At 34.4% G+C, this 70,730-nt stretch overlaps 7 protein-coding genes across 9 annotated transcripts; 3 read left to right on the top strand and 4 right to left on the bottom strand.

The window, feature by feature from the left end:
* Positions 1–395: 395 nt before the first annotated feature.
* LOC126715680 (nuclear pore complex protein NUP43) lies at positions 396–6,012 on the top strand. 2 transcript variants are annotated; one of them, XR_007651893.1, is made up of 6 exons: positions 396–1,159; positions 3,310–3,379; positions 4,933–5,170; positions 5,333–5,406; positions 5,535–5,722; positions 5,856–6,012. XR_007651893.1 is itself a non-coding variant. In XM_050416420.1 (5 exons), the coding sequence occupies exons 1-5, from the start codon at positions 504–506 to the stop codon at positions 5,586–5,588; spliced, it is 1,092 nt and encodes a 363-aa protein (XP_050272377.1). In that variant the 5' UTR covers positions 397–503; the 3' UTR covers positions 5,589–6,012. The 2 variants fall into 2 exon arrangements, 1 of the variants encoding a protein (XP_050272377.1); XM_050416420.1 differs by having other exon boundaries at positions 397–1,159; positions 5,535–6,012.
* A 1,152-nt stretch (positions 6,013–7,164) lies between these two features.
* Positions 7,165–11,178, top strand: LOC126715681 (50S ribosomal protein L35, chloroplastic). The gene is made up of 3 exons (XM_050416421.1): positions 7,165–7,541; positions 7,801–7,917; positions 10,855–11,178. Exons 1-3 carry the CDS (start codon positions 7,260–7,262, stop codon positions 10,930–10,932), a joined length of 477 nt encoding a protein of 158 aa, XP_050272378.1. The 5' UTR covers positions 7,165–7,259; the 3' UTR covers positions 10,933–11,178.
* Positions 11,179–21,595: 10,417 nt separating this feature from the next.
* LOC126715679 (uncharacterized) lies at positions 21,596–27,077 on the top strand. 2 transcript variants are annotated; one of them, XM_050416419.1, is made up of 6 exons: positions 21,596–21,905; positions 22,957–23,241; positions 23,449–23,622; positions 23,767–23,873; positions 24,958–25,289; positions 26,130–27,077. In XM_050416419.1, the coding sequence occupies exons 1-6, from the start codon at positions 21,729–21,731 to the stop codon at positions 26,711–26,713; spliced, it is 1,659 nt and encodes a 552-aa protein (XP_050272376.1). In that variant the 5' UTR covers positions 21,596–21,728; the 3' UTR covers positions 26,714–27,077. The 2 variants fall into 2 exon arrangements, with proteins under 2 accessions (XP_050272376.1, XP_050272375.1); XM_050416418.1 differs by having other exon boundaries at positions 26,106–27,077.
* Positions 27,078–28,561: 1,484 nt separating this feature from the next.
* LOC126715678 (uncharacterized) lies at positions 28,562–32,427 on the bottom strand. The gene is made up of 4 exons (XM_050416416.1): positions 32,172–32,427; positions 30,818–31,436; positions 29,982–30,353; positions 28,562–29,057 (listed from the first exon to the last, which is right to left on the bottom strand). Exons 2-4 carry the CDS (start codon positions 31,428–31,430, stop codon positions 28,786–28,788), a joined length of 1,257 nt encoding a protein of 418 aa, XP_050272373.1. The 5' UTR covers positions 31,431–31,436; positions 32,172–32,427; the 3' UTR covers positions 28,562–28,785.
* A 2,172-nt stretch (positions 32,428–34,599) lies between these two features.
* LOC126707455 (uncharacterized) lies at positions 34,600–36,273 on the bottom strand. The gene is made up of 2 exons (XM_050407106.1): positions 36,081–36,273; positions 34,600–35,094 (listed from the first exon to the last, which is right to left on the bottom strand). The coding sequence occupies exons 1-2, from the start codon at positions 36,229–36,231 to the stop codon at positions 34,874–34,876; spliced, it is 372 nt and encodes a 123-aa protein (XP_050263063.1). The 5' UTR covers positions 36,232–36,273; the 3' UTR covers positions 34,600–34,873.
* A 782-nt stretch (positions 36,274–37,055) lies between these two features.
* LOC126705066 (uncharacterized) lies at positions 37,056–40,001 on the bottom strand. The gene is made up of 2 exons (XM_050404022.1): positions 39,903–40,001; positions 37,056–38,623 (listed from the first exon to the last, which is right to left on the bottom strand). The coding sequence occupies exon 2, from the start codon at positions 38,607–38,609 to the stop codon at positions 37,056–37,058; it is 1,554 nt and encodes a 517-aa protein (XP_050259979.1). The 5' UTR covers positions 38,610–38,623; positions 39,903–40,001.
* An 813-nt stretch (positions 40,002–40,814) lies between these two features.
* Positions 40,815–50,062, bottom strand: LOC126715677 (autophagy-related protein 11). Its single transcript, XM_050416415.1, has 5 exons — positions 48,143–50,062; positions 45,043–46,729; positions 42,395–42,615; positions 41,789–41,990; positions 40,815–41,633 (listed from the first exon to the last, which is right to left on the bottom strand). The coding sequence occupies exons 1-5, from the start codon at positions 49,075–49,077 to the stop codon at positions 41,217–41,219; spliced, it is 3,462 nt and encodes a 1,153-aa protein (XP_050272372.1). The 5' UTR covers positions 49,078–50,062; the 3' UTR covers positions 40,815–41,216.
* Between the last annotated feature and the right edge of the window lie 20,668 nt (positions 50,063–70,730).

Here is a 70,730-nt window from a genome sequence, read left to right as displayed (position 1 = left end):
GAACGACCCATTGTAGGAAATCCTTAAACCCACTACAAATAAATTGTGAGCCCAAGTGATCTAAGGTCCAGAATTCTTGTACTTGGTTCTTACAATATTGATGAGAAGATGATCAATTTGGCTTTCATGGTACAATTCTTTGCAACCAGTGTTAGTAAAAAAAGTTAACTTTCGTTAACGGGTGTCTTTGGGATATTTTCTAATAAACTATTTTAGAATAATTTTAATACAACTTTTATGAGAAATATAAAAAACAATAAAAAAAAAGTTTTTTTTTTTAATTTCTCTAAAATATTTTTTAACTTAATGCTTTAGGTCATTTCTTAAATTTTTTCCAAAAAAAAGAAAAGAAAGAAGGTTGTTTAGCTTACTATAGTGTACAGTTTGTTAAATTTAGGAGGGAAGACTTTCTCAAAGACAAAAACAAAAAGTGTTTAGGAGGGATTGAGTCCCAAAACCCCTCTGTCTCTCTCACACACATTTGAGAGCCAAAAACCCCAACAATGGCAATCACAGGCACAGGCACAGGCACAGCTCTCCGAGACCCACCTCAAATCCACAGATTCCCACAAACCAAATACATCGACGCCGTCCGCTGGCTCCCTCAGCTCTCCGCCTTCGACCGCTTCACCGTCCTCTCTCTCTTCGACTCCGACTCCAACACCCCCTCTCTCGAAATCCACTCCCTCAATCCCCAATCCCAAACCCTAACCCTAATTCCTCAATCCACATTTTCTCCGCCTTCCCGAATCTCCTCCCTCAAGACCTCCCAAACCCCAACCCACAAACCCCTCATCGCCGCCTCCACCTTCTCCGGCTCCCTCCACCTCCTCTTCGCCAACGCCGTCGACGCCTCGCTCGAGTCCGAGTGCTCGGTGCCGGCGAAGGAGCTGCACGTTGGGGCTGTGTCTTGTGTCGATGTGAAGGACGGTGGGGCTGAGTGCGTGACCGTTGGGGAGGATGGGAGGGTCAATTTGGTTGGGGTTACGGGTTCCGGGTTGAGTTGTCGCCGGGTTTTCGATAGTGATGGGTTGGTTTCGTATACCGCGGCGAAATGGGCGTCGCCGGTGGAGTTTGCCACCGGTGGGTATGGGTTTAGTCTTCAGTGGTGGGATCAGAGGAAACCCGGCGGGGCGGTTTCTCAGTTCAAGGGCAACTGGTGAGTGATTTTTAGTTTCCAACATTATGTTTTTTGCTACATTTTAGTTTATATAGCTTTTACATTGTTAATTTGCGCGTGTATGTATGAATATTGGGATGGTACTTTAGGAAAGCTGACTGTTTTAGTGATTCAGAACTTAAAATAGTAATTGTTGAAAATGAAGAAAAAACATTGGCCTAAATTGATAATTTTCTGTATCAAATATGTAAAAGAACCAATTATTTAAGGATGTTGGATGTTCTTAAGATTGTCCTAGTCATAAATTAGTGTGCTCATTTACTGCTTGCTCCTATTTGTTTAGTTGTTATTATTATTTTTTGATAATTCAATAGCTGGGGGAGGAAGAAAAATCCTGGATGTTTCTGTTGGAAACACTAGGAGGTGCCAACTAGTTGAGCTACAAGGTTCTTGGCTATTTGGCTAGGCTGATTTGATTAATGAAAATGAGGATGGGATAAGTACTGTGATGTTCATAAAATTTGGAAAATTTTTGGGCTGGGTTGATAGCCATTGTCTCATTTTTGCTTACAAATTGGTCCCTGCCATGGCCCAAATTTTTGGAGTCATTTTTTTTTTCCCACAGATGGCTAACAATTTGCATTTGATTTATGCATTTAACATTTCGATGGTATTGATTGGTATTGGCCATGTTAATCATTAGGCAGTAATTCATTGGTTGAACCATTTCATCATCTGTAGAGGAATCAATAAGAATTCAAATTTCATGTAAGAGGAAGCTCATTGCAAGATATTTCAGTGTAAGACTATAATCTTCAAATATTGAGGCATATATAAAGATGTTACTTTTGGAGTCAGATGGTAAAAGTTTTATATACCAGATGTTGGGAGAGGATTTGCATTCTTGATATGACAATCGTGGTTTCAGTATTTTGTTTAGGTTTATTTGCTTCACGGATGAAGCTTTACTGGTTAGTGGCTTCATGAGTGAGCATCAGTGGCACAAGATATCTGGTTGTTTGTGTTTACTTTATTTGGTGTATCTTGGCTTTTGCCAAAGGTCATGCTCCAATTTCTGCAGTTTTGGCCAAACAAAATTCCCTGCCATTTCAGTCAAAAAGATTTGGAAAGCAACAACTCTTCTTTGTGTTCTGTGGACAATCTGGCTAGAGAAGAACAAATAAATGTTTGATGGTGTTGAACGCCCAAATCATAATATCAAACAATTTTTGCTTAGATCATTTTATGAGTGGATGGCTACTTTGGGTAGCATCACTTCATTGCCTTATCTTGATTTCATAAATCCTTCGAATCCTGCTTTGTAATTCTTTAGGAGTGTTTCAAGTGCTTTTTTTGTACATTTGATACCTCTCCTCTTTTGAATATATATAAGATTGCCTTTGACCAATTCATTGGTAACTTCTTGGGTTTGTAACGCAGTAGATAAACAGTATTAGTATAGTTGTCATCTCAATGCAGCCGGTATATCATGACACCTCCTTTTTCTACTTTCGCCACAACACCAAAAATGTTGAAGCAAAGGTTACTTTACCCCCCCACCACCCCCCCCCCCCCCCCCCCCCCCCCCAAAAAAAAACACCAAAAAAAAAAGACCTTACAAAAAGAATAACCATGTTTTTACTTTTAGCATCCTGGAAACTAGCATACTTGTTAGCTATCAACAATTACTCCTATTAACCCAACGCACATATACCTACATGCATATGTATTCATGTATTTGTTATTGTTTTATATGTATCTATGTGGGTGCCTAGATGGATGTTGCCTGCAAGTGACATGACTAAAAGGTTAGTGAAAGGTCATTTTGTACAAGGCATTGTTGGTGGTATTAGGCATTTGATTTGGTTAAAACAATTTTTCTTTGACCTTTGTTATTTTAGTGTCTATTTCACAGTTTGTTTGTGTAAATATGTATTCTAAATGACTTGATTGCATCTCTTCTAACCTTTCACAGGTGGAAATCTGAGTTTTATTCAAACATATAATTTTACCACATCTGAAAAAAATCTATGTATTTTAAAGTGTATTAACTCCATAAATAGAAATATGTTGAAGGACAATTCATACTTTGACCTTGTGCTTATTAATTTACCCTTTTGAATTAAGAAAGCTGTCCATTCTATCTCAAATGATATGCATATGGAAATTTTGTGGTGGTAATATTGCAGGACTCAAGGAACAACTTCTGGGATTGTACACTCCATTGATATTCATCCGTCAAGAAAACATACGTGTCTGGTAAGATGCCTGCTCCACCATTCCTTAGTGCTCTCCTCTTTTCTTTCCATTTATTGGGACAGAATTTTTATTTTGTGGGATTTTTTTTTTTTTTTTCATATAAAATATGCCTAAAAATAAATAAAATATACCTAAAGATATTAATCAATTAATTGTCATATCCCCACTGATGTTCTAATTTTTCAGGAATTTTTGTTTCTTTAGGTCATGTCATTTCCATGTCTATACTTCTTAGTTAAACAGTAATAATGCATATGCATAAACATGTGAGGGTAAATTTATTGTATAAAATCAAAGCATAGAAAATTCTATGTATTCCGTGGTAATTCAACAGATAAATAAAATAAGTACACACAGATTTAACTAAAACTATTAAAATCAAATAAATCTTTTCCTCCTAGCACACCAAGGACATGCATGCAGGAGTGTCTGTGTAACACATGTCCGACATGAACATGCCAGTGATTTTGGGGTGTTCATGCCTCTTAGCTGGTTAATCATAATTATATTTGATAATATGATAATATCACTAGCCATTGGCTTGAATGTTGGTAACTTGGTATCAGTTAGGTAAGAGTTGAGAGCCTTGTCTCTCTATCTCTGTCTCTCAGTTTGTTTCTTTTAATTGGTGGAATGCTGGAACTCTGACACATTACCTATTGGGTATTTTTGCAGCTTTATCCTTAGTATCTCCGTCACCTTCTCTTTCCTATTTTCTCAAAATTTCTTGAACTATTTGTATGTACTCTGTACACTTTTTTGTGGTTAACCATATATCTTTCTTCCCACAATGTATTGCCCTTATCTGCCAAGACATCCTGTAATGCTTGGGTTGAAGTTGAAGTTACGAATGAAATGTGACCATTGGCCAACTATAATGGAAACCAAATACTCAACTAAAAATTAAGGGAATCTGGATGCTAGTGAAAATGGTTTAGTAATCTTCTTATTATCAGTTCTTAACTGTTTATTGCTTGTATTGCTGTTTCAAACGCATGTCACTGTGTATTGTTTTGCCAAAGGGTTAGCTCTTGTATTTGATTGTCGAATTATTTTTGGGGCAACCACTGGGTACATATGCAAGCAATGTAATCAACATGCTTATGCATCATAAAGTGATGGGGTACTGGACTTTTTAATGTACTGATTCTAAAAATTATAACATTGCTTTCCTTGCATAGAATTTTGTGACCGTGAGACTTGTGCCATGTTCCAATAATGTTACTTATTTAAGTCAAAACATGTCCAATTTGGTGTGTTCTCTTTCATTGCAGTAATAGTGGAAGCAAATGTTACAATCTAACGGTAATTCTTAACCAATGAAATACATTTGATGTGATATGTGTTTTTATAGTATCCATCTCGCATTATCATGGTTCAGAATGATGTCACATTCAAGTGGTTTTTAAACTTCAAAATAACTGTCCATGATCTCTTTAATACACTGATATTCAACATAATTGTCTGATTCTTGCATGATCATGTCAAAGCTGAGCTAGCTTTTTGAGTAAAAATTATGTTTGCATGAATCTTATGCTATTGTAATTATATAGGCAGGAGGCTCTTTAGGCACTGTATTTGCCTGGGATCTTAGGTGGCAACAACAGCCAATTATTCTTTCTGGGATTGGGGCAGGTGATGCTGCAATCCCTTCAGCATGTGAAAGTGAGGTTTGGGAGGTTCAGTATGACTGCTATACCAAGTCTACAAACATGGGCAACATCTCATCCTCACGGATTTTACCTGCTATTATATGCTCAGAGGATGGTATCCTTGCTGTTGTTGAACAAGGTATGAATTGTTTTAACTATTGTTGAGTGATCACTTTTGCGGATAAAATCCTGTGTTATTTCATTTGCTAAGAGATAAAGTGGTTGTTTTGATTTTTCTAAAGAAGCAGAAATTTGCTTCCAAAATGTAAAGTGGGACTGACTGACTATTTATATTGCACAGATGTAGAACCCATGGAGCTATTGGCAGAACCTTGTGCAATCAACAGCTTTGACATTGACCGGGAAAACCCCTCGGTAAGTGAAAATTGTATTAATATGGGTTTGAACTTTGTGGAAGGGTAAACAAGTGTGGTTATTTTATCTATTTCCCCAACCCTCTAGTCACTTAAAATTTTGTGATGGTTCTATGTTTGGCTATACAGGACATGATATGTAGTTTGGAGTGGGAGTCTATAGCCATCTTGACAAGGCCATAATATCCAGAAATGGAAACTAAAAAGTTTTGCAGTTAAAATTCTACTCTGTCTCTCTTCTTGGGTGCACTTACCCAAGGAATGAAGTTCTGCCCAACTACTCTGCGCTGAAACAGCAGATCATGCCCACGAAGGATGTATGGAGCACTTCACTGTTTTTTCTTTTCGTTTAGCATATGTGTGACTGGATTGTAAGATTGAAGTAAATACTAATGTAGTAGTTTCTAGTTATCTCTTTAACATATATAGCTTAGAAAGTTTTTTTGTCAGGTACTTGTGGAGAAATATTGTTACCAGAAAAGCAGCTTGACAATTCAAAACCATTTTGCTTGGGTAAGCTATTTTTAAGATGCTTGCCAAAATGAGAGATGCTACATCAATGTAATTTCACTCTTCAACAGATAATGAGGCACAGCTTCTGTTATCATTTTCAAATTCTTCATTAGGCTGCATTTATAATCCTTGCTGGGGTTACTGCTCTTCTTTAATAAGGAAGCAGTTTCTACTTGTTCTTCTTCACTGCATCCCAACAGAAATGCCTTGCTAAGCAGTTAGCATGGGTCGTATTGCTTAACATCTGAGTCCCATCCCTCTGGCCCCAGACAGCCAATATAAGCCATGTTGAATCATGGGTGATTGGACAAGCCCGACGAGCACCTGTGGGCAAGGGAGTCGTGTCATTCTAAGCTTAATAGCTTGGGGTTTTCAATGAGGTTATGGTTTGGTGGGTCATAAGATAAAGGTTGAGTAGTAGGACCTGATTGTAAATGTGACCAAAGGTGTGGTTGAGACTTGAGATGGCTTAGGGGGAGCATTTATGTAATTTGGTGGGTGGGTTATATGATATCCCAAGAAGAGAATGTTGCCTATAGGACACATGTTATCCGTTTGTCTTCAAACACCTACACAAGTTTCATTCATCTGCGTTTGGTACTCCTGGATGTGGCTCATCCCTCACCATAAATTTCTCATCTCTCTTTCTTGCATTGCATCCACACGTACACCTTAAATTAAATGGCCCCTTATGACTCTTTTTTACTTCACCGACTACACCTCTTGTCCCACATGACTAAGATATTCAAGAAAAAAAAAAATAGACAAACTGTGCAAAGTTTGTAAAAGGTGTCTTTGGAAAATTTCATTTTCAATTTGGCATAATCAGATCATTATTCTAATTCTTATTAGCACCCCCTCTCCTCAAATCAGCCCAAAAAAAAAAAAAAAATTGAAAATGTGTGCATGCACATTTCTAAGTTTCATTAATAAAAATTCGCCCAATTTCTTTGCAATCAAATTAATAAAAAACCATTGTCAATTTGTTTTAAGACTCTCTCCTCTTTGCATGTGTTAAAATATTTAATATTTTCAACCAAAAAAAAAAAAAAAGCAAGATATTTCTATAACTAAGAAAAAAAGTACTTTCTTGGAGGGATCTTGTAAATTGAGAGAGTAAGAGAATTGTTTGGGTTTAACCCGGATCCATTTTACACCAGGTCCAGGCCCAGCTCAGGACCCAGTCCATGAACTGGCACTGGCAGTGTCCTCATCCGTAAATTCCAAGAAAGATAGAGGTCCAAATTATTCCGGCCTTTATCCAGATTCCAGACACAGCTTCTGCTTCTTCTGCCGCAGAACAAGCAAAAGAAAGAAAGACCACAAGCTTAAAAAAAAAACATGGGTTGCTCCGCAACTTTAACGTTGTCTTTCGGTTTCAGAATTTCCCCATTATGCCCTCCTTCTTCTTCTTCTTCTTCGACTCGTTCCTCTCACGCCTCAATCAAGCTCGCTTCATTCAACAACAAGTTGAGCTCACTCAGACTCAGTTCCTCAAATTCCATTTCTGGGTTCGGCTCCTTTTTTCCTCACAACAACAACAACAACCTCTGCACAATTCCTCAGAGACCTCGCTCTCTCACCATTGTCTCTGCCAAAGGCTACAAAATGAAGACCCACAAGGTCCCCTCCTCTCTGTCCTTCTCTCTGGGTCTGTGTGTGTGTGTTTGTGAATTGCTGAGAAAACATGGGAAAATAAAATGAATGAGAAATTCACAGACCCCAAGTTCGGTAAATTAGGATTTCAAATGTCACGGCATTGTCATTTGCAAACGAAATTTGGCTCTACTCGATTAAACCCAGTGCAAAATTTTGAGTTTATCTTATCCTAAATATTCTCAGCAATTCAAATGAGCTTCTTCTTTTTCTAATTATTTGATAGGCGTCAGCAAAGCGATTCAGGGTGACGGGTAGAGGGAAAATAGTTCGGAGGGGAGCTGGAAAGCAACATTTGCTGTATAAGAAGAACTCCAAGAGGAAATTGCGTCTCTCCAAAATGGTACCCTTTCTTTGCACAATGCTTTCTCACTTGTTATATACATTTTCCCTGTTCATTCTTAAAATTCTTCTTTAGGACTTTTATGTATCTAATCTATTGGTTGTACCATGTCCCTTGCTTCTATGTCATTTAGAATAATACTGCGGACACACACAATTTCACAACTTGCCTAAGTGGTCAATTGTGAGTGTGGTGGGAAAAAAAAAGTTTGGGTCCATGTAAAATGCAGTGGGTAGAAAGTGTCCAACACTCACAGTCGACCGCCTCAACATCTAAGATTGGGTGTGTCCCTAGACATATTCATTTCATGATTCATGCTTTAAGTTTGTGTTGAGACTATACAATTAACACTAAGCTTGGGAGTTCATAAAAGAATGGAATGGAATGAAATGGGTTGGGTAGATTGTAAGAGAATGGATCGGAATATGGTTATTTCTTTTCCAGTGTGTTTGGAAGTTTATAAAGGAAATAAATATATGATTTTATTAGTATACACTTTATCTTTTATTTGTATTTTCTCAAGATAGGGATAAAATCGATTTTTCACCTCTATTTCATTAAATACATTAGTGTTTCTTCCAATTTTGGGAGGAATGCTTAAAGAGTGAATGGAATGGAATTGAAATTTCCTTTTAACCATTCCAATTTTTCCCCACTAAACTCCCAAATAGGAGAATGGATTGAATGTATTTTAAAGATCATTTTCATTCCATTCTTTTTCCCCTTCCAAACTGGCTGTTAGCCTATTAATGGTGTGTTTTGTCAAATGTTCTTTTTAGGGATAATCTTTTCTTTGGCTGTCTTTAAGGCATGGAAGTTATTAAAGTTACTTAGTTTTACAATTCACCACACACAGATACCACGTGGGTTTTAGTTTTTAAATTAATTTGAGTTAGAGGTAGAATTCAGAAAACATGTTTGTAGGATATAATTAGTGGATCATGTTTGTATAAATAGGGAACCAGGGTTCTACTCGAGGAGCTTATAAGAGTGAAAAGAAGAAAATACAGAAAACTATCCTCTCTCTCTTATTTATTTATTTATTTTTAATAATTTGACAATTACAATGGGGGAGAGGGGGATTTGAACGTTGGACTTCTCTATTAGAAACACCAGGAGGTGTTAGTTGAGCTACAAGGCTCTTGGCAAAACTATCATGTTTTTGATAATTAAAAAATATGAACAACGAGAACATTGTTGACCCAAGTTGAGTGATTATATTATCTTTTATTTTCTAAATTCTTAATATTGTTAAAAAAAGACTGGATCAATCATCAATGTGTTAAGCCAAGGGGATAAAAGCATTGTCTCTAATGATGCGTGTACATATTTGTCTATATCTAATGTATAAATACATTACAGTAGCAAAAATTCATAACTGTGTGAGAAAAAAGGGATGAACGAGTTTCTATGCAATATGGAGAGCATACTTTGGAGAGTACTCTGATTGAGATGTTTCCTTATTTGTTGTGCTGTTGAGGAAAGTCAGGAGTCCCTGTGAGCTCATTATAAAACCCAATCTTAATATTCACTTTCAGACCTTTAGGTTTGTGAAAACTTTGAACAAGTAGTGGTCCTAGGTACTAAATATCTTTCTAAATTCTAACCCCCTTTTCCCTCATAACTTTGGTGAGTGGTAACAAGGCAGAAATAGGAAGGGTTTGCTTATTATGAAGGGCCTCTTTTCTGTCATAGAATTCATCTGTTCATTCATCATCTCTCAGCTTCTGTGATAGATTTTGATGTTGTTTGGATATTTAAGATGGAAATATCATCACATTTTAATTAACAGAATAGGTCTAATTATTCTCCTACAAGTTACAACAGTGTCATGTGATTGTGGCTTTAAAGAGATGAGGTATTACCTCTTGTTTAATTTCCTTCTTGGGGTTTGTTATCTAGTATGTTCACTTCCTGTGCTGTGAAGTTTTAGGTGGTATAGGTTTTGTTTGGTGACCTCTTCATGAGTTGTCATATTTAGGTGTTCAGTTCCAAGGAGTAATAGAGGGCAATGATAATGTTAATGTTTGTAAAGGAGAAGCCTGAAGACTTCTATCTTCTATTAGAAAAGCACAAATTATTGTCATATTGAGTGGGTTTCTGCCATGTATCTTTAAGGAGGAGAATATTTTGACCTCATATCTATGAGAAAGATTAACCATAGTTGCCTTGTAGAAAATGGTGTTAAATGATTTATGGTTAGCTTTATTGTTCAAGGTTAGGTTGAGTGGTGCCACCTATTGAAATTGGTTATCTTAACAGAAGAGGATCATCTTTGTCTTCTGTTACAGAATTAAAAAATGGTAAATTACCTTCTCATCAGTTTTGGACCCTTATAACTTGTTCCATATCTTTAATCTTCTAGTCATTTTCATTCAGATGGCTTGCTACTCTTTTTTTTTTGGGTTAATCAATTAGCATTATAAAAGCTAAGATTCAAAACCGGTTCAAACCCCAACCATCAGATCTCATTGCCAATGAGCTCTAGCTCAAATGGCACCTCCTCCCCTTATAACCAAAGTGGGGTGAGTTCATGGATTTAAAACCCATCAGGTGCAGTGTTGTTACCAATTTAAAAAATAAAAAAATATTTTGTGGATTCCTCCAATCAAGTAATGTTAACATTTCCACTGAGAAATTTTGATTAAGATTTGTGACCAAGAGGTACTACAACATACTCATTGTAACATTCCATTTCAACTCACATTTGGTTTCTGATGCAGATACTGCAAAGGTTAAGTAGAACTTAGTAGACTGATTCTTCTAGAAAGAGAGTTTGCACTAATGTCATGAGGGAAAAATAAATTCAAATTAATTGCATAGTTTACTATTTGCATGTAAATTTTAATATTTTATCTCTCAGATTTAGTATCATTGTCTCAATGCCACTGTAAAATTGCTTTCTAATGCTGCTTTGGTTTATTGTCATATGAACAGCAAGCAGTTAGCCGGAGTGACTATGACAACGTGATTGGTGCCTTGCCGTATCTGAAAGTAAATAGAAAGGCAAAGTAAATATGATGCTTACATGTTATGAGAGGGACCTATCTGGTATGTAAGATGTTGATTTCTCTCACTTGCGTGAAAGACAAGCGATTGATTGCATCCTCCCAAGCAAGTTTAGGGTAGTTGGTTTTCCATCCCCTGGAATTTCTATCTAATTCGATCATATTAAAACTTATTTTCTGCCTTCTTTAACCCTCACAGCTTGCGTACTCATTACTTGAATTTGCTAGAGAATGATGGTTATTTTTTTCTGCATTGAATGCTTGTTGGAAAATGTCTCTGATCAAATAGCTTGTTATATCACTATTGCAAGCAAAAAAATAAAAGAAGATTTTTTTTTTTTTGCTAAACAAAAAGAAGAAGAAATTTTTAGATGCACGTTTTGTATTCTGCAAGCAGCCGCACAAGCAGCCTACGGCAAGTGATCAGACAATGCCAAGTAGAACTTATAAACAATCATTTAGTTTGCTATGAAATTTGCTAACATAGCTAATGGCCCTTTCTTTATTTGGTAGGTTCAACAGAGTTAACTGGTTGTTTGTCATGACATCAGGTATAAGTATTGTGTTAGCTGAAGCAAGAGCCACATTATGAAATCAATGATAATGTCCCCTTCGTGGACTTTAACGACTGGGGTACACTTTGTTTTCATGACTGAACAGATTTCTACATCACTCTAATTTCTAATGCGGCTTGGAATGGAAAAGAGCTTGACATGATGTTCTCACATGCCTGGGAGAAACCCATATTTGTTGTTGTATAAATAAACATCTCATCAAATCAAATCAGAAGGCTACAAACTGGATTGAGAGGTATTGCACCTGATGCAATTGTAATGAACGGTTGAGATTGAGAGTTGGAAAGAACAACTTTCAATCTCAATCATTTGATAAAAAAAAATTAAAAAAAAAAAACATATTAAAAAGAAGTAAAAAAGTTAAGAATGTAAAATTTTTTGTAAAGGGAGTGGGGTTTTCTTCAATCTTGCTTTTTATTTTTCTTTTTTTTTTTTAATCTATTCCATCGTAAACTTTCTGGGAACTTTGTGTGTAAAGATGTCTATAAACTCACTTAAATGAAAAAAAGAAAAAGAAAAAAGACTATTGGTAGGTTTTTGGGAAAGTATAAATAAAGACAAATGGTTGTTCTATCATTGGGACACTTTAAATCTAGACTTTCATAAATGTACCAAGACCCATGGTAGTTTTATCATTGAAACACTTTAAATCTAGACTTTCACAAATGTACTAAAAAAATCTAAGTAAATTACACTTTCACCCATGAAATGTACAAATATGTACATAAAAGTATGGCGTTTAATGTGTCTCAAATATAAAACTACGATTTTTTTTTTTATTATCTTCTTCTTCTTTTTTTAATTATAACTTTCTCCTAAATTTTGTAGCGTATATTAGAATCTATAATTAATATTCAAATCCAACTGGATTCATATGGGGGGAGGGATAGTGATACAACACCAAACACGCTTGAGCCATGAGGCTGCCACAAATTTTTGCTGAATAAATAAATTTTATTTATATTATAAAATAAAATAAAATAAACAACAACAACAATCACAAAATCAAGAGCCAGAGAAAAAGAGGAAGTCCATCTCCCCCTGAGAAAAATCCAAGCAGGTAAGAGCATTTCCATTCGATAATTTCATCCTATTTTATTTTACCATCTTAAAAAACTATTTTATCAATTATACAATACTATTTTACAATATACTCAACATCCTAACTTTTATTTTACCATACTACATATTAAAATAATATATCTACATAATAAAATAATATATTTTGAAGAGAAATAGATAAAATCAGACAGTGGAGAGAGGAGGCAGATTTTTGCAGGTAGAATAAAATAATAATTTTTGGATTTACAATGTTGCTATAATACTGTTACAAATTTACAATAATACTGTAGCAATATTACAAAATTTTTTTAACTTTAACAGACCATTTGTTAATATTTTTTTGTACTGAAATAGTAAATCTTGACAAAATATAGCATATATCATGCCAGCTACAAATGCTCTAACAAAGAAGTGACATAAATTTATTGTTTATATCCCCAACATTTGCTGTTGAATGCCAAAAAAAAAATAATAATAATAAAAAATGCCGTCCGCAACACAGGGTCCATTGAGTGAGGTTTAAGAATTAAAGTAGTAGTACTCTATCTATCTAGTCTCTATAGAGTCTAGAACACCAATTAATACACCATCATCTAATGATAGATATGGCAATAAAATAGACATGAAGGTAGAAAAAGTGAGTTCATGCAATGATTATCATATTGTTTGAAAAGCAAAAACCAATAGGGTGGTGTGTAAAGATTTGGACATTTCGCTCTTGATTGACGGCCTAAACAAATGTCAAGTTCCGTGTAGCAGTTGAAGTTTTGGTATGAAGTTATCAACTCTCTCTCTCTCTCTCTAGAGTCATCTTTGGCGGCACCAAATTGCACAATCTCACGCTGTTTGTAGCAGCGTGGACCAAGGCAATATACAACAAGTAGTACTTCACTGTATTTGTCCTTATGTGGAAGAGCATCATTGCACACAGCTTACAAGAGCATATTCATGATATTCATAATTTATAGGTGTGTGAATAGAAGAAGAAAAAAAGAGAGAGTAAAGATAGCATGTGGGCATGCCTTTCCTGCTTTTCATAACAATTTGTGGAAACTTCAACATAACCCAAGAGTCTCTGGTCCAAAAGGAAAAAAATTTAGTATATTGTAGAGAAATTATTCTATAATTTTTTGTTGCAATTTTGACGTGGTAGACTGTAAAAGCATGGTTAACGATCACTTACATATAAATTCATGCTATTTTTTCTTTACCAATTATATTCTATCACGTTACAATTGTGGCAAGAAATTGTGAAAAACTTTGTGATGGTAGACTTTTTTCTATATTATATGATTTATATCCACAATTCCAAGTATCTTAAGCCGAAATAAACTCCCCAAGAATCCACTACAATATTGAGCATGCATAAAGCCCCAATGAATGGTGATTGGTTTGTCAAAAACTAAGAATGGTTGGATTCCATTTCCTTCTTCCAAATCTATATAGTTGTTTACTATGCAGACTTATTGTATTGTTTCACTCTTTGTTGGGGAAAATAAACAAAGCAAAGTAAAAAAATAATAAGCATGCAAAACACGTGTTGTCGAGGTCTCTCTTTAATTGTTCAGTTACTTTATTCCTCATGTTCCTTTGGTCCTCTTTTTTTAAAGGAGTCAATGAAAGATAAAAATGCTTGGAGAGTTTTTAACTTTCTACAAAATGTAACACCAAAAACAGACTTTGCTTTGTGTAATCGTGCCAAGAGAAATATGAAAAGCAACTTATTCTCTTTTGCCTGTAATATAAAACAACAATCATGGAAACCATGCACGCCGAAGGTTTTTTTTTTTTTTTTTTTGAAGCCGGAACCAAATGAATATCATTAATGAAGAATACTAGAATCCAAATACAGAGCATCAATAGCTGGTGGAGGATCCTCCTCTAACCATACAGTTTCATTATCAGATAATCTAGCAAATCTAGCCAAAGCATGAGCAACACCATTGGCAATACGCCTAACACAATTGACTGAAAAGGATCTAAAACCTACAATCAAGCACCAAATATCTTCATAAATAAACCCAAGCCGAGCTAGATCTGGTTGAGCTTGTGCCACTGTCTTCAATACCCTTGCGTTGTCACCTTCCAAAATCACCTCCATAAACCCTGCATCTATAGCAAATTAAAGAGCTTTACGGCAAGCCAGCACCTCCACCTCTTCACTATCCCTCACAGCCCCACCCTTAGTTGAAACAGCAACCATCATTTCACCATTCCTATTACGAACCACAGCCCCATAACCCGAATCAGCTCCATCATTAAAACACGCTCCATCTAAGTTCAGCTTGAAGGTTTCAAATTTTATAATATCATATATATTTAAAAGAAAATAAAAAACTTTGTGACATGTGTTACTCTCCTTTTAAAGGAAATAAATTACAGTATTTGTTTAACTTTCCACTTCAACAAATTTTTGTATTTATGTTAAATTATTATTTCATTACCAATTTATGTTAAATTATTAATTAATTGCCATATGTGTTAATAGAAAAAATACATTTATTTCTATGAATTAATTGTGGTACATTAATTGTTTATTTGTGTAATAATAATTGGGTTAAAGTTATGGGTATGTTCCATTTAAACCTTATTTTTATTTTTTTTGTTGAAAAACCCTTAAAAGTTCAAAATGTTTCAAGTAAATCTCCTTTTTATTTTATTTTATAGTTTCATATAGTTCTATTTAAACCAAAATTAGGGTAAGCTTCATTTAAACTCCAAAATTTGAATATTAATTTCATTAATTTAAACTAGCTCCTCATGTGATGTTTAATGGGATTAACAAAAAATGTAATAGAATGTCCAGATGAAATGATTTAAGATATTTTAAGAATTAAATGAAACATTTTAAAATTTTAAACTTTAAACGAAACCTACTCAAAATTCTAAAATTAATTTACCCACTAAAATTTATACGATTTCTTTAATAGGATAACAATTCTTAATTCTTGGTGTTGTACTTTAGATTTCACAATTAAAGTCAACAATATAGTTGCATTGGCCAATACACAACATATATTGTTCTCTTTCCCGGACAAGAATAAAGGAAAATGCTAAACTATTATCAATTTTATTGTAAAATTTTTACAAATTGACGTGGCAAATTGGCAATACTTGTTATTGTTACTACTCCCAACAACATAATAAATAAATTTCTAAATTATTTTTTTGTTATTGGTGACATATTAAACTATAAGGATTATGTGACATAATTTATAATCAAGAATATTTATTTTTAAAAAATGACAAATTAACCTTAAGGGTTCACAAGATGGCACTCCCTCCCTTAAGAATATTATAAATGCAAATGATAAGTCCATGTAATTTGCCCCATAACAATTGTGTGCTTAAGTTAATCAAAATAATTAAATATGGACAAAATTTGGCTCCAAACATTGTAATGTTTGGAGCCAATGGCTACAACACTAACTAAAAACTTATAAAATCTTTCTCCTTTTTTGTTTCTCTCTCATCTTTTTCTTTTTACAAGTGTTCAATTCTATCATAAATAAACCCAAGTTGATATAGGGTTTATTTGGATACCATTTATTGCTGAAAACTTAAAACACTATAGTAAAATAATTTTTAAATATATGAATAGTGCCATGGGACCCAATTTTAAAGAAAAATTGCATAAATTAATGACTTATAGGTCCTGTAAATAGTGCACGAGACCCACAAAAAAAGGGCAGACACACCATCAAAATGCCAGACATTCTATCCAAACGAAGGTATAATCTAAAAAAATTAAAAAGTTAGAAAGTATAAGGAGAGGTGGTACCTAATTTTATGGGATATAGAGAAATGTGATGAAAAAAACTGTTTTTTTTTTTTTTAATTTATAATTTACCTAAAATTTAAGAGTTTTATTTAGAGTCTACGGTTTAAATGGAAGCTCCTTAATAGTAATATATAAAAATAACATTATTATATATTTTGAAAATTAACAATTGGAACACAAAATGAATTTTTTACAAATTTTGGAGACAAAAATAATATTTTAACCAAAATGTTTAAATATAAACCTATAATATATCTGTAGTTGCACGATTTTCTTGGTCCAAATCCTACTAATCAGGCCCTGGCCCAAGGCGCAACACACAATAAATCTTTGTAGAGGATGGGTCGAAGAACTTAGCCTCAGTGAATTTAGTCGGTTTGATGCATGGACAATGTTATTGCAAAGACAAAAACACAAGAATGGATATCTCACAGTAAATTCTATTTTTTGGGTCAAGGTCCTACAAATTTTCGTCCCCCTCTTTGAGGGACTCCACTACATTATATAGGTCACTCATTCTTATTTGAACCTTACACTTGTTGATCATCTAGGTCCCCACTTGAGCACCTATCTTATCAGATACCCTTATCACTCATCTGTGAGTTGCAGTGGCCAAGGTAGCACTGTTCAGGGGTCTTTTCCTCATTAATGCGGCCAAGAGAGTGGTTGTGACACATTTAATGTGGTGGTGGCAGCTTTCCATGAGATATTTCGGGTTTTATTCTTTTTTATATGCTTGGAGGGTGAGCTGCAAATGGCTAAGGGCGAGCTCTTGATCCGGACTTCGTAATTTCCGAGGAGGAGTTACTCCTCGGACAGGTTTCTTTTACCGCAATTGGGCTTAAATAACGTTTGGGCTATGTCTTCTCCTCGGACAAGATTCTTCTCGGAGGGGCCCGTAGTTTACTTAGCCCATTATTTTGGGCCGGACCCCACAATATCAATGTACACTAATACAAAATATTAACTTGTAGCCTGTAAAACATCCGCTAATATGAAATATTATCTATAAACTCAATGAATTATGGACAGATCATCATAGTGTTAGCAAGTAAAACGAATTAAGGTATCTCTAACATTTTCTCAAAAAGCAAAGACAGGTATTATCTCCAGCATAGTAACATTGTTGTTTAGACTCTTTTGAGCTTCACACACACTTCATCTTACTCAAAAGGAAAAAAGAAAAATAAAAAATCTATACAGCAATAAGATTGAGCCAACTATTAAAGTTTTAAATTTCTTGCCAACCTTTTTTTTTTTTTTTTTTTTTTTACGATTATGGAGAGTTTTTCTTATCAAAATTGTTCTCTTGGTTTTAATTTTTTAAAAGAAATAATTTGTGTAATTCTCAAAAGAAATAAATAATTTGTCAATTATTAATAGTATATTATAAGACATGTGACATTAAAAAAGAAAAGAAAAAAAGACTGGTGTAATACATTATTAGTACATTATTTCCTACTTGTTATGTGGACATATTGTTTTTAATTATAAAATTAATTTATTTCCAACTGATGTTTTCTTAATTTATATTTCTTTTTTTTTCTTTTTCTTTAAATAAATTCTTTATGCAATGTTTCAAATCATTGTAACTTGGGAAGTTGACTTTGTAGTTTGTACTCAATTAATTAAGGGGGAAAAAAAAAGGAAGCTGTCCATTTAGATTCTTTTATTTTTTTTATTTTAAGTTTCACACCTTTTTCTTTTTTTTAATAATTCATTGGAAACATCAAAATGTGTCAACTAATTGAATAACAATATTTTTTGCCATACTTCTTTTTTCTCCTAATACAAAGTCATATAAAAGTTTCATACTTTAACTAAAATTTCCAAAATCATATATGTTTCTTTTAATTCTTTAAACACATAAATTGGTCTTACTAAAATTTTTTTTTAAAAAAATCTGCAAACACTTGAACTAAGATTTCCAAAATCATATACATTTTATTTTAATTCTTTATACATAGAATTTGGTCTTTTATATATATATATATATATTTTCTCTTTTAAAGAAAAGGAATTTGATAGTATTTTCCAAAATTGCATGCAAAATTTAGTGGGATTTGTTAATGAGTATATTCACACATGAATTCAATGAATCTTATTATATTGGAAAGCAACAAAAACAAATAAATAATTACTTTCTTTAATTTTGTATTTAAGAGACCATAAGATGGGTTTCAATTAGCTCAACTAAACACATTTCTTAAGAAATAATTCAATGAATCCTATTATATTGGAAAGCAACAAAAACAAAGAAATAAATACTTTCTTTAATTTTGTATCAAAGAGAACATAAGGTGGGTTCCAGTTGGAAAACAATAAAAACAAATAAATAATTACTTTTTTTAATTCTGTATTAAAGAGACCATAAGGTGGGTTCCAGTTAGCTCAACTAGTAAAGTTTCTAATAGTTGAATGAACCTCTACCTATACCAAAAATTAATTTGTGTTTTGATCTGATAGTAAAAAGTTATCATCGAGAATAAACGTTATAGATTGAAACCCTTTTGAAAAAAAAAAAAAAATAATAATAAAAAGACTATGAGAACCAAGAGCCCACGGTGACCACCAACACTAGCCCGCATCATATATTTTTATGTCATCCAGTTCAACACTCCACGTGCCGACAAAACGAAACCATGTGTGACAAGCTACTGCGGGATCTGCTGCCACGTGTCGTACCAGACCAACCACCGCCGTCATTTAAAGACAAACTGGGCCCCCACATTTATCCAATAAATTCATACGTGTCTGCCAACGCATGCTCACACACCCTTCTAGCAAATGACCAAACTAGCCTTCATAAAAATGCAGTACAAACTACGTAGTACAAAACGAGTGAAATCTTGTGTACTTCTTTAACATGAATTTTTAGTAAGGAAGTAGAATTTCTAAATCCATCTTCTTACTATCTAAATGAGAATTTCTCTCTTGTGCATGCTATTTATAAGAGAATATAAGAGAATTTCCTTTTTTATGTTGAACTTTTGCGTGGTTTAGAAATACCTTTAAACTGTAGGTATGTTTAAATACTGCTTATTGCTAAAAACTGAAAATACTATAGTAAAATAATTTTTAAATGTGTGAATAGTACAGTAGGACCCAGTTTTAAAGTTTTTTTGCTAAATAAAGTACTTACGGGTCTCGTGAACAGTGCACGAGACCCACTGAAAAACGCACAACGCAGCTGAAAACACCTTTCAGCTCCATCCAAATGTTCACCTTATGTTTAATAGGAAAAAAACTCAAGGACAACTTAGTAAAACTGTATCTCCAACTCCACTTAAAATGCCTACAAAATAGGACACTCTCTTATTAATCCATCTCTTCAAAACAAACTTATCTAAAAAAAACTTAAAAAAAAAAAGAAGAAAAAATATGAAACTAGACAAAAAAAAAAAAAAACTCATCACTCTCATTTTAAATTATGACACTAGACCAACAAAAATAAAAACCTCATTTTAAAATAAATGGATTCAATATATTATCATTTCTGTTTAAAATATTGATGATATTATAAAATTTTATAATGGAGTGTTATCTTACAAAATTTAAAATATTTATTTTTGATGAAAATCGAAATGGACAAAAAAAAAAAAATAGACAAAATTTTTCTTTCAAATTGTTTTGGAAAAAAAAAAAATCACCTTCAATTCATTAGGAAAATTATTGTATACTCTCGGAGTATCATAAATGCGTAATTCCTCCTCTCACATTAATGGTGAGTTTCACTAATTAAATTTATGGTAGGACCCACCATTCATGTGAGAGGAGGGAGTACGCATTTATGATATTTCGGGAGTACCTAATAATTTTTCAATTCATTATTTGACGATCTTTAAAGCTATTTACAAATATTAAATTATTTAAACGTGTTAAATGATCCATTAAAAATGACCAAAATTGCAGGATATTACTATCTTCAAACATATTTTGCTAAACTTCCCCAACCAAACTTATTTGGGGATGTAGCCTCCATTTAAAACTCAGCTTGAGTCAGTCAAGCTCAAGGCCTAAATCAGTGCTAGCTAAATTCGACTTTTCTATATTTAAATAAACATATGCACTATTGGTTGTAAAATGCCAAATGTGTTAGTTTGTTCTTTGTGATCAAAATGGTACACTGAGATCCTTGAGAACAGTGGGAGGAATATATCTCACACAGTTGACTTCATTGTTGTAAATATTAGGTCCGTTTGGTATAGTAGTTTAACATGTTTTCAGTTTTTAAATAATATTATATGCATTTTCACACACTTTTCATCTACACGTATTTTAAAAAAATACAAATAATATTACTAGAACAACGTTACCAAATGACCCCTTAATATTTTAGTAACAACTTAGCTCCAAAAGAGTTGTTCTGTTTAAATCAAACTTTAAAAAAATATAAAGAACTTATCATTAAAAAGTCAATTTTCAGGTAGCACAAATTGATAGAGAACTCAACTTTAGAAAAGTCAAGTTCCTTCTAACGTTGAGTTCCAAGTGGGCATTTAAAAAAATGCCACATTAGCTGCAATCACGTTGGTTAAGATGCACTAAAACTTGACTTTTCAATTCTCAAATAAGCCTGGATGGGAGCTATTTGGCAAAAGTAAGTTTTGACATGGTAATATCTTGCAATTTTGGCTTACAAATATGTCATGCGATTAAAAGCACACATAAATGGTTGTTTGAATTCTTTAAAAAAAAAATCTTATGTAGTTTTTTTCTTTTTATATTATTTGATAGTTGGAAGATGAATGATTTGAACTTAGATATCTTTATTATTTCTAGTAAGTGGTAGTTGAACTACAATACTTTTTGGCAAACCCCCCACTTTTTTGGAAAGTAACTCTCACCTCTAGTAATACAATGACTCTAAAACAACAAAATATTAATTAATTATATAATTTTTTTATTATAATTCTAACGTAACAGACTATAAATAATTACTAATTTTTTATACATGAACTTATAATTTTTTCTTTATCACTCACACCCTATCAGACCATAATTGTTATAGAAAGTTGTAATAATTTGTGATACTATATTTTTTCCTAAAAAGTAAATTGAACCTTCATGATTCAACCAATTTTAATTTTAAGCAACAAAGTAATAAGGAAAAAAATATATATATCAGTAAAAGGGAAATAAACAACAAGGACAATTGGGTAATTTGGTCAGGGCCCATTGGAAACGACACGTGCTCGCCGTCAAGCCCACCACTCTCTCTCTCTCTAACACCGTTAAAAGATTGCCGAACCATTTTTTCCCCCTAGGGTTTACAGAATCTCTAACTCCTTCGATCACAACAAACTTTTTATACTTTCTCATTTCTAAATTTCCGGGGAAATTTTTTTTATCGATTTTCTTTGTGAAAACTCCAAGAAAATTTTAATGGTACAGTTCATGAAATCGACGAATATGAGGCCTGAGCTCGAATCAACAACAACAACGACGTCTACGACTACAGCGTCGTCGAAGCTTCCGGTGAAGCTAGAGATCGAGGACTCTCTAGAAGAAGAGCACGGACCTCTCAACAAGCGGTCAAAGCCTTCTCAATCTTTTCAGGAGGTACTGAATTTCAAAATTTTTTTTTTTTTTTTTTTGGCTTGGTTGTTTGGTTTTGGGGAAAACTTAGGAAACGGTAAGAAAATCGTGAGACTCAGTCAGAGCTGAGATTACATATATCGAAAAAGGCCTAATTTAAAGTGGTTTTGCTTATTTGAGTGGATTTAAGTCTTAAATCGGAACTGCATGAAAGATCAGGGAGTCGAAAGTGAATTTTTTCCTTTTGTTTGATTCTCTGTTTTCTCGGAAACCAAACGGTGGATTAGGGTTTGGCGATTTATGTATATGATCTTCTTATAAGAAGTTTGAGTTTTTATGATTGGTCGAGGATTTGGGGTTTTTCTGATTGTTCATCCTACCTTGAGTTCTCAGCTTCTCTTTAGACCTGCCTATGATTTTTTTTTTCTTCTGTTCCTTTGTGTTCATCATCGTGAACTCAAAGTTTTGTATTTTCTCTGATTAATAAAATAGCCTATTTACCTATCCCCTTTTTTTTTTTTTGTGTGTTTTGCTTTATTTGTGTATTGCTTTTTTGTATGTGATATGGTAATCAATAGAATTACTGGGTTCCCTGTGTTTTCTGTATAAAATATGTATTTTCTTTTGCATGAAAAAATACGAGTCAGATATTTTGTGTTTGATCCCTGGGAGATCGCAGGAAAGTGAAAAAATAGTTATATTGGTGATAATTTTGATGGGGTTTAAGTTTCTGGTTTTATTGGGGGGAAAACTTAAGAACTTCGTTGGTTACTCTCTGGTTTTCTGACAAAATTTGCATCTTCTGAGATTTCAAGGTATCTTTAAATTGCATGTGGCTTTCTATGCAACCATGTCAAACATTAATAATTCTTGAGCTTGTTGAGGATTTTGGATTAAAATAATTTTGGTTACTCGGACTTTTTTTTTTTTTTTTTTTTCTTTAATAGATTATTATCAATGTTGAGATTTGGGTTGCATTGGAAATCTAAAGAGCTTCTGTTACTTTCAGTAGTAATTTGGATTCTTTTATTCTTTTATTTATTTTTTGTCTTACACAATCTTGTTGCCTAATCAGCAATGGAGTTCAGGAACTAATGCATACCCTATTCCTCCTTCACAATACAACCCACTCGATGAGCCTAGCCCTCTGGGTTTGCGGCTGAGGAAGAGCCCATCTCTGTTAGAATTAATTCAAATGAAGCTTTCACAAGGGGGTGCTTCTAGTAACGGAGCTGCTCAGAGTGAAAACTTTAATGCGGTAGTTAAAAAGGAAAGTAAAGGGGCTGCTTTATCTAGTGCTACGGACAAGCTAAAGGCTTCAAATTTCCCAGCTTCACTTCTGAAAATTGGCGGTTGGGAGGTATCTTATTCACTTTTGTGCTACTTTTCGGGAGCATAGAATCAAGAAAATATTTTAACAATATTGTGCTGCTAACATTCTGAAAAATTTAGAAAATTTTGTGGACTTTGGCATATAACTTGGCAGTACCAGCCATCTCTCTCAAATCCCATGGAGGACCTTTTTTTTTTTTGTCATTAAACTCTACTTTTTTTTTCCCGGTGGCAGTATAAATCAAGATATGAAGGAGATTTAGTTGCAAAATGTTACTTTGCTAAGCATAAGCTTGTTTGGGAAGTTCTTGAAGGTGGGCTGAAGAGTAAAATAGAAATCCAATGGTCAGATATTATGGCTTTGAAGGCAAATTGTCCTGATAATGGACCTGGTACATTGAATGTCGTGGTATGTATGGTATTCTTATGCTTTCTATCTATGTGTTTGTGGCAGCGTGTGTACCTGTTTGTAAGTTTTATGAATGTTTGTTAGAATGCTAAGGTGTGCGCACATATAAATGGTTCATTAAGACACTGGTTATTCCTTGTGCAGCTGGCTAGACAGCCCCTTTTCTTTAGGGAGACCAACCCTCAGCCTAGAAAGCACACCTTATGGCAGGCTACGGCAGATTTTACTGATGGGCAGGCTAGCATAAACAGGTAAGATTAGTTTGGTTTATCCTGTATTCTCTCTTTATAATTGAAAGCAAGACTGCCAAAAAGTCTGCTGCTTTTGCTGCTTCTTCTATACTTAAGCCTTGGCTAGAGCCTAGAAAGTCTTGTGCTGACTTGGGTTGTTCTGGGTGGCTTATTGTTTGCTGGATGGTGTTCTTTCTCTTATCCATACTTGTTCCCATATTCTTTTACCATTCTCATTACTCTATGCAATCAGGTCTATTGTTTCTTTTATTTTCCCTTTTGGTTCTAGCTGCTTGCAACTACATTTTCTTGTCCTTCTTGACTGTGTGTGCATGTGTATCTGAAGCATTTTTTTAATTGATCTATCCCACAAACAGGAGGAAACATTTATAGTAAAAAGACATTTGTGCCAGTTGTGCATTTACAGTTTTATTTCTTTTGGTTGGGTGGAAAATGGAAGTTTTACTTTGTTTGGTGTGGTGGAAAAGAGGGAGAATGGCAAAGGGGTGGGCGGAGTTTTCTACCCAGGACCACCAAAAAAATCCTCTCAATTTGGGGATAAAAGTAGGGGAAAACTGTTTTTTATGTTCTCTAATCTTTTTTATCCTCTCCTTATGTAACAAGGGTACCAGTAAATCTATATAAATTACATATTAGGCTACTTCGTGTCTATTTTCATGTAGTAGTCTTTCTTAAATAGAATTTTCTTACCTATCAAAAGAATAAAATAAAATAATTCTATCTTTTATACCAAACACGCACTAGGGAAAATTTAAACCTTTTGTATCCATCCTACATTTTCTGTTCTCTCACTTTTCCTTAACATATATGCTCATTATTGATACACACAGAACTCCTTACCATTTTTTTATAAGTAATAATTTTATTGAAAAGAGGAAAAGCTTATGTATCCATGTATGCACAAAACTCTCCTAAAGAATTACAAAGAGAAAAATTACCATCTAGAAGAAAGAGAATTCTACAATCAAATGCTCATCACTGGTTCCAAGAGTACGAGACCACTTAAACAAACATCTCATAAATGAAGATTTAGTTTTTTGTAACTTTGGTATTGATTGAAAATTTTACTTTTATGGTTTTTTAGGCAACATTTTCTGCAATGCCCACAAGGGCTGTTAAATAAGCATTTTGAAAAGCTCATCCAGTGTGACATGCGCCTTAATTTCTTAAGCCGACAACCAGAGATAGTTGTGGATTCACCATTCTTTGAACCACGACCTTCTGTATTTGAGGACCCAGAAGAATCTAAAGAGCATAGTTTTGATCAAATGGATAGTGGAGGATCCATGTCTGGTTTCCAGGATGTAGCATCACCAACTCCAACACAATCATCTTCGCTGAAAATTGAACATAAACAGGATTCTTCTGGTTTGGCATTGGAAAATCGGTTACGAGAAGCTCCTTCTCCCAGTTCAGGTACAATGAGTGTTGTTTTGGGCATGGTGATTGATTGTTTTCACCTTTTTTTCTTGGGCTTTTGTAATTTAACTTTGGGCATTATCATATGGTGGCGTGTTTGATAATTGCTTCTGATGATGCTCCTTATGTCCTAACTTATTTGTTTTAATTAACATCTTGTTAAATCATTGCTATCCGAATTTGCTAGGTGCATAGCTTAATGATTGTACACACTCCAATTAGACGTTCTGTTTAAGAGCCCTTATGTACTAAGAGTGTAAAGAATGATGCATAACTTAATGGTAGCTTAACATATGAATATTTCTAGTTTAAAATAATTTATCCTGCTTTTCTTCCACATATATGTGGTTATTTGTCATGGTAGGTGCATGCCTGTAATGATGTGCTGTCTAGATCTATTCTTGTCAAATCTGAATATATCTTAGACATAACATTGGCCGTTAAGGACCTGCATGCATGTTCTGAAAAGCGATTTCATATTTTGTGTTTTATTTTTATATTTTTGTGTGTATTGCAGCTTATTTTTAGAAAGCTGAATGTTTGACATGTTTACATTTTAAATTTTTATGCCTTTATCATTTTGAAAATGTTACAACTTGAAAGTGATTATTTTTTTGGTAAAGACCTTCAGTTTTCCATTTATATTCTTCTAATGTTTCTGAATACTAGATTCTGCTTAGCCCTAGGGTTTGAGTGCATAAATTTTATATTTTGAGTAGGATGTTTGGTATAGTTGTAAGCTGCAAGTAAATAGTAATTACATATCTTGCTTGGTGTTGTCCATTGGTCTCTGATTGTCATTCTGATATTTAGTGATGGACGCTCATGCAATTGAAGGTAATGGAAGTTCTGAAGCTGTTGATTCTGCGGCCTCAAGAAACTGGGACCAGTTAAAACTGCTGCCTGGGATCCATCCATCCATGTCAATGAGTGATCTAATGAGCCATATTGGACAGTGTCTTTCAGAACAGATGACTTCTGGAAATCCACCCGCTACTAATGAAAGTCCTGAATACCAAGACATACTGGAGGACATTGCTCAGTACCTGCTCAATGACAATCAGTCTACTGCAGCTTCTGATGAGAAATCCCTCATGACAAGGGTCAATTCCTTATGTTGCCTTCTGCAGAAGGACTCTGCCACAGTTCAGAATCCACAGGGTAGTGGGGGAAGTTGCGCCAATGGGCCTGATGGTGGGACGAGTGTTCAAGTTAAGAACAACCCTGAACAAATACATGATAATAAATATAGAGCTGATTTGAAGCTTTCTGACCAGGATACAAGGGATTTATCTGGCAGCAAGCAGGTGGCCGGTATGTCAAGGAAAGACTCGTTTGGGGAACTGCTACTTCATCTTCCTAGAATTGCCTCCCTCCCAAAGTTCTTGTTTAACATTTCTGAAGAGGATGCGGAGAGCTAATGTACATAGTTCTGTTGTTTTACATTCCAGAAATTGCAAGAATCAATCTAAGATTGCAAATTCTCTCTCTATCTCTCTCTCTTCCTTTCTCTCTGTCTCTCTGTCTCTCTCTCTCTTGTTGAAGATTTTCTGGCTGTTTAATATAATCTGATCACTCCAATGAGGTGATTGTCCTTTACTTGAACCTCGGGAAGTTTTGGGATTCAGAAATTCGTTTTGATGAAGAATCCTGCTCAAGTCCCTTGTAAAAATTACTGTATTAGGTGTAGCTTCATAACTGTATGTTTTCATGTTCTATGAACAGCTTGCTACATCTATTTGTACAAATCGTGCAAAGATCAATGTATTTTAAGGTTCTTATTAAGCAATTTGTCCTGTGGTTTCACATGTTTTCTGAGGATGGTATATTCTGGTTTGAACAAGGAGTAACCGATACGATCTCACACCCAGGACACACCTATATGTTTTAGCTGTGAGAGCTTTGAACTCTCATCATTTAAGTAGGTTTAATCAATTATGTACGGAAGCCCTTTCCGGCTCTAGGCTGATTGTATGAAAACATTGACATAGGAAATCTTCCTTTTTATATTATTGTTATTTCTAGTGTTTTCAGTATTTCGTTCTTAATAGGGTTCTGACATTTTGGCCGTCTGAATTTAAGAAATAAATACATGAGGAAAGAACCGGTGCTCTCTATCTTTTTCTTCAACCCCTCGCAAATCTTGTAAAGCTTATCTGGAAGCATGGGCAAACCAACTACGTGAACAAAACATTCTTTTCACCTCCACTTGAAGAAAAGAAGCTCGACTTATAAGAGATCTTACTGGGACTTAAAGACATGACCCCACATGGTTTATCAATTACAGAATTCTAAAAAGGAAAGGAAATTATAGTTGCAACTTTGAGAGATTGATAAACGGGGACATAGGGCTCATGACAATTCCATCAGAGAACTAAAATTTCTAAATGCTTAACACTGTAAAGATCAGAAATCTATATTAAATAGTGACAATTAATTGAGGCTAGAAGGGTTCTAGATCAGTGGTCAAGCCACTGGTTCAAGTTTTGTGGATCTGAATTTAATTTCTCTTGCTAATATTTTCTAGGAAGCCATGACCCAATTGGGCATGTAAACAAGTTGAAACAACGAATATTTTGATGAGCAAAATATCACCATAATGAGGACTAGGATACCTCACTTCCATCTTAGGAGCAATCAGCAAAGCAGGACACGGCCTTCAAGTGCCAGGACAATTCAGATTCACCCTAATTCAAGGCCTTCAGTCCATTTTTATTATTGGTCATGATAGTACACAAACGGCACTAATTTCATCAGTTTTAGTGACAAGTTACAATGAAGCAGGGACCACGTGCCCTTGTAGGCAAGGACGGAATTAGGGTTTCGAGTTACAAAAGGTCGATGATCTATGGATTGTGGTGGTTTGAGCTGATATGTGGAATGTAGTTGTTTGAACTGATTTGTGATGTTATTTCAATTGATTTGTAAAGTTGTTTGAGCTGATTTGAGGAGGGAGGACAAGATTTTGGAGAGGAGGAGGGCCAAGTTTTATTTTTCTTGAGCCCAATTCAAATTAAGCCTTAATATATCTATAAAAAGGAAAAAACTTGGTGGGGTCAGGTTTGGGGCCCTAGTGTGGCTCCATCCCTGCTTGTAGGCGGATGAAACCTTTTCATGTATGGAGTGAATGGGGGGAGAGGTTCAAGTTGCAAGGTCAGCAGTTGAGGGAAAAAAAAAATTTCTAACCATCTTACCCACACAAAAAATAAAAATAAAAATGGCAGGAGTAGAAGAAGCCTCTGTGGCGCCAATTTTTTTGGTGGATTAGCTAATCTGTAAAAAGTTATATTATAATAATCAATTATTGAGCTAGATTTGACACCAAAGTAAACTACATACATAATTATCTGTCACTTTTATGAGTCATCAAAGCTGTACGTACATTTGCAATAATCAACCAATGACTGTTCAAACAATCCTACACTAATTTTTCTTTTCTTTTCGTCTGCTCTACTTACATTAGGAATGTCTACAAAAACATAAGAGTAGAATATCAGAGAGAATTGCCCTGATTTGTTAGAGACAAGCCATTCACACAAATAAAACATGGTGGATCCGTGGACTGCTCTTCAGATGAGACAAGCAGCAAGCAGTGGCAATGGAAGGAATGTCCACATGAAAGAACAGCAACCTCTGGGAGAACAGAAGAACATAATTCTTCTTCATCTGTGGGTGAATATGCAAGATCGTCATCACACACAGGACAATTTTGTCCAAATGGTTCAGTGATAGAATCATCATCATCATCAGCATCATCATCAAAACCTGCAAATGGAATTCTGATGATAAATAATGGTACCAAAATAGGAAGCCAGATAACACAATATTGAACATAAGAGCATCAAATTGATAATTGAGGTTATAGAACAAACAATACAACTATGAAAGCTCCTCCTATGTCATATTACATTGAGCTGATTTGAATTGATGAATTTGTGGTTGTAATTTGGCATCATCCTATTAAAAGTTGTATAGAACTTTGGGTTCTGTAATGCCATTATGCCACTCACTTTATATTTGTATGTGAGTTAATCAAATTTAGTATGTCAATTTTTGAAATAAAAATGGACCATACTTGGTTTTTCACATACTTGTAGATGACCGAATTTATAACAAAAATGTCATGATTCACTGGCAAATTCAAGAATATTTGTTTAAATTCGTCAAAACATGCAACTTAAATTTTCCAAATAAGAGGCATATGCTTCTTACATAAATTGTTATAAGCAGCATAGCTTTTCCACCCTCCCCATTTCATCCATGTACATTACAAAAAGTATGAATCTGTTGATGTGCTTCTGTTGTTATGTACTTTGCTTATTCAGGAAAACAGTATGCAACAGGGTGGTTATGCAAAAAGGTCTTGGTTCTCACTTATGTAACCATGTCTAGTTCAAAAGATACCGTGAAATATAAAGTAAAGTTATAGACTCAATTGAGCACAGACCATGAAAGCAGATGTGAACATTTGGTACCTATGCTTAAGCAAATAGGACTAGTTAGACATTCTAAGCATGGTACTCTCCAAGATACATATCGCATCACAGCAAGTACAATGCATAGTACCAAAATTAAAGCATAACATTCTTTCCAAGACACATCAGAGTGCAAAAGTAGGCACAATGTTGGATATTCTCAAGAGTAAACTTTTAATTAGAAAGAGAAGTAAAAGGTTTTGTTTAGACATACCATCCCACACAATATGATATGATGGAACATTTTGTTTTGACTGCTGTTTGGATGGCTTTTTGGAAGGCTGCTTCTTGACCATAGATTGCTTCTTGGAAGGTTGCATCTTGACCTTAGATTGCCTTTCAGAAGGTTGTGTCTCTACTTTTTTTCGCCAAACTTGGTGGGAAGATGGAGTGCTATGGCTTTGTCCAAGTTGGTTTTTGGAAGGTTGCATCGTGACCTTAGATAGCCTTTCAGAAGGTGGTATCTCAACTTTCATTTGCCAAACTTGGGAAGATGGAGTGCTGTGTCTTTGCTTATTCTTAACAGGTGGCATAAAATCTTTGCTCTTCTGAGTAGACCGATGTTGTGGAGAGTAAGTTGTCTTATCTGTGGAAAACAGTAACAACAATAAAAAGCTGCTAATTTTTCAAAGGATGATCCTAAATATTATGATTTCTTGCATGTGAAGACTACTGCTGGTACTAAACTGTAACAGAACAATGCCCAACATTAAGTGCATTGAGCTAAGCTATCTCATGTTAACAAATGACAAATACTGGTAGATAAATTAGCATAGGAGCACATTTTTATGTAAGGAATGTTAAAGATATGACAAAACAATAATACTTGCATATATATATATATATATATGTGTGTGTGTGTGTTTATATTTATATTTATATTTTTTTATAATATATTTAAATTGGGGGTAATTCTGCCTACAAATCACATCTCAAAAACCCTGCAAAAGTAAGAGCTTTGGGCATTGACATCTTTCACATATTTATGTGTTTTCTTTTGGGAAATTGGGTTGGAAGTGGCTTGAGGTTAAGGTTAAGATTGTACACTACCTGTCTGAAAGTAAGCTTTAATGCCTCGTTTGGCCCTGGCTGTTGGAGAATCTGAGGATAATTCAGCTTGGGAGGTCTTGACTGCATTCTTTTCATCATGCTGCTGTACTTCAGAAGGATTTTGTTTATCTAGTACTGAACTCACTTTAGACACATTAACTTGATTTTTTGGTCTAACTTGGGAGGTGCCCACAGTATTGTAATTGCTAAAATGTACTCCTGAGGGTTTTTGTCTAAAAGAGACACAGCTTATTTTAGACACATTACCCTGATTATTTGGTCCAACAAGGGAGGTACTGACAGGATTTTTATTGCTATAATGTATTCCTGATGATTTTGCTCTATTAGGAGGAACTGAGCTTAATTTAGACACATTTCTTTGATGCTTTGGTTCAACTTGAGAGGTTCTGACAGTACCATTATTGCCAATCTGTAGTCCTAAGGATTTTGGCCTATAAGAAACTGAGCTTATTATAGACACATTGCCCTGATGATGCTTTGGCGCAACTCGGGAGGCTCTGACAGTAGTATTATTGCCATTTTGTACATCACAAAAATTTTGTTCATTGGTTTTCCTTGAAACAATATCCTTTGAAGATCCCATCCTAGACATATTTACCTGAAAATACATTGAAAAACAACAACTGCTTAGAAATTATCATTCTGAAACTACAACATATACAATATCTTTAGAGTATAGCTGTAAATACAAAAATTATATACAAAAACAAAAAAGAAACCACAAAGGGTATGTCTCATACCATTCAATTTATTAACTACAAAACAGAACAAAAATATTCAAGAAGAAAAGACAAAATTGGCATGCAAAAACAGGATTTCTTGAAAATATTGATAACAGTAGTAAACTAAATTCACTGTGGTTTGTAGTATCACGGAGATATACGTTGCTTCTCTTCTAAAATTGATCTTTTTGTAAAGTATCCTTGTTGAACAATGGTACATAGAATCATATAATGCTAATAAAGACAAATTTTGTAAAAGAAAAAAACAAACGCAAGAACAACCCAGAAACATATACCAACAAAAGAACCAAACTTTAATATGCTAATAAGAATAAAATTTACCCACAATCCTTAATGCCCTTCAACTACAAAATTTTCAAATAAAAAACAAGAAAGACAAAGCAAGATATTTTAGTCAGAACTTAATAAAAAAGAAATAAATCTTTAACAAGAAAGTCCAGAATTAAGAGAAAAAGATCAAAAGCAGTAGCTAAAGTAATATGTAATTCTTTATAAGTTTGGGAAAACAAATAGAACTGGAGATTATGGATGTGGGAATTGAAAGTTGAAGATAAAAGAGAGAATAGAAGAGAAGAGAAAGAAAAACTTACTTGGTTGGTGCTATGAACATTGAACTACGAAGAAGAAGAAGAAGAAGAAGAAAAGTGGGTTTGAGATTTTGCGGCGTGAAAGAGAGAGAGAGGAGGGGCTTTGGGTTTTAAAGGTTTTTGTTTGGTATGGGGTCCACGAAGTATTTCCTAAGTCTAGTCGAACTCCACTAATGATACCGACTTTGAATGTTTTTTTTATATTGAGAGCCGTTGATGTTAGGCGGTGTGAGTTTGCCAGATCTTAGAGTCCTGTGATTGGACGGTGCTGATACTATTGATTCATACAACCACTTCAATCCTAGTCTTCTTCCTAGAGAAGATAATAAAGAATCCGCCGGAATAAAAAAAAAAAAAAAAAGTGAATAAATTGGATGATGTGGCATAACACTTTTTTTTTAAAATAAAAAAAATAGTGTTTATTCTACAGTGTGTGAAAGTGTGGAACAGGTTTTTCCCAATAAAAATAAAAAGAGTTTATGCATTATGTAAAGTACACGTCTAAGTTTCTTTAAAAAAAATCCTTTAAAAAAAAAAAAAAATTAAAGTGATGTAAATTTCAATTAGTTTAATTGATAAAATTTTTAGTGTTCTATGCAAAAAATTTATTTTGATAAAATGAGCAATCATCATAGAGTAAATATTACACCTTTTAAATTCTACCCCCAAAAAAAAAAAATTAAACACACATAGATGTTCTTGCATTTTTATGGATAGAGGCATTTGTTTGTGTAAAGTGTGGATAGTACAATTTTATTTTGATCTAAGTGATGTGTTAATTTTGAGAGTTAAATTTCATTTGTCTTTAATTGACTTTAATTTTTATGATGAATGATACATGTGACTGTTGTTAGGTTCTTTTTATTTTGATTTCATGGATGTTTTTAATTAATTATGGGATGAATTGATAGACCATTTATATTGGCCATTGTTAGAGCTTGTAAATTTGAACCCTAACCCAAAATCTATTGATTTACTTGAAGCTGAAGAATGAAAATGGATATGAGTAAAAATGTTTCGATATGTGGATAAACATGACAACTCGTACTTGACTCTTTAAAATGATGGGTTGGATTGGGTTGATTGGTAGTTCAGAAGGGTTGATCCCTTTTTCTTTTTTCTTTCTTATATTTTGTAAAAAAAACAAACAAACTCATTATCGTTAATTTTGGATTTGAAAGTAATATTTAATCTATTTATAGAACAATCATATTTTTAAAATTTAAAATTTTAACGTATTATTTGGCCATTTTCATTATATACTAGGGTTGTATTAAAATTTCTATGTGGTACATATAAAAGATACTAAATCGAGGTGCAATTATTAAATCTAAATATTTCTAAAATAAAATCTATTAGTTTTTCATAAAGTTATAATTTTTTTATTAGTTATTCACTTTTTTAGCTAACATTTTAAATTTTATTCTTATAAACTCTATGTATTTAATTATTTTAATAGGTTACTTAATTTTATTTTTATGTTTTATATATGACAAGGGCACCTGAGAGTATGAGATTGACCATTAGATAATGGCATAGTTTTTTATTTATTTATTTATTTATAATTTCTGTAAAATTATTAAACTAGTGAGCTATTAGAGTAAATTATCAAAATGTTAAATTAAGGATTAATTATTATTTAACTTTTCTTTATTGGTTCCATTTCTTTGTTCTTTTATTGGTATTGAAATAAAAACAAAAGGAATATTTTCAAGTTTCATTTTATTTATTTATTTAATGTGAAAAAATGAGGACACTCAGAAGGCTGACCTGAACTATCAAAAGATTAGGTAAGAGTCATAAAAAACATAACCCATTTTTAATAACAAATACTCATTTTAACTAGTACCCAACATTCTATCCACACAAAAAGAAAAAAGAAAAAAAAAAGTTCTGTACCCAACATGGTCAAACTCTAACATATATGATCCGAACAATTTTCCAGGTCTAACCATTAACTCCTAGGAGATTGATTCTCATACTAGGTGGGGTTGGTTCCTAAGGGGATGTTTAGTTCGCCGTGATATTACATTACATCATAATACTTCATTATTGTAATCTTATATTAATATAATCTCAATACAAGAATACACTATCATATTATTTAGGAAAGTGATGAGATTAAGGTGATGTGATATAATTTGTAATTTTAGATTATGATAATGTTAGGAAAAGTAAAATAAATCAAAACTCTTAATATCACATCATCGTAATGTGCATCACATTAAGGACACATCATAGCGAACCGAACGCCCCTAATATATTCCAACTCCATAACTTAGCCTCAAACTTGGTTAAGGGAAAGTAGCTTAGGTTTTGTTCATTGAATTCTCTCCCACACAAAGGATTTTAACATGATAGTGTGCACACCAGATTCAACAATATGGCAAGACATACCCTCTAGTTCATCACAATGAAGCATATCCAAATGTCTATATAATATTCCAAGGAACAAAGGAGCAAAGGGAAAGAGACACCTTCGAAAATATCAATACCAAGCCTAAATAGTGTAGGCTTGTGATTTGTGAATGGGTAAATACATCTCTAAACACGAATTTTCTAAGGAACTAATCAATGAAAGCCACTCTGCATATATGATTCCACAAATCATTGTTCAAGCAATTCCTACACAAATTTTCCTTTTCTTTTCACCTCCATTTTAAATGAGCTGAATAGCTGAGAAAATAGACATGATACATTCAAGACTAGCCATTGACACATATAAAACATGGTGGATCCATGAGCTGCTCTTTACACGTGTTGAGCAGTAAGCATTGGGAATGAAAGACATGTCCACATGAAAGAACAGCAACCTCTGGAAGAAGAGAAGAATATAATTCTTTATCATCTGTTGGTGAAAACGCAAGATCGCCATTACATAAACGACAGTTTTTTCCAAATGGTTGAGTGGCAGGATTATGAAAACCTGAAGAAGGAAAAAAAAAGCATATTCTTATGATAAATTATGGTGCCAAAATATAGAATCTTTATATCACAATAAAGAAGATAAAAGCATCAAATTGAGTTTTCAAAATAACTATGTTGGCTCATTTCTGTGGCATATTTTAATGAACTGATACGAATGAACGTGTTTGTTGTTGTAATATGGAAACATCCTGAACGAATTTGTATAGAACTTTGGATTCTCTAATGCCACTCACTTTATGTTTGCATGCTTTTATAAGTAGAATGGCATTTTTTTGAAATCCCTAGACTATATCTAGTTTTTTAATTCACTTTTTAGACTACTTGATTTATAACAGAAATTTCATGATTATTACCACTATCTTCTACCTATATGTAAAAACTTCCCAACTCATGGTTCATAATTCCATAATAATGGCCTATTCTTCTTTAGTAAATTATTATAAGCAGCATAGCTTTTCTACACTCCCTATTTCAGCCATACACATCAAATTATTGCTAAACTTTGAATTTACTTGAAGAGACTGGTCTCCAACTTTCACTAAAAAATGAAATTATTTTGATCATGATTTGAGGACAACACTTGTGTCAGTGTCCTTAAAGATGCATGAAGCTGTTCGTGTATTTATCTAGTGTTATCTATCCTTATACCAGACAACATTATTAAGGGTGACCTATGCAAAATTGTCATGATTCCCACTTACAGAATTATGTCTAGTTCATAAAATAATGTGAAATAAAGTTATAAACTCAACTAAGCACTGACCGTTATAGCAGGTTGTGAACATTTGGGAGCCTAAGCTAAGCAACATTCTAAGCCTGTTACTTATCCAAGATACATATCTCACACAAGAATGCATGGTACCAAAACTAAAGTGTAAGATTCTATCTAAGACACAACCAGAGCACATAACTAGGCACATCATGAATATTCTTTGGGTAAATTTTTGAACACGGAGAGAAGTAAAACGTTTCCTTTGGACATACCATCCCACATGATATGATGCTTCAGAACCTTCTGTTTTGAGGGCTGTTTGGATGGCTTTTGGGAAGGTTGGCTCTTAATCTTAAATTTACTTTGCCGAACTTGGTGGGATGAAGAAGTGCTATGGTTTTGACTCTTCTTAACATGTGACATAAATTCGCTCTTCGGAGTAGACTGACACTGCAGAGCATGACCTGCTTTACCTACAGGAAACAGTAACAACAATAAAATGCTGCTTATTATTGAAAGGGCGATCCTTAATAGTATGTTTACTTGCATGTGAAGATTAATTCTGGTACCAGACTAAAACAAAACAAGGCTTGAAATCTAGTGCATTGAAATAAGCTAAAGATGAGTGCTCCCATTCATAAGCTTAACAAATGACAAAAGGTGTACATAAATTAGTATAGGAGCATATGTGATTGTCATACCAGTACAAAAATAAACTCTTACATGTGTAACGGATACTAAAGACATGACAAAACAATACTTGTAGTATATTTTTCTTTTGGGGAGGAGATGATGGATGTGGTCAAGATTTTGTACACTACCCTATGTGAATGTTAGTGTTGATGCCTGCTTGGCCCTAGCTGATTATGTTAAAAAATTACATAAAAAATTATGCAACAGCAATATCGTGGAGCATGAACTGGTTTACCTATAGGAGAAATGCAATAAAAAAGTTGTTAGGTGAATAGGAGCACATGTGATTTCCCTATCAGTATAGAACTCAAGCTCCTATGCATGGAAGGAATGTTAAAAGACATGACATTTTTTTTTTTTGATGAGTAAACAGAGTAATTTTTATTTTTCCACTTTGGAGGGAGGGTGGGGTGGGCAAGGTCTTCTAGTTTTGCAAAACTAGAAGACCTTCGTTATGTTATCAAAGTCAAACATAAATTCGTTATGTTATCAAAGTCAAACATAACTGATACATAAAAAGGTTTGATTAAAGTTACAATAAAATGGACTGAAGATTAAGGGTCAGTTTGTACATTACCTTCATGAGCATTCAACTTGGCGCCTCCTTTGGCCCTGATACTTAGAGAAGTTAAATATGATTTTATTTGAGAGATCTTGGCTGCATTGTCATTAACATGCTGTACTTCAGAAGAATTTTGTCTATCGGGGACTGAACTTATTTTAGACACATTCCCTTGATTCTCTGATCCAACTAGGGAGGCCCAGACAGTATTACTATTTCCATACTGTAATCTAGAAGAATTTTGTTTCTTGAGAACTGAGCTCATGTTAGACACATTTCCCTGTTTACTTGATTCATCTTGGGAGGTCCTGACAGTATAATTTTGTCCATTGGCGATACTTGAAACAGTAGCATTTTCTGATCTGATCCCATATAAATTAACCTGCTTCATATTTGGCAAAGTAGCTTCTTGGTGACTATAGGGTCTTGAAGCAGCTTCAGGGCCTTGAAGGAAATTGCAATGATCTGCCTTTACCCAACTTGCATCTCCAAAACCTCCTAAACTGGAGTCCCCACTGTGAACTGCACCATTAGTCCTTCTACAATCATTGTTAGATGAAGTCTGGCCACCCATGTTAAGGCCATAACCGTAAACATTACGTTGATATCTATCTTCTTTGTTACCTCCACAGTCAAGGGGAGGAGAACCGAGATCAATCTTCTTCGGATGGTAAAGGCTACCAATTTGAAATGAATTGTGGGCATTGTAGGCACTTGGTGCCCCGGAATTTCGTTTCTTGATGACTGAGCTCATTTTAGACACATTTCCCTGATCGCTCAATTCAGCTTGGGAGGTCCTGACAGTAGAATTTTGTCCCTTGGCGATACTTGTAACAGTAGCATTTTCTGATCTGATCCCATATAAATTAACCTGCTTCATATTTGGCAAAGTAGTCTCTTGGTGACTATGGGTTCTTGAAGCAGCTTCAGGGCCTCGATGACAATTATAATGATCTGCATTTACATAACTTGCATCTCCAAGACCTCCTAAACTAGAGTCCCAATTGTGAAATGCACCATTAGTCCTTCTAAAATCAATGTAAGACGAAGTCTGGCCACCCATGCTAAGTCCATAATTGTAAACATTACGTTGATATCTATCTTCATTGTTACCTCCACAGCCAAGGGGAAGAGAACTTACATCAATCTTCTTCGGATGGTAAAGACTTCCATTTTGAACTTCATTGTGGACATTGTCCGTGCTTGGTTCCCTAGAATCTTGAAGATAGTATGTGGCTGGAAAATGACTTCCAAAGCTCATATTTTTATCAAACTGTGGCTGCTGAATATAATTTGATTGAGCTTGCAGAAGATTAGCTGCATTCGCCATTGTACCAGAAGGAGACTGATATGTATTGGCCATGTACCCTCTTGGATGTGGACTAGCAATTGCTGGTATGTATAAGGTAGGTCTTTGGACATTGTCAACTCCCATGGAATACATTGGCCTATAGTAGTCTTGTCCTTCACTTTGTAAAATGCGATTCTCTCCAGCTTGGTAATCTTCATGTGCAATTCCCACTTGGTAAAGGTCACCCCACTCCATTTAAAAAATGAATTCTGGATTAACATTAATTAATACATAAGAATTTATCAAATACTCCTTTTAACTCCACAATATATTACCAAATTTTTAAAACAATTTTTTTAACAATGGAAATTCATTAAAAAAGAAAAAGAAAAAAAGAAAATAGAAGAAGATTTGTAACAGCAATAAATCCAGTGAGGCAAGGCTACCAATGATTTTTCTGCACTCTAACTAAATTTTTTCTCATAATGCTCAATTTTTTTCTAGTAACAAAATCATTGCAAAACACAATAGTTTTTTATGTCACTGCTAACAACACCACCAAACCTTAGCCCCAAAAATTTGGGGTTGGCTATGAATCCTTAACAGACTACTTAGGGTCAATTACATGTATTTTTTTGTTATTCATTGGTTACATGTATTTTTTTTTTTTTTTTGTCATTCAATTTTTCATCTGAAGTCATACCATCTATTACTTCCTTAATTGACATATCTTTTTTACTATTATTATTATTATTATTTTGTCTTCATCAACCTTTTTTTTCTCCTTTCTTTCCCCAACTTGATTCAACTCACTCTTCCTCACTGGTAAATTAATCACTTTCCTTTGAACATAACCAAACTATCTCAAGTGACTCTCTCTCATCTTTTCATCAATATGCCACCCCTTTCTTTAAGCAAATTTTGGTATTTCAAATCCTATCTTTCCTAGTATATTTACTTATCCAACTTAACATTCTTATTTCGACTACACTTACTTTATGAATAAGCTACTTCTTAACAATCCAACATTCAATATCGTAGAATTTATGAATATGCTTGCTACTTCCACATTATTGAGCAGCCAAAAAAAATACTAAAAAAAGAAGGTTCCCCTTGAAAGTATTGCTGGAAGTAGGAAAATATCTATTGCTTCACTCCTAGAATTTGTTTTTCTCCTGTGGGAAATTTTCCATTACTAACAAAATCACAGAGAGCCAGAGACAACTGTTGTAATTTTCTATTTACAGCTTTTGTAATTATGGCGAAAGAAACCAACCCAAATCCCACAAACTAAGAGACATACTAACAACAAATAAAGAACAAAAATTTGAACAGGATGCAACAAAGATAAAATCACCCACAATATACTTGGTATAATTCTATGAATAATAACTAGTCAAGTAATATACTTTTATTCCTCTTACACAATTATTATGACCCTCTAAAGCCTTATAAAAATCTCATAAATATTTTTTTTGAGAGGGAAAAAAAATCTCATAAATGAAGAAAGAACACATATATAAGTATATTAGAAGAAATATAGAATACCTGTTACAGAAAAAATTTCAACCCAAGCTGGGTTTTTGATACACAAACAGAAAATTTTGTTACTAGGAGCTCTAATATTATAGTACTAAGTATAGCGGCAGTCAGCAATAGGGTGTGATAGGTTAGGTGCCGAGGCCTTTGGCTTTTAAAGGTTTTGGCGTGGGGTGCATACCATAACATTACCAAAAGTCGGTTTAGACAAAGCAAAAACATTCAGACCGACCTACTTTTCACTTACCTTTTTTTCTTTTTGCTTTTTGTTTTAATTTTTTAGTCTTGTAGCTCAAGTAGAAATTCCTGGCTTTCTCAACAGATACAATAACACATTTTATTTCTCATCATTGGATGGTATAGGAAGAGAGAAGAATGAAGTTCATTTATTAAATCTAGGTCTAGAGTTTAGATGAGGAAGTGCAAAGTTGTTTGGAGAATGGGGGGATTACCAAAGGAGAAACAGTTGTTTGAAATGCTCTTTGAATGGATCACCTTCTAAACCAAATGTTGTCATAGTTTTTTAAAGTTGGAAAATGTTAGATGAGTGTCTTAGCATGGAAGAAATATGAAAAAGAAAATTGTAATAGCATTTTCTTCAATTTTTTTTTTTTTTTTGGATAATTTGATAATAGAGGAAGGAATATTGATGGTTTGACGAAAAGAGATAATTGAATTCCATTCCTTTGCCAAAAAATGACAGTTTCTTTTGAAAAATATTACCAAAAGTATTTTTATTCCAACTAATAAGTCAGTCTTGTAAATGTGAAATCTTTTTATATATAAAAGGTTTTTTAATTTTTTTTTAAAATATATATATATATATATATATTACCTAAAAAAAGAAATCAAGTTAGGACTAGAACAGTTTTTAGAAAATGTATTCAAAGAGGCCCTAAAGAACAGTTTTTAGACAGTGCATTCAAAGAGGCCCTAAAGCATCAAAGGCTATATATATGCAAAGTTATATTACAAGTGGTCTAAGATGGGCTTAAATGAACTTAATGTCATAGGTGCTGCACATCTTTCTCGCATGAGACGGATTTAATTTACAACTCCTAAATAATTGACTGATCATGTTTTGACACATAAATACCAAATAAAGATCAAGAGATGGATAATATTCACAACTTTTTTTTTTCTTTTTTTTTTTAAGATACGAGTAGCTATATACACAAAAGGGGATAATAACTTAATTGGATGATCAGCTGTACAAAGGAGAAATCAAGTTCCAAGTCCCACCAGGTTGATTTAACTTTTGAATGCTATTCTAAGTATGTACACTTGGATTCTTCCATCACATCTGTCTGCCTGAAGCAGGGATCAGGAAGGAGGTGGTGAATGAATGGTAGTATCAGGTAACATGGCTACCGTCACTAAGAAGTATTCACAGCCAATGGGGAGACCATATGGGTTCAAGGTTGATCCTGAATTCAAGGTCAACCGATCGGTCCCCGTATCAGAGGTCAGGTTTTCTGCTTGATCCATCCTACCATGCTCAGGCCGAGTTGGAGTAGGGGGCAACGACTTCACAATTTGGCGTTCAATATGCACAATCTGCCCAACAATGTAGTTAGGTCTGCATGGGATATGGTCAGCAAACAAGGCCACAGATTCAGCAGACAAGTAATAGTTCAAACAGTTCCGAGTGATCGCCTCATAATGCCCAGCAGAGTTAAGAACAAATGCAGCGATCTCATGAACTTCCAAGCGGCCAAAAGATATCTTTTCCTTGTTCGCCTGTAACACAACCACAATCAAAAGATAACTACCAATTTTAGTTGGTGGCTCAATCAGAACCGCATCCCATTATTTTCATTCATTCAATTTTTTTCTTTTCAAGTAACGGTGAACAAACCATAAAAACACCACGAACAAATCAATTAAAAAATTACCTGCTTCTCAAGTTGATGCTTAGTGTATAAAGTTTTAACCAGCTCTTTCTTCTCATCCAATTCTTTTCTAAGTTGTTCAACTGCAGCTTCAACCTTTAGGTGCTCTTCCCGGCGCCTGGATAAGTAACTAACTCTCTCTGCAAGGACCCGGATGCATCTTCGAAAATCAGCAGTATCATCATCTTCATTGTCATTCATGGAACTGAAACAATTCAAACCAAACCAACAAAAATCAAAATTAATGTCAGTGCAAACACCCCCCATCTCTCTCCTTGCCCTTTTTTTGGGGGAGGAGAGAGGGGGAGGGGACATATTTGACAACAAAACATAAACTCTATCAGAAAATTAAAATCTACAAAATTGATGTACCGATTGTTTTAGAAGAGGCACTTATCACCCCCTTTTTACTTGCAAATTAATTAACTGATTTTAGTGTCAGCATGATAATTGAAGTATTCACACATAATAAAGTTTAGTGAGGCATCCGCAACACTTTGGACGATTTGAGAATCCCTCCTATGAAGGAGGAATAGAGAAAAATGGGGAGGGGGATTTATGGAAGCTTTTTCACAAACACTAATATTAGTCTTCTGGCAAGAGTCTTACTTAGCCAAAGATTGTGCTAAGGTCTGCAAGGAGTCTGCAAAAGCGGCCACTCCACCAGGTGGATTAATACAGCTCCGAAGTCTTTCAAAAAGGCCACGCATTTTCAAAGCAGATGCACGCAGTGCACTATACTCTGAGGCCCTCCGATCAGCTGCACAAAGATGGGTCTGGGCTTCCTCTCTTGCCTCATGCAAGCAGTTTTCTAAGTGAGCACAATTCATCTGTCATGCAGGGGAAAAAATGTAATAAGAAAAAACAGAGTCAGTGGGATAAAAAATTAAAATTATTAAAAGCATGTTTCTCTAATAGACAAGAAAATTACAGTTGCATGAAGATGATTTACAGGAGACACCAATAACGCAACCAGACAAAGGCATTTGGTTCCCAACCAAAAATTTCATATATACATTAATATATATAAAATTACTACAGATTTTCCCTTGCATCTAAATGTCAAATAACAATTACACCTCACACATTTTGTGTTGATGCTGTGATGCTGAATTAACAATAAAGTAGATTGTTAGAATAGCAAAGAAAGCAAAGAGGATTGATCTAAGGAAGCTGCAAGTGTCTGCTCAGTAGTTTTATGGTTAAAAAAATAGAATACTCTTACTCTGATTCACACAAAGTTAATAAGTAACAGCCACTAAGGCCAGAGGAATTTTTTGCTTCCTCTTATAGTGTATTATTAGTTTCTTAATAAAAAATTGTCAGAGGATTGCTTAGCTGGCTAGCTTCAAGGAAGGGAAAATTGGTTTAGCATGCATCTCCTTCTGAAGACTGTGTAGTAAATTAAGTTCTCCAAATGAGCTGTTCCTTCAATAGACAACTTTGATTTATAATTCAGTAGTTCCAGATACATGAGTCAAATGCTGTTTCTTTTTCTTTTCTGTTCTTTTTTTCCATTTACTTATTTTACCATATGTGAAGCAGCAAATGGCATTGTTCTCCCTTATCCCTAGGGTTCCAAATCTTTTTAGTTCAATTCAAATCAGTTGCCCAAGGATCATTTCTGAAATTCTAAGAGCTAGAAAGCAAACACAATAAACAACTCTTCTATTTTTCCAGCTAATGTTTTCCAAAAATGCTTCCCTTAAAAAAACAAAAAAACTTTAAAAATTTTGTTATTTTACTAAAAATGTAAAAAATTCATCCATTCCTTCAATAGACAACCCCTGATAAGGTTTTCATTTAGAACTAGCAACATAGCCATCACCAACCTTTGCTTCAGTGATCTTACAACAAACAGGGGTTTTTTGGATAATTCAGATAATCCTATAGAAGATCTGTAGAGGCATTCACTCCGACCAACTAATAATATTCATATTCAGGCAAACCAATATTGTCATCCCACAGGGCCACAATATCAGGAAAGGCAACCTGAAACCTTGTAAGTTTCACTTTTAAATCATTTTCATTCATGCATAACTAAACATCATGCCAAACTTCGCCAAAAATGTAATAATTTTCCATAACAAAGAAAAATGTAAGTTATGAGAAAAGAATATAGATGATAATCTCTTCACAGAGCCAACCAATATGAAAAAAGAATTATTTTAAGCAAAACATTTCATTTGCCTGTAATAAAGATTAGTAACAATCTTTAGTTTATTCAAAGGACTTGACTGTCAACATAAGACAGTAGGAACCTATAATTACCAATTCAGGGGGCAAGGACTAAAAAAGAGGGTAAAGTTTCAGCCACAGGAATCCAACTAGGGATCTGAAACTTTTGTTATTGTTTCAATTGTACATTGTTCCCATTTCAGAAAAAAGCCATAGAACAACTAAATCCAAGCTGAACAGACTGTCAATCATAAACTTTCCTACCTTACCCCTTTCACAATTTCCTAATATTAAACATGTTGAAGATCTCTACAATTGACAATGTAGCTCCTTAACCCTCTTAGCATATCCAAATTTAATTGGAATCTAACATTACTCTTTATGAGACAAGGTGTGTTAAAGAACAATTAATACCTAACAGGCTATGCTACATTTTCTTTTTTTGATCGGTATACAGGCTATGCTACATTTTCACTTCCCCATTGCAACTAAACCTAACAACCCTAACCTAGTCATAGGAAGTTCACAAGTATGCATCATGTTATGGCCCAGAATTTCAGTGTCAACACCAAATGCTTGCAGTATCATTAGAATCTAACCATACACAAAACTCAATTTCCAGAGTAATCATGATAACCTAGTGTCATTAAGTGCTAACATATTCAAAAGAACGGGCATTTAACTATCCTTTCGGAGGCACACTCACGCATACTTTAGTTTGAGTGTGCATCTATGCATGCCTAATGGACACTCTATACTAAAAATGAGTATATATAATTCAGTCTTTATATCTCAAAGATAACAGCATTCAGTAGAAATTCAGAAAGACAAGAACGTAAAAAATTAGTGGGGCAGAAATGAGGAAATCATCTAAGAGCTAGTTGTAATTTTTGTGTGTGTGTGTGTGTGTGTGTGTGTGTGTGTCTGAGAGAGAGAGAGAGAGAGAGAGAGATTTAATTTGACAAAGAAATAATGAACATTTCTTCCTAGAAATTTGAATCAATTAATACTTACAAAATCTCCTAAAACAGAAACACTGAGAAACCACAAAAAAATGTTAAATTTCAGCTAGCTAATACCTGAGATTCATCAAGGAGCTTCCGACTCGTTTCTAACTCCCTCCTAAGCAAGGAAAACTCCTCCAAGGTAGCTTTAAGCTTGGTCTCAGTTTCAGTCAATTGGTTTGACTTGTCTGCAAGTGCACTTTGTAATTCCAACAAAAGATCACTACTGACTTTGGAATTTAACCCCAGCTCAGCCTGTGTATCAGAAGGTAAAGCAATCAGAGGCCCAGCCATGCTCTCAGCAGTGGAACTGTTTGTAAGGGACATGCCCAACTGTCCTATCATCTTATCTTTCCCATCTTTATCACTGATAAGAAGTTCTTCACGATTTGGCTCCACCATTGAGGAATCAAGCTGAGAATTTTGCATTCCAAAGGAATCAACCATATTCTCATCCACTCCTTCTCGAGCTTTGCCATGTTGCCCAGTTAATAGCCCCAATTTTGCATTCAAAGAATTTGAGATACAAGAAACCTCATCCATGGGCTCAGTAGTAGATATGCAAGGTATGTGGGCTTCACTGCCTAAGACTTCTCGCTTGCAATCATCAACCTTCTCAGCCAAAAGTGCAAAGTCAGTTGGATCTTTGTTATTTGAAAGCTTCTGCCCTTGCAAATATTGATCAGACAATCTCTGCTCCAATTCTTGAATGCGCTTCTCATAAGACAGACACTGTGTCTGCTTATTACCAAGCATAGATTGCAGATGTTTCACATATTCGTCTTTCAGATGCAAGGCTTCAGATGTCTTCTCTTGAGCATTTTTCAATAAGCGATCCAGTTTATCATCATCCAGAGATTCGTATTCAACTTCAGGCCAGTGCAAACAATTAAAGGCAATTGCAGAAGCAAGGTCAGCCTTCAGTTTTGCATTCTCAACTTCCATTTTGCTAGTCCCAGCAACCTCAACCAACTCACAGCCTTCAAGAAGCTCCTCAGAGTCATATTTCTCAAGGGTGTCCACAGAAATCTCCTCAGGCTCAGCTGAATGGGAACTGTCATTAGACAAAGAAAATGAACCTTTTAAGCTTCCATGCTTCTCGCCCTTTAAAGGCATTCTGACCAAATGCTCAGGAGCATATCGATCTAGGTCTGAAATGTCAATATCAAGCAAACCAGTATCAAAAGGAGCTATATTGACATCACATTGATTGGGGGTATCAAATAATCCAAGGGATCCTAAAACATCCCTGGGTATGTAAGAACTATAAAACTTCAGAAACTCCTCCCGCCTCTGAACCTCAGCCTCCCTCTTTGTAGCAAGCTTTTCAGCCAATTGTCCAGCCATGCCCATGTAAAGCTTCATAGAAGCCTTTCTTCTCACCACTTCTGCAAGGCAGGCTCTAAATGCAGGGCCAAGCCCACGGAGTAACTTCAACTCCATAAACTGATCATCCTGACGCATCATTGCCTCTCTAAAAACAGGAAACTGTAACTTAGCATCTTTGACGACAACAGTGACAATTGTTATCTGTTGCATGTAATTATGTAGAAAGAGATTCATTTCATTCTTCTTATCCCTGCAGAAGTCCAATAGCTTAGAAATTTCACGATCACAAGCCTGCATCTTAGGCAGGTGATTCCTGTCATGGACATCATACATAGGACCCAAGGCTGAAACTGCATCATGAGGACGGAGGGATGAAGATAATTGGCTGGACAGACACTCATCCACTAGTTTCTTCACTGTATTGACATCTTTGCTGCATGAATAGACACATGTAGGTATTCATAGGCTTTTAGAAATAACATGATTAAAGCAGAAACAGGTATCATGATCATACAAACCATGGAATACAAACAGTAAATACAATATTTAATACAAAAGACACAAGTGACATCTAGAGTCCTTTTTACTTATATTGATAAGTTACACACACATTAGTGATTAGGCTGTCTACCAACCACTATTTCCAAACCACACAGAAGTGGGATCCTTGTGTATTGGATATGACATTTTTTAAAGTTACACACACACCCAATGGGTCTTGAACCCATGAACTACCCTCCATCCCATTATTAAGGGACGAAAAATCTCCTTTTGTGCTAGAGTCCATTGGCCAAGTAACATCCAAAGTCTTGTGTACTTTAAACTTGCTAAAACCAAGATTTTGACTCCATGGCCGCTTTCAATTTTGGGGTTTAGGCATTTAGCATTATAGGCAGTAGAGCCAAGCAAATGAGGTCCAAAACACCATAAAGGTAGTTCCCTTATCTGCATCGCAATCCCTTGCTATGCTATGAGGAGAACCTAGGTTCAAATCTCTCTCCCCCCACTTATTGAAAGCACACAAATTTTATTTGGAAAAAAAAAAAAACTGCCATGCTATCCAGTTTCCTTGTGTGTAATATACATATAATCTAGGTCATGGCTTCAAAACGTTTAACATCATGACATGGACCAAAGATCTCTAAACAATAAAAAGCACACAGGTGAATGCATGCACACATATACCATACAGACCAGGTGCATTACTAGCCCAGATGGTATATCATATTGTAAACTGAACCACTCCAAGTATACCTGATGAACAAGGCATCATGTGTCTGTTGGAGAATGTGTACATATGAAAAAAAGCTAACTAGCACACATTTTGCAAGTATGCACTTCTAAATTAAATTGAGCATAAACATCTTCAACCATATGTCCAGAAAATACTCTCCATTTGAGATATGCTGAGTAAAAATTTAACCTAAGACTAGCATAACAATGGAACAGCGTAGCACAAATCAATGAGGCATACATGCACAGAGCAAGTAATGAGGCTTCATCTGTCTTGGAGAATACAAATACCAAAAAGCAAAAGACTACATGCTTAGAAAGCATGAACCTTTAGTTAATTAGGGAATCGAAATCTTCAACCACACATAAATATATCTCCATGAGGGAAGTGCCAACCAACCATAAGATTACCCTAAGACTAGCATTGTCTTCAAACAATTTTTGGAAATTATATAACTCAGCCACAACAAAGTTTTGAAAAAATCAAATCCAGGAAAAACTTAAATGACCTGAAGTGAGTAGCATAAATAGGCATTTCGAGACCAAACAAATAATAAAAAAGATAAATATATAGGTAATGCTGAAACTACTGCCAAAATAAAAGAGAACCCACCTCAAAGACTGCAGTATGCTCTTTTGTTCATTGATGAAGTGCTGGTGCTCCTTAATCATCCTCTCCAAATCCCTAGCAGGAAAAGATACCCTGCTAGCAAACAATTCCTCAACCTTGTATTTCGCTTCATTAACCTTTTGCTTAAATTGTGAAACCTTGTTCTCAAACTGCCTGTGGGAACTGCTACAATTCTCAGCTGACTTCCGCAAAGTCTCTTCCTTGACAAAATCCAGTAAGCACTTGCGTGTGGAAGTCTGTAAAGGAGGGGGAAGCTTGATGGATCTCAATTTCTCAATATCCTTCCCAAAATTTCCCAGGAGATCAGAATGAAACCGGTGCTGTTGCGAATAATGTTTCATGAATTCTGTGTAACTTTGGTTAGTCATCTTATAGAATTGATCCAAATTACAACTTGCAACCTCCAATGCCCTCTCTTGAACCTTCTGCTCCTTCAAAAACTTCACACAAGTATCATATTTCTTTTGGCTACATTTATAAATTGCATCTCCCTGGATGAAATGGTACCTGAATTGCCTCTCATATGAAGGCAAAGCCTTCAAAGCAGGGTCAGGAGCATTATCCAAAGGATGAGGATTATGCAAAGAGGCCGGCAATGGAATCTCTGCACTATCAAAGTTCTCAACTTGCTCCGGCTGAGGACGAGGCGAATTCATATGCAGTCTTGCCTTATTAAATACAAAAATTTCCCTGTCATCCGAAGGAAGATTATATGCTGATAACAACTTCTGCGGGTCAAGTCTAACCTCCAAACACAGAACAACCTGCTCATGTAAACCAATGTTCTCCACGGATTCAACATATTTCATAACCACCTCAACCGGCGTGTTTCCACTGCAGTGGGGCTCATATGTGTGCCCATTCTCAGCAATTCGAACCACAAGCTTGCCTCCACCTTCTGAGGTAGTAGAACTCATCTTATCCTCTTAAGAACAAACTATCCTCCACCACAAATTCCCAATAAACACAATCAAAACACCAATACCACCTTGTTCACACAATCCAATTCTCAACCCCAACGCCTAACCGAGCTTAAGCCTTGACAAAAACCCGATTTCTCACAATCCCACCACCAAATTCTGCAGAAGCAGCCCGATTCTACACAAACCCACTAAGGATTTTACCCCCAAAAAGCACTAATTGCCATTGACCCATCAGTGAAGCCAGCAAAACCAACCTATCCAACACAGATTTCCCCCCACAAAAACCAAAACTTTGACCACCAATCCTTTCCGAAACCCCCTCAAACCAACACCGACCGACAACAAAAATCTTCGAAAATATACTCAAATTCCCAACGAACCCACCAACGATTACACACAAAACTCCAAAATCATCACCGACCCACCATTCAATTCCGCAAAATTAACCCAAATCAAACCAGACCCACCAAGTTTTTCACCGTGAAATCCCCAATTTCACTTCCGGCAAAGCCCCAATTCGTTCCACCCTCCAACAATGACCACCACACGAAAACAACCAATCGAATCAAAAAACGAATTTTGAAGAAAGGGTTAAGGAGAAAAACTTGCACAGAGGCACGAAGATAATCAAAGAAAAGAGATTACGTGAAGCTAAAGAATCTTCTAAATTTTTTTTTCTTTTGTTTTTTTTTTCTCTTAGCACAAGGTTTGCACGAAACCCTCTTTTTTTTTTTGTGCTTGTTATTTTATTGTAATCTACGTTATCTTATTCTTCTTCTTCTTCTTCGCCGATTTTTTTTGCTATTTTTTCTTTTTCAACAAACAAACACAGAGAACCTTCTGCAAAAAGTAACCACCGCGAAGCAGAAGAGCTCTCTCTCTCTAGAGTGTGTGCTTTCTGTTCTGTGTCTCACTCTGTCTCTTTTTCTCTCTTCACAATAACTTTGGAAGGAATAGAGAAAGGAAGCAGCTTTATATCGTTTAGATATGATTGAACATTTTCTATTTCACTATTTTATTCTGTTACAATTTTTTCAGATTCGTATTTTAGTATAGTATTTAACTATTCAACTCAGATTTTCTCAACCAAAAAAAAAAAAAAAAAAAAAAAAACCTAGTATTCAACTACTTGGGGTGGAAAATCCCAAGAGTAATACACAATTTTGCCACGTCTAGTTATTGTGAGTGATTAAATTGTGAATCTATTATTTTTATTTTACTATTTATAATTTACTGCATAGATAAATTGTACTAAAAAATGTGTCAAAAGTTGTAAATATAGCTTTTTATAAATAAATAAATAAATAAATTGTTAGACTAATAAATATCACAAACTACCATTTTTTTTAGGAGTCATTCAAATTCTGAATGTCTTCAATGGAAACATCGAGATATACGAGCATTTTCATCAACTCTTTCATAAAAAATGTCATTTTAATATATTAAAAATCTACTTTATCATTTTAGTACATCATTTTACAACATATCATTTATCAGATGTTCTATACTATAATTCTATACATTAAAATAATATTTACTACACATTAAAATAATATATTAAAATAATAGAGAGGCATCTGATAGGAAGAGAGAGAAAAAACAAATTAAATAAGCCAAATAGTGTTTTGGCATGGCTGTTCGTACCGTCTCATATTTGAGATGGTACTATAGCTATGTCTCAAATTTTTTAAGATTTGGAAGAGCTGATGAGGGATAGTTTTTAGTATTTGGTGTGCCAAATGCCAAATATTTGGCATTTGGCACACCTAACGAGAGTGCTCTACCAACCTGACATGCCACAGGTCACCTTAGTATGTTTGGTGAAAATTCTCACTAATTTTATTCGTCTCAAATAGGTGATAATATCCTCATTGAGATACCTAGGTAGTGGGTTCATTGGTTGGGGCAAGGTAAATTTGGAGGTCTTCATCGGCTACACTATTGTTCCATGGAGTTTTAGGGTGTCTCATGGATAATGAGTGAAATAGGCTGGCCAAAGGCAGCGATGCCACTTCTTTATATATAAATATATATATTTGTTTATAATTTTATTTAATATATATTCAGATTGTTTTTATGTATAATTTAATTTTTGTATAGATAACTTATTTATAAATTATTTTTTATACATATTCTCTTACCATCTTAAATTTTTTTTTTCTCCCTCTCTCTCTTAGGCCGTGTTTGGTTGGATGTAAAATATTTTCCGAGTGTAAAATATTTTCAAGTGTTTGGTTGTATTTCAAAAAATGCTTTGGAAAATATTTTCTTGTGTTTGGTTGTGTTGCTGAAAATGCTCTAGAAAACTCATTTTGATCATGTTTCTCACATTTTCTTAGGATCCAAATAAATATTATTATAGAGAATCAAAATATATAAACAAGAAAAAAAAATCAAAACAAAAAAAAAATTCAAAATCACAGGACCAATCGTGACGCGATCGGTTCGTGGGTTCGTCGGTGAGGATGAGGGATGGGTTGATCGGTTTGTGGGTTCGTGGCGCGATCTTGCCGGTGGAGGAGGTGGGTCGATCGGTTCGTGGGTTTGTGGCGTGATCTCACCGTTGCGTGGAGGGGACGAGGACGGCGATCGGTTCGTGGCGCGATCTCACCGTCGCGTGGAGGGGACGAGGACGGCGATCTGACCGGCGCGATCTTGAACTCTCTCTGTTTGCGCGTCTGTGAGGCCTTTCTCTCTCTCTTTGTGCGTCTCCGGAAATGATTTTAAGGTAAAATAGAAGCTGAAAATATTTTTCGGGTCAAAGGGGCTATTTTACAGTCAAAGTAAATGATTTTCCGGAAAATTCTATTTTCCATGCGCAACCAAACACACGGTTTCATGTAAAAGGATTTCCTGAAACCGTTTTCAGCCAAAACAAACACAGCCTTAGGCTATGTTTGGTTCAATGTTAAATATTTTCCGGAAAATAAATATTTTCCGAAAATGTTATTTTCTGGAAAGGAAAATATTTTCAAGTATTTGGTTGCATTATGAAAATTGTTTTAGAAAACATTTTCATGTGTTTGGTAACATTCTGAAAATGCTATTTTCCTACAAAATTTTCACATTTTCTCAGCATCCAAACAAATTTTATTTCAAAAAATTTCAATATATACACTTAACACAACCAAAAATCAAAATAAAAACATTGATCAAGAGGAAGAAAGAGTGAGATTGAAGGGAGACAGAGTGACAGCCAAATCCCAAATCCAAACCCAGCCAAATCCCAATCCACAGAACAAATCACAGCCAAATACCCATCACTTGCAACCACCAACAACAACCCACAACCACCGAAATTTTTACCCACCACCGAAACAACACCACACACCAACGAAACTCTAATTCAACTCACAGCAACAAACTCTGGCAATCAAAATCCACAACCGATGGCAAGCAAGCAAAAGCCACGACGCATGGCAAGTGAACTCCAGTGAGCTAAAGCCATGACCCACGGCAACAAACCCAAGCAAGCAAAACGTTGCCTTCAAGATGGTGTTTGTGGATCGGTGATGAGGGAGGGGTGGATCGATGATGGCTAGTGATCGGTGATGAGGGAGGCACGACCCAGACGACGGTGCCGTTGAGATCAAGTTCAGGTGATCGGCCTCTCTCTCTCTCTGACGGTGTGATCTGGGGTTGGGGCCGGTCCTGGGTGCAACGAGGCACGCTTCTGGTGAGATCTCCTTGCTGTTTCTCTCTGTCTCGCTCTCTCTCTCTCTCTCGCTCTCTCTCTCTCTCTCTCTCTCTCTATTATTTTCCTGGGGTGGAAATCATTTAAAGGTAAAATAAAACCTGAAAATGAATTCCGGGTGAGGCAGGGTATTTTACGGTCAATGCAAAAAATGAATTCCGTTTGACCCAATTTTCTGGAGCTACCAAACACACACGTTTACAGAAAAACATTTCCGAAAATGGTTTGAAGCCAAAACAAACGCAAAATGGGAACAAGACACTTGTAATCCAATCCTACATGGCTTGCATTCACGTTTTTCCCTTTGTAAGATCTTATACTGAAAACAATGGAATGGGTTAAAGTTACACCCGATATAACTTTAAGCAATATTACACTACTCAATATCTTTTTATTGGTGGCAATTTTTGACAAATTCAATGTTGGAATACTTTATCTTTGTATATTTTTTATGCTTGCAAAATTTTAAGACAATCGAATGTCAATAACTATGTCATCAATAAAATGTTTAAAGTTCAAGTTTTATAGTTTATAATTATGCAACAAAGATGGGTGTATAATTAAATAGTAAATAAAGTCCAATTGACACAAAATTTGGCATGCGTGTTAAGAACATGTAATCCAATGGTGAGATTTTCAATTTATTAATCCAATAAAAATTTATTAAGTTGTATAATATTGTTTAAAGTTACACTAGGTGTAACTTGAGTCCAACCTAAAAACAATATATATTATTGAAACTATGTTAATAATCAATGAAATGGAGTTTCACTTGTATTAAACTATCATAATTAATACATACATACATGATACATGCATACAAATAAATATCGAGTCATTTGGCATTATGATATTAGTGGGTAAGTTTTACTATATTAAAATACAAAATTATAGTAGATTATCAAAATAATTATTAAAAGATATTAAATTTTATTTTAAATTTCTTAAATATTTTTTGAAACATGATTTCAGTTTGAGTAGAATTTCAAATTTCTTAATTTTTTTAAAATTTTTTTTAATAATTCAATAGTTGGGGGAGGAAGTATTTGATCCCTAGATGTCTTCATTGAAAGCAATTGAAGGTGCTATCCAATTAGACTACAAGATTCTTGACAAATTTCCTGAAACTTAGATAATAAAGTTTTGTTTGAAGTAAATTATATCCTAACAATTAATAAATTAAATTGTTTAAATAATTTATGAGAGCATATCCACTTGTCAAATAGAAAAGATAGTCAATTGGCTCAACTAAGATTTCTATAACCCAACTTTTATCATATAAAATATATATATATATATATATATATTATTGGTTTTCTTGGCAGCCTCTACCAAGTCCTATAGCAATTAAATCTAACTAAATGCAACGTTGGTTGGTGTTAACAAATTTAAAACATTTAGGTCTCAAATGTGTGGTTGTCATTGATTTTGAGGTTACTCGTTGCCTAGGTGATAAATTAAATTTTAGGTTTTATTAAGGTTTTGGTTCAAACCTAACCAACTTTAGAAGTCAATATCACATTATCACAATATATAAAAATAAATAAAAACAGAAGAATATATATATATATATATATATATTGTAGGGCCAGAGAACTTGTGACCTCGGCCCACTTTATGTTAGGGCTCAAGATCCGAGCTGAGGAGGGACATTGCCGAGGATATACAGTGAAAGTCCAAATAGCCTAGTGATATAGCCGATAACGATTATGTCCTCAGCATCCCAAATCGCTCCTAAAAGAAAGGGCAAGTACGGTATAGGAACAGTTTAAGGAAAAGCTGAACACCTCCGCATTGATGGAGAAAGTACCCTTGAACAATATGACGACAAAGAACAAAGATAAGACTTCCATTACTGTAATTAAATACTCTGCACCTGACAGAGCAATACTTTTCAGTTTTTACAACCACCCCCAACCACTTTGGGTATGGGCTGATAGGACAAGTATCAGCCCTAGAAAGCTGAGCCTACACGTGGATGTTGGAGGGAGGGCAAAGGCTAGTATAAAAAGAGAAGTAAGCAATCCAGAAAGAGGACTGGGAAAAAATGCCAAGAACCAGAGCCTCCCAGGCCGTGCCGAGGAGAGAAACTTCTTGGGTAAACATGGTTCACCTCTGTGCGTCCACCATGAACACCATGACTAACCAATGTCCGGTGATCAAGGCCTAGCCTTTTAACCCACGCTCTACAAATTTTATTGTTTGGGCCTTAAATGTTCGAACCCAATAACAATTTTTTTTTTTTTTTTTTTTTTGGTTAGTAGGGTAGATATTATATTAAAAACCAGCACAAAACATTACAACCTGCCTACAGAGGCCAGCGTATTGGCAACATGCCTATAATGATACAACCCATTTTTATCAGAGTTAAGCAATATATACATATCAGCAGAGGGGGGGAAATCAAAAACAACAAAATTTTCCCGCATAGTACAGCCCCTTTTAGCCAAAAGATCAGCGCATTGATTCGCCTCTCTATAAATATATAGTACAACCCAATAACAAATTGAGTCCTTACATATATATATATATATATATATATATATTACAGTATTACCTATTTTTCTTGTTCTTAGATGTACATCATTAATAATGGCAGCTTAAGGTAATGATGACATTCAATCACATCAAACAATTGAAATTATACATATCTTTATCTTTATCTGTTAGCATTGTTGATATATGCACGTCTATTAATGTAACACATGTTTTTTGTTTTTTTTGATAAGTACATGTTTTTTATATGTTAATGATGCTTTATGTCACCGAATCCATAAGTAACTTACGTTATTCTTTGGCTTCTGTATGCTAACATTACAGTGATCCGATAACATCATAACAATTTATTCTTTGGGTTCACCATCACAAATGTTGCACTTAACTAACCTCTCACTACTTTCATCACCATCTCGAACATGCTAAAAACATCAGGTTATCATCAATATTGATATAGTGTCATCAACCCACAAACTCAACCATCAATAATTTCCCTAGAGCAAGCTCTCGCAAACACTGATGCTACATAATATATTGCCTAATTTGACATTTCCCAACCATGTTGCACATGCATTGTCTGTGCAGTTTCAACTAGTTTATATTACAAAATATGTGTCTAGACATACGCAATTTAATTACTTCGAGAAAAAAAAAAAGAAATTTAAATGAAAAATATTATAAATTAAAGGCTGAAATTGCATGTAGTGGATAAGATGAGTTAATATAATAGAATAAGAGTTATACTAGAACTTAGCCCGATTCGATAATCTTTTTAATTTTTAATTTTTTATAAATAATTAGATAGTTTGATTCTAGAGCATACGATGAAAATCTAAGTGGAACCTAATTTTAGATCATTGCCTCCTTCAAAAGAAAATAATAAAAGGGTCACTAGCATCTAGCAAAGACAAAAGAATAAATTCAGATTGTAAAGTCAAATATTCTAGATGATAATTCAAGATCTCAACGGCTGAGAATATTTTGCCGCCTTCCTTGCAACAAAATAGTGTAACCTTGGTCATCAAGAAATTTAATGGTGGACTCTTGTAGAAAAAGTAGACCAAGAACTCGTGCATGCATGTGTAATGTGTTGTATATGGAGGAAGCCAAGGAAGAGGTCCATTTTGGTAGGCTAGGATAGGGACATACTAATATTTTGTTTTACATTTTTGGCTTTCACCAAAATATTCAAGAAAAAATGATCAAAACTATTAATGAAGGGCCCGAAAATATGAACTGGGTCTAGATTTTTTTGGATGAATAATCCAAAGTATTAGGTCATTGAGAAATTAGTTGGTAAGTTCTTGGCAATTTCCCTGGTTTCTTCTGGGTTTGCTTTTAATGGAAACTGTTTGCATGTGTATGAATATTTTAAAGTTGAAATTCTAATGTCTGCCATTATATTCTCAATGTCCAAATTGTCAGGGCAAGCAATTTCCAATTGCTTTTTCTTGGTTGGCCAAATAAGCAACACGTGGAATTCACTGATTTTGTTGTTTATATAACATGTAAATTCTTCCACCACTAGAGGAAAAAATAAAAGCGATTTCACTATCTAACACTTGTCAAGTTTTGGTGTTTTTTGGTTTTTGCCGTTTAACAAACTTTTGTGTTAATTAATTAGTTGTTGGAGAATAAAGCAAGGTCAATTCCACATACGAGGACAGAGGGGAAAGATACGTTGGTATTATTTTATTGTTGAGGAACTAAAAAATTGTTATAGTTGTTTGACAATGAATCATGAATGTTTCACACAATTACACTTCCTTTCACATCTTTCTTTTTTTTTCTTTTTTTTTTTTAATTTTTACCTAAGAAAGCCTTTAAATACGGCCAGTTGGACAGCCTAGAAAAATTGGATTTGGGGTTGGTAAAGTTGAAGAATTGGTAAAGGAAAAGAATGAATGAATAAGGCCACAAAATTAGGTAATATTACATGACATTAACCCTCACAATTTCCTACATTTTGGTTTGTTTTTAATGAGATTCATTGAACCTTTAGGCATAATTATAAACCGTGTCACTTTGATTGATACATTTCCAATTTGAGTTTGCTACAATAACTTTGCTAGAACTAAAATCCATTCAATCGTACATTGGTCCAAGATGCCAGTATAGATTTCATTATTGAAATACTTGAAGCAAATTGAAGTTGGTTCCAAGTCCAACTAGCTAGCTACTGCCTAAGCATGCATATGGTACAGTGTGAATAGGGTCAATAAACCATATCAAGTACAATATTTGGCATCATAGAGGCTCCATTCAATGAACATTTATAAAATGGAAACAAAATGAAAGCTAGCCATATTTTCAAGAAGTTAATAAGTGTTTAGGAGTTAGGTTTGTGTATTTCCAAAATTAGCACCACCTATATAATGTTCTTGAAGATTGTGGTCCTACTTTTTAGGCCAAATAACGAAATTAAAAACAACTAGTCATATCATTTGGACTTATTTTTAAAAACAAATGCGTTAGTTTGCCGCTTAGGGAAAAAGGATCAATTTTGGAAATTGCCATTAACTTTAACTTTGGCCTTTGAGTTGAATACATAGGTGAGAAGGGAGATAATCGAACAACACACCTTTTTGTTACATTTGAATCTGTTTATTTGCATGATTTTAAAGAAGATGAAAAATGGGGGTCTATAAAATTTTAACCATTATGATCTTTTATAAAGTTTCTATTGATCTTATTTTTATTGGGCTCCTTGTGAACATGTTTGGATCCACACAAAGCAATCACTCAGACGTTTTCCTAACCCAATCTAGAAAATGGAAATAGACCAAAGGGACCCGCACCATAGGGAATGTATGCGTAGCAGGACTCATTTTGAGTTGTGGGTCATAGGGTGTGCAACATTATTTGATCAAGGTCGGGGCACAAGGGTCCTAGACTCCTAATATTATTTAGGTACAAAGAACTGTTGTAGAATAGACCGACATAACCTTTCTGGATTATCATGAATAAGGCAAAAAGGCACTAGTAGAAATCATTGGTCTTGGAGTTGAAATTGCATGAAATTCGGTTGGCTAAAGTGAAACGACTTTCTGAGCAATAGTCGTAGTATCGTGTAATTAGTGCGAATTAGGGTTTCAGACATTTTCTAATCATCCTAGGGTTTTATTTTCTCAAGATTTATATGTTTTGTAGTCGTCAGTGGCAAATCAGATTATTATTAATAAAATACAAACTTTTTGTCGAATTCTTTCTCTAGTGGATTCCAGTTTATCACCTTATGGATTCAAGAAACCCCTCATGGAATAGAGGTTAACTACCCAGAAACTAAGAGTTTAGTTATAACTACAATAAGCAACAATCTCACTCACACTTAAATGGTGAGCAAAAATTCAAAATTTTAAGTAAGTTTAGTAAGAATTAAAACGGGAAATTATAAAATGAGGGTGGGTATCATTTTCCATCTAGACCCACAAAATTTAATCCCAAAATTGAAGAGAAAAGATGAAAATATAGGTGGGACTTTACATTTACATTTATATTGTCCCTCTATTGACTACATGCACTTTTTTTTTTTTTTTTCTATCATGTTTTGGGATTACTAATTCTTTTTATTTTGTTACTTATGGAGTATATGTGCTTTGGTTTTGTGGGTAATATGGAATTAAAAAAAAAAATCACATTTATCAATATCTCGTTACTCTTCGTTGTAAAAATAATTATGTAATATAATTATGTTATATTATACATACGTGATGATAAGTCTATATTGTTACCCTATGATAGATTTTGAATATCAATCCTGGAGGAACTATTACAGATCCTAATATTCATTTGTTAGTACAATATATTATTTATTCCAAAAAAAAAAGTTAGTACAATATATTATTGTAATAAAATTTTTGGTATTATAAAAAAAGTTAAAAATAAATAGTTTCTTATGTAATCGAGGTGAAGTTGTAATTAGCACAAAATTATAATTTATTTTCTTTATTTTTTCCCTCTCAACCAAAAAAAAAAAAAAGAGAAAATTATATATATTTTCTATTTTCTATTTTTTTTCATTCCCTTCTACCAAATTCAAAATATAAATTTTCCTTTTTTTTTAGACTTTATATTTCTCGTCTCTCATTTACTTTTTTTTTTTTTTCTTTTTCATTTTTGCAACTAAATAGTAAAATAGAGCATGTGGGTCCTAACATTTTGGAGAAAAATGTTCGTATGAGACTAATGCATGCGATACCTTCTCCTTGAAAAATCAATAAAAGGTAGTTTCAAAAAAAAAAAAAAAATCAATAAAAGGTGTAACACCAACTTGTTACCTAAAATGCAATAATAGGTTAAGGTTTTAAAAGGAAAAAGGTATAAAGACACAATCTATGACAAGTCAAATGGATTATTCCTTTTTTTTTTCTTTTTCTTTTTTTCTCAGCAAAGAAAAAAACTTTTTTTTTTTTTTCATTTTTGTACCGTTCATATGGTAATGGAATTATGCTTCTCCAACTAAAGTTTACCTTTACCTGAAAAAACAATTAAATAAATGACCAACGGTGTAGAATTATTGAAAATAAAAGTTGATGCCACTACTTTTGAAAAAAGTATTTTGTATCAAATATATCACGTCATTCGTATTAAAATCTAATAAACAAAATATATGTATGTAAAAATAATTACCTTCTAACACATGCTTTACAAATGTTTATAAATTATTCTCTTTTTTTTCTTTTTCATTTTTGTACCGTTTATATGGTAATGGAATTATGCTTCTCCAACTAAAGTTTACCTTTCCCTGAAGAAGCCATTAAATAAATGACCAATGGTACAGAATTATTGAAAATAAAAGTTGATGCCACTGGCCCACTAGTCATGGAAAAAGTATTTTGTATCAAATATACCACGTCATTTGTATCAAAATTTAATAAACAAAATATATGTGTATAAAAATAATTATCCAATATATAATACATATCTTTTAATTGTTGATGGGTTAATTATTTTTTATTAACATATCTCACATTTACTTTTGGTAAGTTGATTTTTAGTCTTAGAGCTCAATATTTAACGATTATATATTACACCTAATTGAAAACAGAATTATAAATTTAAGTTATAAATTATGATAAACTAAAGCTGTTCTTCTCAGCCAAAGAAAAAAAAAAAAAAACTGTTCTTAATTTTTACGCAAATCTTAATAACACATTCATTGAGACACTGTGAATTGCAAATCCCAAGCCATCAAAACAGAATCCTATGATCAATGATCAATCAAACAGAAGCATCAGTCTTTCTGCAAACGTATGCATCAACACTCAACAGTCATAAATATCGTTGTCATCTCACACTTTTTGTAAATGCAGCTCGAAAGCTAGTAAAGCCTTTTACTTGGAATGGGAAAACTATTGCAATCTTGACATCTCATTCACAAGTACATTTTGCTTTCTTTTTTTTACCATTGAGACATAGAGCATATGATAGGACCATGGTTAATATTATTCTCTTCTCTAAAAGAGTACTGTTGTTGAATGTTGATCTCGACCAAATACTCCTAAATAAGTAGGAAAAAAAAAATGTATAAATGTCTCCACAATCCACATGCATCATTACGCAAGCCATAATTGAAGCACTTGCCGATGGGGCCTTGGTGATGGATATTCATATTGCAATGAATCATTGATGCCTGATATGCATTACTCATCATTTGGTTGCCTATAGAGAGGAAATGAAAACTTGAAATCTTATAGCATCTTATTGAATTTCTCTTGTTTGAGTTTAGTTTTTGGGTAAATTGCAACACTTTTCTTTGTTGTTTTACTAAATTACACTCTCAAATGTTTCCTGGAATGCAATGTTATTATAGTAATGAAATGTTCTATTAAAAAAAATGCTTACTCAAAGTATGGACATGCAAAAGGATACTCCCCTCCCTTGAAGTTTGTAGATGACCCATGTATAAATTGATAGAAATCCTTTTTAAAAAATAGAATGTTTTATTAGTAAAATTTAAACTATTTCATTTATATAAATCTATAAATCTTAAGGAAAAGAGAAGCGGAGAAGTGTCATTTCGTAAAACTTTTAGGGTGTAATATACAATTTAAGTGAAAAAGAGAGAGTTGAGCTTTAGACATATTTATTAGAAATATCAGGAAGTGATATATCTATGTATATATACACGCATCTTAAATAGAGAAGAAGAATTTGAACAATCCTATACGTTTCCATTAAAAACACAATGGAAGTACCAGTTTTATCAAAAGCCCAAAGGTCATTAGGTAGGAAGTATCTGCCATGGTAATGCTGCCAATTAACAAAAATACAAACAATAAAAAAATGGTTGTTACGGGATTGGTGAATGGTAAAGTACCTTTACTCCAAGAGTGCTGGTGTATCTGTCAAGGTAATGCTGGTGCCATGGTGGTCTTTGATTATAATTTCCCATAGTTTAATGTGAAACTGTTTCGTACCATATGTACATTAAATTAATGTTAATTAATTACATAAGAAGGATCCACAAAATCTCATTAGGATTTTGATTTGAAATTGAATAATGTCAGACAAGTGGAGCTCTCTCTCTCTCTCTCTCTCTAACACTTTTCAATTTCACATCATATACTATACATGATATATATCCCTGTGATGTTGTATAATTGTTAAAAAAATCCAAATGACTTTATTTGAATGGTCAATGTAAGAAATTGAACCAAATAGTTTATATAGTTCTTAATAAGCAACAAGATGAAATGTTTTAGACCCAAATGCAATGTCATTAGCCAAATCAATGGAATGCAAACAAAAGAACATTCATAGAGCCTCATGGAGTACTTTATTTAACATTAAAAATTGCCTGGACTGTCACATGGGGACGAGCAAAATGTGATGGTGATGTTTTAACCACCATATATATGTGCATATAGATTACAGAGACAGTTTGTTGAGGAGGACCACATTATTTGGATTGAGTCCTTCAAAAATCTTTTAATGTAAAATTATGTACTGCAGCCTGCAAGTTGTTCAATTTGCACGTCATTTTTTGCAGCTCTCACGTGCTCATCCCTTAGCCAAAGAATCTCAAATCTCAATTGATCAATAACAAAAAAGCTTGGTCTGGATTCTGTAACAAATCTCCTCACTTCCACCATTCAAAACTGAGAATGATCCATTTGCAAACTTGTAATTTCTACCGACATCAATGTATTTGTAATGAATAGAGTGATTAACTTTTACGCTGACTGTCAACTTATCACAACTCTCCTCCTTTTTTCGGACTTTTAAGACTCGTTGTGAATAATATATGATATTTAGGCACAAACATATGTGAAATTTTACCATTTTTTAAACTTTTTTAAAAAAAAATTCAAAAAAATATATTTTAAGTAGAGAGGGTGCAAACCCTAATGTTTGGAAATATGAAAAATAATACTACTTGACTTCAAGTCTTTCTAAACTTTAAAACCAAGTAAAGGTTCTTTCAAAATGTTTGGTACCAAACGGTTTGTCTCTTATTATTAAGCTTTCTGTCAAATTTAACAGGAAAATCAAAATTTATATTCAAACTTAATTATGCCCAATACTATTTTTAAAAACATTGATTTCTCCATTTTTTAAGTTTAGAAAATATTATAACTGTATCATAGTTAAAGGTAAAAATTTCAATTTACCCAAAATAAATATTAAAAACTCAAAACTAAAACATATAAAATATTAAAAGAAAGATAACAGTTGTAAACTTTTTTTGGGTAAGTAAATCCTCCAGTTTCCTTTAAATGAATAATATTTCTATTTTGTTATATGCTAAAAAAAAAAAAAAAAGAGTGTGGGTGGAGAATGTATTTTTTTAATACTTTAATAATTATTTACACAAAAAACTAATTAATATTTTAGTCTGATGTTAAATAGTTATTATTAAGAGTGACCATCATAGATTGAAACTGCCTCAAAAAAATATTGATAAAAGAACAATCTTTTAATATTAGAAGTTATGTATATCAGTTTTTGAAACAAAGCACCTTACGCCACAAAGTCCATTTTGGCTTTCTTTTGGTAGAAGTACTTTATAGTTAACAATTGCAAGAGTAAATATCTTTCATTAATTATTAGTGGAAGAAAGATCTTAGCCTGACTTGCCAAATTAACCAATGAGCATCCACATGAGAGGAACCAATGGGCTTTAAGCTTCTGATTTTACACGTCTTGTCAAACTTGTTTGTGGAACCTATTCGAGTTTAAGCAACCCAATTATACCAAAAGTATAAATATTAAAAAAAAATAAAAAACTGCTGACAATTCACAGCTAGTCACATCTTCAACAAAAAAAATCAACTTCGATTAGTTAGGCAATGGTACCGTTAAACGGACCCTATCAATTAATAAGTAAACAGGTGCAGCTAATATGGATCGGCAAGATAAAGCAAATTAATTATGTACATAGTTTAACAACAAAATTAATTGTAACCTAAACTTATTTTTTAATTCAATAAAATAAGGGCAAGATTTATGTACAATATTTAGACGTTATTTTTTTTGTTTGTCTCTTAAAATTCTATCATGTAGATTTTTTATCATGGGAAGAAAGTATATTTTTTAATTAAGTAGCCACATAGTAGAATCTTATGAGGTGAATCTAAAGAACAACATCTAAGGTACTGTATCTAAATTTTGTCCATAAAATAAATATTACTACATATTTTGAAAATCTAATCGTTGAATTACATGTTCTTTACCTTCTTAATACACATGTCAAATTTTATGTAAATCAGATATTATTTACTATATGATATATAAGTTTATATTTTATGCATAATTTCAAACTACCAAAACTAGTCATTTAAATAATTTATTAATAACATACCTATTGATCTTTAATTTTCTAAAAATGTTGCAAGTATGAAGGATATAAGAAGAAGATGTAATCCAATAATGGATTTGTCAAAATTCACCTCCAATAAAAAAAAATATTGAGTAAGATTGTAACTTTATCCTACAACCAATTTTGTAACTAAATTTTGTCTATTAATTATATATTATACTTTAATGGTAGAATTTCAATTTATCGTATTCAAACAAGTCAAACAATTGTAGGGTTGATGGGCCCAGTAGTATGTATTGGGCTGGGAGCCTGGTCCGAGGACGCCTAGTAGTTCGAAGACGGGTAAACATTGTTATGGAGGTCGGCATTAATAAATAAAGGAATGGATCTGGCCATGATGGATAGAGAAGGTGATTCGAGGAGGGATACTTCCTCAGCTAAGTAAGGCAGAGGTCAGAAAATGCGGTCTGCCATCTAGAGCAACATTCTAGGAGTTTCTATTGATAAGGATGCACGTCATGGAAGCATGGGAGCTATGAAATATCTAAGAGAAAGCTACTACTACCACATTAAATGCTCTGTAACTAACTCTCTAACTGCATTAATGAGGAAGTGATACCTGAACAGTAATTTTCAGCCTTACAGCTACTCCCCGAAGACTTCAAGAAGGTGCTGATGGAACAAAAATCAACACCAACAATCTAATCTACACATGGAGGGTAAAGATGAAAGGAGAAAGATAGTATAAAATAGAAAGAATACCCTAAGGAAAAAGGATTGGAAAATTACGAGAAAAACACTGTAGCAATAAGAACTGTGTTTATAACTAAATTTAAGAAATATATATGTGGGGCCAGAGAATTTGTGACCCTGGCCCACTTTACATTAGGGCCTAAGGCCCGAGCCGAGGAGAGGCATTGCCAAGGACATATAACGAAAGTCCAAATAGCCTTGAGACATAGCCGATGATGATTCTGTCCTCAGCATCCCCAAGGCACTCCTAAAAGAAATGGCAAGAACGGTATAGGAACAGTTTTGGGAAAAATCAAACACATCCACGTTGATGGGGAAAAGACTCTTGGACAATATGGCGACAAAGGACAAAGGAAAGGCTGTCATTACTGCAATTAAATACTCTGCGCTAGATAGAGTAATACTTTTCAGTTTTTACAACCACCTCCAACCACTTTGGGTATGGGCTGATGGGACAAGTATCAGCCCTGGGAAACTGAACCTACACATGGACGTTGGAGGAAAAGTAAAGGCTAATATAAAAGGAGAAGTAAGCAATCCAAAAAAAGGGGTTGGAAAAAAAGGCCAAGAACTAGAGCCTCTCAGGCCATGCCAAGAAGAAAGACTTCTTGAGCGAACACGGTTCATTTCTGTATGAGTACCATGACTAACCACCGTCTGGTGACCAAGGCCTAGCCTTTCAGCCCATGCTTTACAAATTATATTGTTTGAGCCCTTAGCGTGTGAACCCAATACCATTTTGGGGTCGTTACAAATTGAGTCTTTACAATTGGCGCCGTCTGTGGGGAAGACTTGTGCGTTGGCACAGGCGGTGGATCGAGAAAGTCCCTCCATCACTTCCAGCAGCCTGTTGCAGTGCCCTAACATAAAGTTCCACTAGGGGCTACGCTTCGAAGTTTCAGTAGCGCGGATGGTTCTAGGGGCTTCCAACGTCAGATCAACGTCCCACACCTTGGTCGAGGGGCTAATCCCCCCAAACTTAAAGAAATTATAAGTTTTGGACAGAACCAAGGTATTGCATGGTCCTCAGACTCAAACCTATGGGGAAACCAACTACTTAAAGAAATATCTAAGTTTTGGACAGAACCAAAGTATTGCATGGTCCTCGGACTCAAACCTATGGGGAAACCAACTACTTAAAGAAATATCTAAGTTTTGGACAGAACCAAGGTATTGTATGGTCCTCGGACTCAAATCTATAGAGAAACCAACTACTTAAAGAAATTCTAAGTTTTGGACAGAACCAAGGTATTGTATGGTCCTCGAACTCAAACCTATGGAGAAACCAACTACTTAAAGAAATTCTAAGTTTTGGATAGAACCAAGGTATTGTATGGTCCTCCCGTCCTGTCCTCGGATCCTCAGCTCTAAGGAAACTGATGTAAACGAGTATTTAGGTCCGGTACAGTCATACCTTGGTCCTCGGACCGGGTGCCAAAAATGGTTAAGGCCATGAATGTTGTTAGAAACGTGGTAAAGCATCCTAGTACACAGCGACCCTCTCGGATAGTTCATTTTGGGTTACCCATCCTCGGATGATCGCTTCACACGTAATATAGAACGTTCAGCTGTTATCTCGGTTAGTTTTATATGTATAACCTTTTTCAGGTCGGCATTATTGTACCTGTTAATCTCAGTGAGTTCAAAATAATAGCTTTTTGTTAACAGGGGGTTCGGCCCTAAGTATCGTCAAAAATAAAAATAAATAAAAAAATAGCACATCCATTCATAGTATAATTATTGCAGAAAAGAAAGAATGCTTAGAATAAGATAAAGTCATCTTTTATTAATACCAAAAAATAGTATAGCGTACAATGAGGGGCTTAAGCAAGCCTATACTAGAAGTTAACTACAAAGGCAAAAAGAAAAAGCAAAAAAGGAAAAAGATACAAGGGAACGGTAAATCCTTCGAAATTCTGCTCTTGTGGCGACTAGGCGTGTCAGGATGGCCCCTTTTGACAGAAGGGGAGAAGAGGCAGAAGAAGAAGCAGAAACACCAGGATGTCCCTAGTGATGGAAGAGAAGAAGAAGCGGAGGCAAAAGGAGGCACCAAAGAAAGAGGAGAGGGGGAAGCGAGGATGCCCAATCCTCGCATCAGCTCTGACTCCTAACACGTGGGTGTCATATTAGCAGCGCTCGAGAGAGAGCGGATGGTACCGACAATGAGAAACCTCATTGCTGTCGCGCCAAAAATCTGACGCGACCAGCGCCTGCTTCGGATTTTGGCTGAAGGAGGAGGAGGCTTTTCCCCCGCCTTGTGAAAGGGGAGAGTTGTCTTGAGTCTCCGTCTCCCTTACCTTGATCGCGTCATCTTAAGTCTCGAAGAGACCCCGTGCTTTTGGAGAGGGTGTGGTCCCTTCACCCCCACTTTTGCCTCAAACATATCACTCTCTAAGGCTTAAATTGCACTGGTAATGAAAACTTTGAGCGCAGCTGGAGGTTTAGGAGTTTGAAGAGACTGAAGGGTCTGTACGTAAAGGAAGTGACCTCCTACCTTGCTTCTTATACGGAAGGCAAGTCTGATGGCATTTAATCTGTACAGATTTCCAAGAAAAGGTACAAACGAGATAATTTCCACTCAACTCCCAAAACCGTCTACAACCATTGGATGGGCGTTGCCTCGTAAAAGGAACTTATTAAAAACGCGCCTCGTACACTGAAACGGCAGAGGCACGACGTGAGTAAAACTAACGGAATGTCTCATGACCGGGAGCGTTTTCCAGGCAAACGAAAAGACACCGATATTAATGAAGGACAAAGCTGGGCAAGCCATGATAGAGGTCCAACATCACCAAAACCCTCCTCCCCGACCAAGAGGTCGGACAGCAGGATTTTGAGGGGCTATTGTGGGGCCAAAGAATTTGTGACCTTGACCCACTTTACATTAGGGCCCAAGGCCCGAACCGAGGAGAGGCATTGTCGAGGACATATAACGAAAGTCTAAATAGCCTTGAGATATAGACGAGGATGATTCTGTCCTCGGCATCCCCAAGGCACTCCTAAAAGAAAGGGCAAGAACGGTATAGGAACAGTTTTGGAAAAAACCAAACACATCCACGTTGATGGAGAAAGGACTCCTGGACAATATGGCGACAAAGGACAAAGGAAAGACTGCCATTATTGCAATTAAATACTATGCGCCAGACAGAGCAATGCTTTTCAACTTTTACAACCACCCCCAACCACTTTGGGTATGGGCTGATGGGACAAGTATCAGCCCTGGGAAGCTGAACCTACACGTGGACGTTGGAGGAAGAGTAAAGGCTAATATAAAAAGATAAGTAAGCAATCCAAAAAAAGGGGCTGGAAAAAAAGGCCAAGAAGAAAGACTTCTCGAGCGAACACGGTTCATTTCTGTATAAGTACCATGACTAACCACCGTCCGGTGACCAAGGCCTAACCTTTCAGCCTACGCTCTACAAATTATATTGTTTGGGCCCTTAGCGTGCGAACACAATACCATTTTGGGGTCGTTACAAATTGAGTCCTTATAATATACAAGAACTGATCTTCTTGGATTGTGCCGAAGACAATTTTCTTTGTAGAAAACCAGTCTATCTTTACTTTATTGTGATCTGGATCCATTATAATTGTTACCCAACTCATTAGAACCTAGTTTTTGAACCCACTCTCTATAAATTCATTATATTAAGTTTTATCCTTTTACCTTTTGGGTTTAGATCCAAATTGTGTCCCTACAACAATAATTGATTTATGGTATAAATTAAATTTTGAACCTTAGATTTAAGTGAAACCGACAAATTCAATCAATATTAACACCCAAATATACTTTTGGTCCCATTATGGGAATACTTTGTTTTATTTGTTTTATGGTTTTCTTATTTTATGTTTTTCTTTTTTAAATCCGACAGAACATTTCTTGTTTTTAATAAATTCAATAATTAAAAGGCTCTTGGCTATTTTATGTCTTAAGTAGGTTGTCTTTGTTTTTGTTTGTTTTTTTTTTTTTAGAGAGTTTTAACCTATGACATTCGCTCCTGATGATAGTCATTTGTCATTAAATTAAGACACCAATTAGTTTTTGGTGTAGGCAATGATTGAATCTCAAATCTTTTATACAACTATTAAAGATTTTATCAGTTGAGCTAACTGGAACCTGCGCTTTCTTTGTTCTTTATATAACACAAATGAAATCCGTACTTGGTTTATTAATGGCTAAAGAAAAAGGGAAGGGGCAAGGGAAGTGGTACTTATTCAAAATCAACTGTAAAGTTTTTGTTTTTTGTTTTTTTTCCAAATGATAGAATGACTAATTGCAACAATACCATTTAAAGAATAGCTCTAGATGTATTATTTTGCAGTAGCAGTTAGTAATATACGTGTGGAATATATTACAGATTTGAATGAATAATACGAAAATGATAGAACATTAATTTATAAATGTTAGAAAATATCTTTTACTATATTTTATTTAGTTGTATGGGTATGTAATTTTTTTCATAAGATATTATAACAAACTAACTATTTTAGTGCACTAATTAAGTAATTAATATAATTGTATATATTTGTTGAAAATTTCACCATGTTTTCAAGAAAAATAACAAATAAAACTATTATTCTCTCATACTACTATAATGAAAATATTTTATTTTAAGGATAATTACACATAATCCACCTGTGGTTAGGGAGAAAATCACTTTGCTTACCCGTAGTTTGAAAAGTATCACTTAACCTACCTGTGGTATGTTTCCGTCAATTTCCGTAACCCACCTCAAGCCCAGCCGTTACAAAAACACCTCTTAACACCAAAACACAACATAACGCGAATCAAAACACCCAAAACTCAGAAACTTTTCAAGAGAGAGACTTGTGGTGAGATCAACGTGTTCTTCGTGGTTTTTATATCTCTTTTTCAGCCTGTCCTGGACCGGTGGTTTCATCTCATCACAGTGGTTCTGGCTCTCCATAAGTGGTTACAAATTTTCTCGCCATTAATGAGTTGTGGCTCTCCATTTGGTGGTTTTGTGTCACCATTTGTGGGTTTTGTTGGTTTTTGCATTTGGGTGTGCTTTATTTTTTTTGGCAGAAATCACGATGGCCAGTGGTTATGGGTTCACAATAGAGAGAAAAGAAAGATAGAAGTTTTCGCCATTGCCTCCCTCAACCCTTTGGCTAACTCCTCGAATTTAAAAAAAAAAAAAAATGATTGGAAACCAAAAAGCATAACATAAACTACATTTGGGAACCATTAACAACATAAACTGCTGCCAGCACCACCATCACCACCACCACTACCTTCACCTCTCCCACCAGAACCTCCATAGCCACCCGACCCACCATTTGAAACTGTAGAAACTAGAAAATGATCAAAACCCAGTTGCCCAAAACCCAGTTACCACTTTTTGATTTTGTTTCTCTTGCATTTTTGCTTTATTTTTTGTTTTGGGAGGAGAGAGACATAAAGTTTGAGCCACCGTGACGACATGAAACCACCGGGCCGGAAAAGGCTGAAAAAGAGATCTAAAAACCACGAAGAACACGTTGATCTCACCACAAGTCTCTCTCTTGAAAAGTTTCTGAGTTTTGGGTGTTTTGATTCGTGTTATGTTGTGTTTTGGTGTTAAGAGGTGTTTTTGTAATGGCTGGGCTTGAGGTGGGTTACGGAGATTGACGGAAACATACCACAGGTGGGTTAAGTGATACTTTTCAAACCACGAGTAGGCAAAGTAATTTTCGCCCTAACTACAGGTGGGTTATGTGTAATTATCCCTTTATTTTATATTAAACATCCAAGTTTTCTTATTTTAGTTATAAACTTAATTTTTTTTTCTTATTTTAGTTGTAAACTATAAAATAAGAAACTTTGATGTTTAATATAATAGTAACACATGCATAGAAGTAAAAAAAATCAAATTTTTTTAATTGTGTTATAGAAAAAATCTTAGCACTCCATATGAGTATTAATAGTAATAGTCAGATTGG

This window comes from Quercus robur, chromosome 2 (genome assembly GCF_932294415.1).
Source record: "Quercus robur chromosome 2, dhQueRobu3.1, whole genome shotgun sequence".
In the NCBI taxonomy this organism is placed as follows: Eukaryota; Viridiplantae; Streptophyta; class Magnoliopsida; order Fagales; family Fagaceae; genus Quercus; species Quercus robur.
The sequence above is the reverse complement of the archived record's forward strand: the minus strand, read 5'-3'. Positions and strand labels throughout refer to the sequence as shown.

Excerpts from the sequence above, each read along its gene's own strand:
- LOC126715680 (XM_050416420.1), top strand. The coding sequence starts at position 504 with ATGGCAATCACAGGCACAGGCACAGGCACAGCTCTCCGAGACCCACCT. Across the intron at positions 1,160-3,309 it reads TCTCAGTTCAAGGGCAACTG|GACTCAAGGAACAACTTCTG; the intron begins GTGAGTGATTTT and ends GTAATATTGCAG. Across the intron at positions 5,171-5,332 it reads CCTTGCTGTTGTTGAACAAG|ATGTAGAACCCATGGAGCTA; the intron begins GTATGAATTGTT and ends TATATTGCACAG.
- LOC126705066 (XM_050404022.1), bottom strand. The coding sequence starts at position 38,609 with ATGGAGTGGGGTGACCTTTACCAAGTGGGAATTGCACATGAAGATTAC.
- LOC126707455 (XM_050407106.1), bottom strand. The coding sequence starts at position 36,231 with ATGTCACATGTTAAGAAGAGTCAAAACCATAGCACTTCTTCATCCCAC. Across the intron at positions 35,095-36,080 it reads GCATCATATCATGTGGGATG|GTTTTCATAATCCTGCCACT; the intron begins GTATGTCCAAAG and ends TTCCTTCTTCAG.
- LOC126715679 (XM_050416418.1), top strand. The coding sequence starts at position 21,729 with ATGGTACAGTTCATGAAATCGACGAATATGAGGCCTGAGCTCGAATCA. Across the intron at positions 23,874-24,957 it reads GGGCAGGCTAGCATAAACAG|GCAACATTTTCTGCAATGCC; the intron begins GTAAGATTAGTT and ends ATGGTTTTTTAG. Across the intron at positions 25,290-26,105 it reads AGCTCCTTCTCCCAGTTCAG|TGATGGACGCTCATGCAATT; the intron begins GTACAATGAGTG and ends TCTGATATTTAG.
- LOC126715681 (XM_050416421.1), top strand. The coding sequence starts at position 7,260 with ATGGGTTGCTCCGCAACTTTAACGTTGTCTTTCGGTTTCAGAATTTCC. Across the intron at positions 7,542-7,800 it reads ACAAAATGAAGACCCACAAG|GCGTCAGCAAAGCGATTCAG; the intron begins GTCCCCTCCTCT and ends ATTATTTGATAG. Across the intron at positions 7,918-10,854 it reads AATTGCGTCTCTCCAAAATG|CAAGCAGTTAGCCGGAGTGA; the intron begins GTACCCTTTCTT and ends TCATATGAACAG.
- LOC126715677 (XM_050416415.1), bottom strand. The coding sequence starts at position 49,077 with ATGAGTTCTACTACCTCAGAAGGTGGAGGCAAGCTTGTGGTTCGAATT. Across the intron at positions 41,991-42,394 it reads TTAGCACAATCTTTGGCTAA|TTCCATGAATGACAATGAAG; the intron begins GTAAGACTCTTG and ends GAATTGTTTCAG. Across the intron at positions 41,634-41,788 it reads AGCATCAACTTGAGAAGCAG|GCGAACAAGGAAAAGATATC; the intron begins GTAATTTTTTAA and ends GTTGTGTTACAG.
- LOC126715678 (XM_050416416.1), bottom strand. The coding sequence starts at position 31,430 with ATGTCTAGGATGGGATCTTCAAAGGATATTGTTTCAAGGAAAACCAAT. Across the intron at positions 30,354-30,817 it reads TAAAGCTTACTTTCAGACAG|ATAAGACAACTTACTCTCCA; the intron begins GTAGTGTACAAT and ends TGTTTTCCACAG. Across the intron at positions 29,058-29,981 it reads ATATCATATTGTGTGGGATG|GTTTTGATGATGATGCTGAT; the intron begins GTATGTCTAAAC and ends TTCCATTTGCAG.